Source organism: Peromyscus maniculatus, chromosome 5 (genome assembly GCF_049852395.1).
Source record: "Peromyscus maniculatus bairdii isolate BWxNUB_F1_BW_parent chromosome 5, HU_Pman_BW_mat_3.1, whole genome shotgun sequence".
Classification (NCBI taxonomy): domain Eukaryota; kingdom Metazoa; phylum Chordata; class Mammalia; order Rodentia; family Cricetidae; genus Peromyscus; species Peromyscus maniculatus.
The window spans coordinates 53,199,507-53,269,959 of record NC_134856.1 but is presented as its reverse complement, the minus strand read 5'-3'; the positions used below and the strand labels follow the sequence as shown (position 1 = coordinate 53,269,959).

General features: G+C 51.2%; 2 protein-coding genes across 2 annotated transcripts in view; one reads left to right on the top strand and one right to left on the bottom strand.

Annotated features, from left to right (window-relative positions):
* The window catches only part of Klhl36 (kelch like family member 36), a 21,782-nt gene extending 18,834 nt beyond the window's left edge, over nucleotides 1-2,948 (bottom strand). Inside the window, exon 1 of the mRNA XM_042277777.2 lies at nucleotides 2,744-2,948. The gene's annotated coding sequence lies outside the window, so the exon portion shown is untranslated. The remainder of the gene's footprint in view (nucleotides 1-2,743) is intronic.
* Nucleotides 2,949-17,465: 14,517 nt separating this feature from the next.
* Cotl1 (coactosin like F-actin binding protein 1) lies at nucleotides 17,466-49,583 on the top strand. Its single transcript, XM_006990166.4, has 4 exons — nucleotides 17,466-17,716; nucleotides 17,817-17,899; nucleotides 35,576-35,733; nucleotides 48,436-49,583. Exons 1-4 carry the CDS (start codon nucleotides 17,640-17,642, stop codon nucleotides 48,544-48,546), a joined length of 429 nt encoding a protein of 142 aa, XP_006990228.1. The 5' UTR covers nucleotides 17,466-17,639; the 3' UTR covers nucleotides 48,547-49,583.
* Nucleotides 49,584-70,453: the final 20,870 nt, after the last annotated feature.

Sequence of the window (70,453 nt, the reverse complement as noted above, 5' to 3'; positions counted from 1 at the left end):
CAAAAGAGCGGGCTCGCTGGCTAGCCCCAGTCATGTCTTTGCTGGGAACCCTTGGCCTGTACATCCTGTAAGTTTGGAACTGCTGCGGGGCTAGGAAGCCCAGGATGCCTTTCGAGGATGAGGGGGGCCACAGCGGGAATACAGGCCAGTCCTGAGTGGGGGTGCCTCATCTCTGAATAGAGAAAAAAAACTCCCCTTCTGGGTTGTTTATCACCCCGTGCTCCCTCCCCCTCAAACTATTTTGCCCCAGTTCTGCCTGGGATGAGCCCTGGCATGGCTGCACCCTTGATGTGTGAACGGTACCAGCTAGCTGCTTTACTTTGTTATGCCTCAGTTTCCCCACCTCCAACCTGCTCCTCCCTCCTGGTGGTGTCATCAAAGTACAGTGAGTTACTCCATGGTTTCTTCAAACCATGGAGTAACTCACTTCAAATCTGTGACATAACTGTTAACTTTAGCTGATGATACGAGACTCTCGACCAACCCCACACAGGTGCTCTTCCATTTAAAGCCCCGACCCCTGATAAAATCGGCATGGTCTGGAGTGGACTCTCTCCAGCACCATTTGTACTCAGGCCATCACATCACCTGTTTCAGGCATTTCTCAACATCACCCTTTGAGGGGAAGGGAAGGAAGACACCAGCCAGCCTGGACAGAGGCCTGGAGGAGGAGCGAGCTGCCACCTGGAAGCCACTATGTGCATAATGAGTGTGCACCCCAGCTCTAGCGTGTTACCCCTGAGGTCCCTCACCCACTGGTAGTGCCCACAGCCTGGGCGCGTGTCACGGTGCCTTGCTTCGCTTTCTGTTGAGCCATAGAAGGACAAGGCTTGAGGACTCTGCACGTCAAGGGTGCAGGCCTTGAACACTGTCCCGAGCTCAGCAGGTTGTCCTCAGTCGTCCAGATCCCCTCTGGAACCATCATATCGTTCACAACCTGGGCAAAAGCCCTCCTAGACTGCTGTGGCAGAAGGACAGCACCAGCATGTGCTTGCTGGGACCTCCACTCACTGGCAAACCCCCCTCCCCCGGGGAACCTAAAGCCAGGGTATTTCTATAGTGCCACAGGGAAACCTCGACCTCGTGTGCACTTCACATCCCCGATTCTGGCATTAGTCTCTGGTGATCAAACCCTTAAGCTCCAGGCTGTGCTATTCAGAGAAGCCGCCAGGAGCCATGTGCTGCTGTTTCTAATGTCAGCTTTAATCAGTCAAGATTTATATAAAATTATAAATTCTGATTTCCACACACTAGCCATATTTTAAGTCCCCAGTGGTCACACGTGGCTAGTAGCTGTCCTATCGGGCAGATCACAGAACATGTTCATCCTTCCAGAAAGTTCTATGGGGCATGATGCCCTAAAGTAGCATTTAGCAGCTGCCTACCTGGAGCAAGCTACTTACTGCTCAGGCCCTGGGTTTCCTCGTCTGCAAAATGGAAATTCACTCGTTCCTTAGCAAACATGTGACCTAGTGCCTGCATGGCCAGGTAGTATTTTGGGAACCCAGGGTGCAATATCAAATGACACAAATATAAAAAAGGCCCATGGGGCAGATCTTGTAGAGGAAGGACTATGACACCCATCTCTGAGGGTTGAGGACAGAAATGGAAGAAAAGAACAAGCTAGCACAGTTGACATGCTTAATACGTGTTACCTGCTATTATTATTATTTTGAGACAAGTTCTCACTGGAGGCCCAAGCCAGCCTGGAACTCAGTCCTTCGCCTCAGCCCTAAGTGATGAGAGAGTGCAGCATTTGCTACTCTGCTTAGCTGAGCTGTTATAATTCTAGTAATTTCCCACAGTTCGTCCACTCAGGACAGTAAGTATGTAACACATATATATGTAGCACGAATTGTTAGAAGATCTTATGAATAAAAACAAACCCGGAGCCAGGTATTGGGGTGAATGCCGAAAGATCAGAGAGACAGAACAAGCCACAGCCACCTCACCTCGCCAATTCCTCAGTTGATCCTCTTTCCTCAGACTGGAAGCCTCTGAGTCCTCATCCTTATGGATCTCAGCTGAACTGCTGCTAAAAGCTAAAAGCTTTAAAAGGCTCTAGCTCCAGGTTGGGGATTTAGCTCAGTGGTAGAGCGCTTGCCTAGCAAGTGCAAGGCCCTGGGTTCGGTTCTCAGCTCTGGGGGAAAAAGGCTGTAGTTCCTGGTCCTCACACCTTATATACCTTTCTGCTTCTTGCCATCACTTCCTGGGATTAAAGGCGTGTGTCACCATGTCTGGCTGTTTCCAGTGTGGCTTTGAACTCACAGAGATCCGGATGGATCTCTGCCTCCCAAGTGATAGGATTAAAGGTGTGAGTGTGCCACCATTATCTGGCCTCTATGTCTGTCTAGTGGCTGTTCTGTTTTCTGACCCCAGATAAGTTTATTAGGGTGCACAATATATTGGGGGACACAATATCACCACATACATAGGCCTCCACTTTCTATTCTGACTCCATGGCAGACATTGCTAATTAATTGCCGCACACACACCCCACTCCCCACCCCTCCCACACCTGTACTCCAGCTCTGAGATAGCAATGGGATTCTTGGAACTGACCATCAGGCTGCACTGACACATTACCAGGACTCTCACTTGTCCCTGTAACCTTCACCTCTGCTCTCCCCACCCCAAACTTCCTGACCTGCACAATCCTGGATGCTGAGATCCCTTAGGCTCTGACTGCAGAGTTGAGGCTCTGTCTCTTGTCCCTCTTTAGAAGCAAGCATGTGGCCAGTACCTTGTCAGCTGCGAAGCTGCTCCTCTGCCGGGTGCGAGTCACCGGTTCCTTGCTTGCCTGTTGAGTGTAGACTCTGCCTGCTCTGACACTCTTCAGGTGTTGTGGGGTCCGTGGTGGTCTCTTTTATTCAGGAAAGAATGGGCTGTGTCTCAGCTGGGCAATCAGTGTTGGCCAAAACGTGCTGAGCAAAGCCAGCCTTGTATCTGAAGTAGGGAGATAGATGCTGAGCACAGTGGGAACAGGGCGAGATAAGGGAGGGCAGAGGCTGACTCTGCCCCGGGAACCAAGGGAGGCAGGAACACAGGCTTCTGGAGAGTATGCCTCATGCACGGGGAGGTGCCCATCCCCAGTCATTGTGCCCAGCATCTGCAGCCTGACCCTTTGAAATGCCTGTCCTAAAGCCTCTTCCCCCCAAGGCCTAGACTCACTCAGCAGACTATCCTGGCTGAATGAATCTCTGGGTTTTGTTGAATCATCTGGTTTCGCTGCTTGTATGCATTCAGTCACTGATTCCGCACAGCAGGCCTTCATGACCCATGGTATAAAGCTTTACTTAACTCTTGCTTCTGTCACTTAGCAGCTGTGTGACTTTGGGCCAGTCACATGGCAAAAAAAATCTTGAGACCCAGGCTGACCTCCACCTTGCTACTTAGGTGAAGACAACCTTGAACTCCTGATTTTCCTGTTTTCACCTCCTCGGTTCTGGGCATACAGGTGTGCTCCACTACACCTGTCTTTTGGTAGTGGGCATGAAACCCTGGGCTTCATGTATGTTAGGCAAGTACTCTACCAAGTGGGCTACAGTCTTGGTCCTACACGGATACTTTTGTGGCCTTTCTGAAATGAGGGCCACCGTCCTTGAGGTTTGGGGGGGAGGGTTGAAAGTGAGTTATTGCACAGAGATGACTTAGCATGATGTCTGGGGTGCTGCAACTGTATGCTGGTACAAGTTGACTGCTTCTGTCACACATACATGCACAAGCATTTACACATATACGCGCCCACACAAGAACACACTCTGATTTCTGCATGTAAGGTGTTTTTCTCTTTCACTCTGTGGGAATGGGAAAGAACTTTTTTTTTTTCCTAGACAGAGTTTCTTTGTGTAAGAAACTCACGGAGATCGCCTGCCTCTGCCTCCCGAGTGCTGGGATTAAAGGCGTGCGCCACCACCAGACAGAACTTTTTTTTTTTTAATGATACGCTCAGACCTATGAAGGCAACTCATTGGGAAAAGGCACTTACTGCAATTTTGCCAACATGAACTTGAGCCCCGGAACCCAGGTAAAGGCGGAAGGAGAGAACCAACCCCACAAAGTTGTCTCCTGACCTCCACATTTGTGCCATGGCATGAGCCCCTCGTGATAAATAATAAGAAAAGGTAACATTGAAGGATAAACTCTCCCAGGACTCCTGGGGGGAAAGCATGTTTGCTCACAATATGCACGAACTTCAGGAAAGGCATTTGAGCTATGCATGCAAGGGTAAATGGGGGGCAATAGGCAGACTACAGGGGAAGAGGGGACCTCAAAGGGAGCAGGGAATGGCCTTGTAAGCCCAGGCAGAGCACAGGCTGACCGACACATGGGATGCAGGCAGGAAGCAGCACGCAGTAGGGTGACCCCACAAGGGCAGATGCCCCTTAGCACTGAGCTGGGTCTCAGGCACAGAATGCACTTGAATTTCCTAAGTTGACCATGAAATATCTCTCTTTGTGGAGATAAAGCCCATGTCTCCCCACTCTTTGTCACCCCCAGCATACATTTCTTATCAGCCTTAAAGGTTTTTGGAAACCAGGTGTGGTGGTAAGGGCCTGCTGTCTAGCTGTTTAACCAGCTAAGGGCAGGAGGATGGGAGTTTGAGGCCTGCTTGGGTTATGTAGCAAGTTCAAGGCTGGGCTTGGCAACTCAGTGAGATGCTGTTTTGAAATGACCAGTAGAAGCCGGGCGGCGGCACCTTTAATCCCAGCACTTGAGAGGCAGAGCCAGGAGGATCTCTGTGAGTTCAAGGCCAGCCTGGGCTACCAAGTGAGTTCCAGGAAAGGCGCAAAACTACACAGAGAAACCCTGTCTCAGGAAAAAAAAGAAAAAGAAAAAGAAAAAGAAATGACCAGTAGAAAAGGGGGCTGGGTGGTGATGTGTGGGAACCTGCCCCACTGGGAACTTAGGTCACCTGTGAAGAGGTGGCCTGGAACGAGTAAAGGCAAGTGCGTGCCGCTTGCCGGTTTCCCAGCCTCCCACTTACCTGGAGACAATCAGCGGCAGGAGGGAGTCAAGTCAAGCAAGAACTCGTTTATTGATGGGCAGTAAGCCTCTTTTATACCAGAAAACCTCAGACCCCTAGGAGGGGGATGAAGGAACCAACCAATCATTTTAAAGGTCACCCTATTTACAAGTTGTTTATGCCCTGACATCATCTCCTGTTTTTAGCATAAATAACTTGAGCTAACTTCCTTTCTCACTATTTGTCTTTAATCTCCATACAAACAACCCAAGCTAACTTTCTTTTAGCCATCCTTTGTCTATTCTCTGTACAAACAGCTTAAACTAACTTCCTCTGGTACCATTCGTATCCACTCTCTGCACAAACAGCTTAAAGCTTAAGCTCTATTTATCTAAATTTCGTTCAGCACCTTCTTTGCAGCCCATGTATGCCCCACAGTGATGATGCATGCCTTTAAGCCCAGCACCCAGGAGGCAGAGGCTCTTGGATCTTTGACTTCAAGGCTAACCTGGTCTACAGAGTAAGTTCCAGGACAGACAAGGCTACACAGAGAAACCCTGTCTTGAAACACCAAAGCAGCAGACAAACTAGTGTTCAACAGGCCGAGACTACTCTATTGGAATAGTGAGGGCTCAGCCTTTCCCCAGGATGAAAATTGAGTGCACTGGGAGCGGGGTGGGTGGGTGGGTGGGGGTGGGGGTGGGGGGGTTGTTTATTGTTTCTGCCGGTGGAACAGGAATGGTCTGGCTGGGGCTAAGCCATTCTTTATGGCTAGGGGGCTAATAATGCCCAGTACAACCTGACTCAATTCCTCATGATCTAGGGGCTATTACTCAACAATAGCGAGACCCTGTCCCTAAGTAAATAATGTTTCCACTTTGAAGTTTCCAGACTCTTTTCCCGTAACCTGCAATCCCTGCTAAAGGATACTGTCCAATCCTTAGCAGATCCTGGGTTCCAGCCGCTCGCCTGTCTCCTCTTTTTCACACGTCTCTGATATGTGGTTAGAATAAAGGAGGATGGCCTCCTGCTCCACTGTCTAGGTGGCCGCAGCCCTTTAAGGTAGCCTGCAGCCATGGCTGAACACTGGCCGGGAACAAAGTTGTCCCCTACTCTCCAGGCGACCTGGGGCCTCTATTCCTGCTGCTCTTCTTCCATGGTGACTCCTTTCTTTTATGGAAAGGCTGAGGCGGGACTCCAGTGGAGGCACCTCTTTGATGGGACCCACCTTTAGGGAGAGACTGCCCAAAAGTGTATACAAATGAAAAAAAGCTTGCATCAACTAATTTGGCCACGATTAGGGCCAGTGGTCTTTCTCCTTGCATCTGTGGGATTAACACACCCTTAACCACCCAGCCATCTCTCCAGCTCCTGAAACACTTATTTCTAAGGATGCCTCGTAGCTCATTTCTCATTGCAGATCCCCTAGGTCCACAGATGTGTCCCCTCCTGTGAGATGCTGACAGCTGCATCGATGTGCCAGGCTGACGTCAGCTGTAGGTCCAGAGTCGGTGTTGGCCACCAGGCCTGCAGTGGCAGCTGTGCTTATGACTGTCACTCACTGCCTAATTAAATGATACATAAATGTTGAAGCAGCAGGGTAAACGCAGGCACACATCTCCAGGAAGACAGACTAAACTCGGAGGCCAGAGGAGGCAACTGACTAACAGAAAGCACCGGAACCAGGTGTGTGGGTGGACAGAAGCTGTGACTCTGGGTGAATCTGCTGCGGGATGCACCCTGTCAGCTGGATCAAGGAAAGCTCACACTTAAGCTGAGGCTGGTGTTGCACACCTGTCATCTTAGCTCGGGGGGGGGGGGGGGGGAGGTGAGGAGGCTGAGGCAGGAGGATGGCGGATTCAAGGCCACTTCATGAGATTTTGTCTCAAAATGAAAAGTAAAAAGAGCTGGGGTTGAGTGTTTTCCTGGCAGGTGAGAGGCCAGTACCATCTCCACAAAATCTCTCCAAATGCTAAAGAATGTCCTTATAACAGGGCAAATGACACTTACGAGGGATACACTTATACCCTACATATGGCCCTGGGGATTTAAGTTTTATTTATCCAGGTTTGTTTTTTTTTTTTTTTTTTGTTTTTGTTTTGTTTTTTGAGACAGGGTTTCTCTGTGTAGCTTTGCGCCTTTTCCTGGAACTCACTTGGTAGCCCAGGCTGGCCTCGAACTCACAGAGATCCGCCTGGCTCTGCCTCCCGAGTGCTGGGATTAAAGGCGTGCGCCACCACCGCCCGGCTGGTTTTTTTTTTTTGAGACAGGGTTTCTCTGTGTAGCTCTATCTACCTGCCTCTTCTTCCCGAGTACTGGGATTAAACGTGTGCACCACCACTGCCCTACTTAGTTTTTTTGTTTTTTTGTTTTGTTGTTGTTTTTTGTTTTGAAACAAAGTTTCATTCTGTAGCTCATGCTGGTCTCAAATTCCTAACTATCATCCTGCCTCTGCCTTCCGAGTTCTGGGGTTATAGGTTTTAGTCACGACCTTCTGGCTTAGAAATTCAGTATTTGGGCATGGTGGTGCACCCCTTTAATCCCAGCACTCAGGAGGCAGAGGCAGGTGGATCTCTGAGTTCAAGGCCAGCCTGGTCTACAGAGCAAGTTCATGGTCAGGGCTACACAGGGAAACCTTGTCTCTAAAGAAAAAAGAAACAATTATTACCGTTACTGGAGGAAATGGGATATCTCACTCTACCTGAAGGATCCTTTACCACCTGCAGCATGTGCCCTTAAACGCTGTGGAAACCTGGGGGAGCTCATACAAGTGCAGAGTGACCGTGACTTCTTATTTGCGTATCTGTATTTACATATCATTTCCATTCATTTCTTTTTCTCCGTGGGCTTTTCTCAAAGAATCCCTCCACTTTTCAGTGTATAATAAGCTTTTCAGTGGAAATTGTACCTAAGCCTGAAATTACAAATATTAATATATTTATTATTACTAGTGAGTATGTGTGTGTATGAGTTCAAGTGAGTGTGTACCACAGTGTGAACTTTATATGTTGAGCTATCTGGTTTGCCCTGAAATCATGTTATTTTCTGTGGGCATGGGTGTGTGAGCTTGTGCATGTGGGCACACACACCGAAGCCAGAAGAGGAGATTGGGTGTTATGGTGTTATGGTGGTGTTATGGTGTTATGGTGGTGTTATGGTGTTATGGTGTTATGGTGGTGTTATGGTGTTATGGTGTTATGGTGGTGTTATGGTGTTATGGTGGTGTTATGGTGTTATGGTGGTGTTATGGTGGTGTTATGGTGTTATGGTGGTGTTATGGTGTTATGGTGTTGTTATGGTGTTATGGTGGTATGGTGGTATGGTGGTTTGAGTAAGAATGGCCCCCAGCCGGGCGGTGGTGGCGCACACCTTTAAACCCAGCACTTGGGAGGCAGAGCCAGGCGGATCTCTGTGAGTTCGAGGCCAGCCTGATCTACAGAGCAAGATCCAGGACAGGCACCAAAACTACACAGAGAAACCCTGTCTCAAGAAACAAAAAAAAAAAAAACAAAAAAAGTTATGGCAGTCAGAACAGAACACAATTAGGCAGAGGACAAATGCCAGGTCTGTGGAGCAGCTTGAGTTGTCTTGTTTAACAGAGGAAAGAGTAACATTTGATGAGTTTTTTGTTTTGTTTTGTATTTCATATGCACTGGTGTTTTGCCTGCATGTCTGTTTATGTGAGGGTGTCGGATCTCCTAGAACTGGAGTTACAGACCATTATGAGTTGCCATGTAAGTGCTGGGAATTGAACCCAGGTCCTCTCTAAGAGCAGCCAGTCCTCTTAACCACTGCGGTATCTCTCCAGCCCTCTAAAATGTGATGTTTTAAAACCATTGTCCTCTAAAATAAAGCACAATCTTCTAATATTATTTTACTCATATTTTGTTCTTGGTGCAGCCAAATGTTCATGTTGTGTTCAAAGTTCCTAGCATTTTCTAAAGATTTACTTACTTACTTACTTATTTACTTTATGTATATAGATGTTTTTGCCAGTATGTACATTTGCACACCAGAAGAGGACATTGGATCCCATGGGGACTACAGATATAGATGGTTGAGAGCCACCACGTGAGTGCTGGGAATTGAACTCAGGACCTCCGGAAGAGCAGCCAGTGCTTTTAACCAGCTCCCATTATCCCTCCAGTCCCCCTCCCCAAGCATTTTCTTAAAAAAAAAAAAAAAGAAGAAGAAGAAGAAGAGAGAAAGGAAGGAAGAAAGGAAGGAAGAAAAGAAAGGAAGGAAGGAAGGAAGGAAGGAAGGAAGGAAGGAAGGAAGGAAGGAAGGAAGAAAAGGAAAGGAAAGGAAAAAAGTGTATTGTTCTGGCTTGATCATCTTGTGGCCCGGCTGAACCTTGAACATTACAGTATCCTAGAGACTGGCCCAACCAACACAGCCCTCTCTAGATAATACGGTGATATACTAGCGACAGGCAGGACTCAGCTTCATCAGATTCTACTAGAGCTGTGCAAAGGCAGTGAAGGGTACCCTGAAGACAGGAGTCAAAGCAAACGCTGGGAAGACTTCCGACAGCTGCACAAAGATTGTGAGTGAGGAAAGAATGCGGTCCCTGCCTGTTGTGTGAAGCACTGCATCTTCAAAGTGAAGACCTGTAGGCACCTGTTACGGTGACGAAAACCAGCCTCACTTCACAAGCAACACAAACCAACAAACCAAACAACAAGCAAACAAACAAATCAAAACAAAACAACCCACTTGTCTTGTTCATAGTTGATGATGCCAATAAACTGACATATGCTTCACTCTCAGAAAATTACATTTATTTATCTAGGTGTGCATGGGAGGAGGGGTGCACTCCAGGGCCTGTCAGATGGTGCTGCCAAGCCTGAGGACCTGAGTTCGATCCCTGGGACCCACAAGGTGGAAGAAGAGAAGTGATACAAGTTGTCCTCTGACCCCCGTATCTGCCCACTGTGGCATGCAGGCTTGGGGCTGGTGCCTCCCCAGTCCTTAACCAAAAGAGATCTTCACCTCTGTGCAACCCCCGGGACTCCCAAGCAGTAGAAACCCAGGTCACATTGCCTGAGGAGCCAGGAGCCCTGAGGCAGCACCTCCAGCCCCCACTTGGGCAGCTTAATCTTTCTGACATCCCTGAGAACCTCTTTTTAAAGCGTTCACAATTGGTGAGATCGGCTCATTCCATAAATAGCCCTGTCTATAAATAGCCCTTCCCGGGGAGGCACCTGTTTCAAGGTGCAGCCACTTGCTGAGGAAGCAAGAGTCAGTGTGCGCTCTTTCACCTGGCAGTTCAGCTGAGGAGGAACTTTTCCCCTTCAATTTTTAGCCCCAAGGAAAATGTGGGAACCGCGGCCCTGACCTCAAAGAATCTGTCAGGGTTCTGCGAGGACAGAAATACAGCAGTTGAATATGATGGGTTTTGCTGTTTCATTTTTAAAGATTTAAAAATGTCTTTCTCTGTGTGTGTGCATGAGTTTGTAAATATTATGTGTGTGCAGGTGTCCATGGAGGCCAGAGGGTGTCAGATCCCCTAGAACTGGAGTTACAGATGGTTGTGTGACATACGTGGGTGCTGGCAACTGAAAACGGATCCTTTAGAAGAGCAACATGTGCTTTTAAGCATTGAGCCGTCCCTCCAGCCCTTGGTTTTGAGACAGGGTCTCATGTAGTTCAGACTGGTCTCAAACTGATTGTGTAGCCAAGGATGACCTTGGACTTCTGATCCTCCTTTCTCTGCCTCTTGCATGCTAGAGTTACCTTTCAATGTGGATAATTAAGGTTTTTTTTTTGTTGTTGTTGTTTTGTTTTGTTTTTTGTTTTTGAAGACAGGGTTTATCTGTGTGTAGCCCTGGCTGTTCTGGAACTCTCTCTGTAGACCAGGCTGGCCTTGAACTCACAGAGATCCACCTGCCTCTGCTTTCTAAGTGCTGGGATTAAAGGTGTATGCCACCACTGCCCAACTAAATAAGATATTCTTAAAAATTCAGCACAGAGTTCTCTCAGCCCAGCAGCCTGACTCAGTCTTGTGATTTCCAAACTCTGCTTCCTAACGGAGATGTCAAAACCTCTGAGGTCGGGTGGCCTAGGTTTGGACGGCACTTTCACTGTGTCTAACTCCAGGTGTGGGCTCAGTGCATGCACAGCTGCAACCCCAGTGCTCAGGAAGCTGAGATAGAAGGATTTCAAGTTCAAGGCCAACCTGGGCTATATCATAAGAGGCTGTAACAGAACAAAACCAGCCCTAGAGGATGGCTTCAACTCTCATCTGGGCTGATACAAGAACAGAGTATCCTCCAGCCGAGTGGAGAATTAACTGAGAAACAGTCATGCATAGCCAGGCGTGGTGGAACACACTTGTAATCCTAGCACCTGGGAGTGGAGGCTAGCCTGGGCTACATGAGACCTGTCTCCAAAAAACCAAGGTGTAAAAGGGTGGATATGATCAAAACACATTGTATACATGCATGGCATTCTCTAAACAAAATTATGTAGGAAGTCAATCAGCTGATGGAAAACAGCCCCACAGACCTTAACACCATGTCTGTCACTCTGTGCAGGATCACAAGACATCACACTTGTTAATGCCAGATAAGTCACAGGTAGGATTATGATGTCATTACTATTAATGTTATAGAATGCTGCCGTGGCCTGGCTTAAATGGAGTTGCAATTGCCATTTTATACATTACCATATATATCGCTTATCTGGGTAGGCATGGTCTTGGAAGGAGGCTACAAAGGAGCTCTCAGAAATCAGTGTCTCCAGGCTGTGGCCACTGTCTATCTCTTGGGACAGTAACAGGTCCCAGCAAGGCCTTTGAAATTGGAGGTGTGTGTGTGTGTATGTGTGTGTGTGAGTGTGTGTGTGTGTTACAGGATGTATATGTCTGTCTGGGATTCCTGTGGCTCTTAGAGACGGGCATCTAGGTGGACAAATCCCTGCTCGTGGACCTGACATTCTTCTAGGGGTGGACAGACAAAATATAAGATGAAAGAGAGGCGGCGGCTTCAGAGAGTGATCAGTGGGTGCCGTGAAACAGGAGCTTGTGTGATAGAGACCGGTGGAGTGTTCCAGAAGGACCCTTGTAACACTGGAGTGCTGGTGGAAACCTCGAAGGGGGGTGACATTTGAGGTCCCCGGGAGAATCAACTGGGGTGACTTGAGGGTAAAGTGTGACAGGCAGAAAGACACCATTTGTCTGAAGAGCAGAATGAGCACCAAGGAGGCCAAATAGAGACACAGAGACTATTCGAGCCAAAGCCTTGATGAAGCCATGCCTGAAATCCACCTTCATTTGGACTCTACCCATTAGGTCTTGGCTTTCCTTCTCTTGTTCATCCGATTAGAATTGAGGTTTCTAAGCATCCACACTGAGGTGAGCACTTGTCTCTCTTACACCATAAGTCTGATGAGGACTGGGAGAAATCTGTCTAGTTCAAGTTCGCATACAGTCAACTCTTATTTTATTTATTTGTTCATTTTATTATTACTGGTTTTTCCTGCCTCCGTCTCCTGAGTACTGGGATTAAAGGCATGCATCACTACCAACTCCTATCAATTCTTTTATATGGTTTTTATTTATTTATTTTTGTTGTTGTTGTTTTGCTTTTCGAGACAGAGTCACTGAACACCTATTCTATTCCTTTTTTCTATGTGAGGACATTGAATAAATCTCTGTCTGCTTTTGACCATTCCTTCATTCCTTTTTGCTGTTGTTGTTTTGGGTTTTTTGTTTTTTTTTTCTTTGTTTTGTTTTGTTTTGTTTTTTGAGACAGGGTTTCTCTGTGTAGCTTTGTGCCTTTCCTGGAACTCACTCTGTAGCCCAGGCTGGCCTCAAACTCACAGAGATCCACCTGGCTCTGCCTCCCGAGTGCTGGGATTAAAGGCATGCACCACCACCGCCTGGCCCTGGTTTTTATTTTTTAACTTGTTTTATTTTATATGTATGAGTGTTTTGTCTGCATGTATGTCTGTGCACCACATGCATGCCTGGTGCTCACAGAGGACAGAGAGGGAGTCAGATACTATGGAACTGGAGTTACTAATGATTGTTAGTCATTGTGTAGGTGCTGGGAATTGAACCTGGGTTCTCTAGAAAAACAGCAAGTGCTCTTCACCGCTGAGTCATCTTTTAAGGCCCTAAAACTCTTTTTAAAATCATATTTATCTACTTTTAGGGGTGTGTGTGTGCGCGTGCGCGCGTGCGTGCGTGCGTGCGTGCGTGCGTGCGTGAGCGCCCACCCACACATGAGTGTACATGTGTGCACCAGATCTTACTCCGTAGCCCTGGCTGTCCTGGAACTGACTCTGTAGATTCAGCTGACCTGGAACTTATGTCAATTCTCCTGCCTCTTCCTCTGGGGTCCTGTGGTTATAGGTGCAGGCCACCACACCTATAACAGCCAGATTACTTTCTGTGTTGTGATAGTCTACGGAGCCCGATTGAGATCAATTACTCCCAGTACAACTGAGCAGATTGACCGAATCAAGGTTCTGTGGCGAACCAACCCTTTTACATGTTCAGTCCAATAGAGGGCACCCTCGGCAAGGAGCAGAAAAAACAGTTGCTGGCCCTAGGGAATTAATTTCCCCACTCAGGTGATAGGCAGCATGGTGCCTGGAATGTAGAGCCAGGAGACAGTGCCAAGATCAAGTACACTTTCTGATGATAATTAATACTTTCTTCCTTTCTTTTGTTTTTTGAGGCAGGGTTTTACTATGTAGGCCTGGCTAGCCTGGAACTCACTATGTAGCCCTAGCTGATCTACCTCTGCCTCCTCCATGTTGGGATTAAAGAACACGCACCACCATGCACCACCATGCACCACCATGCACCACCATGCACCACCAAGTACCACCATGCACCACCATGCACCACCATGCACCACCATGCTCTTCTGTAGTAACTTCATATGAAAAAACAATATATTCACATGGTTTAAAAACAAACTCAGTTTGGGCATAGTGGTGCAAACTTTTAGTCCCAGTACTTGGGAAGCAGAGGCAGACAGATGGATCTCTGAGTTTGAGGCCATCCTGGTCTAGAGAGTGAGTTTCAGGACAGCCAGGGCTACACAGAGAAATCTTGTCTTGAAAAACCAAACCAAACCAACCAATTAAACAATAACCCCCCCCAAAAAAAAACAAAAACAAAAACAAAAACAAAAAACCAGAGGATGGAGAGATGGCTCAGTGGTTTAGAGCACTTGCTGCTTTCAAAAGGATCCAAGTTCAGTTCCTAGAACCCAGATCAGGCAGCTCACAACTTCCTGTAACTCCAGCTTCAGGGGATCCGATTTCCTCTTCTGGAATCTTTTCATGTCTTTAAGGGTCATCTGAAGGCCTGGCTTGGGGGCCCATACCTGCAATTTGAGAGGTGGAGGCAGGAGAATCAGGAGTTCAGAGTTACCCTCTGCTGCACAGTGAGTTGGAGGCCAGTTTGGGCTAGATGAGACCCTATCTCAAACACACAAAGAGGACACACAGGAAGGAGCTTAATCAGTAAGTGCTGGCTGTGGTAGAATGAGGTCCTGATTTGACCCCTTGAACTCATATTTAAAACATAAAGCCACATGTGGTTGTGTTTGTGATCCCAGTGCTGGGGAGGCCAGGGAAGTGGAGACAGCTGGACCCTTGGGGTTCAATGGCCAGCCAGACTAGCCTAATAGGTGAGCTCCAGGCCAGCTAGAGAGCCTGACTGAAAACACAAGATGGAAGGCATCTGGGGTCCTCTGCTCCACTCACACATGCTTATATGGAAGGAACACACACACACACACACACACACACACACACACACACGGGGGGGGGGGCACTGGAACTGACTGGTTGCACATTTGAACATTCTTTGTGATTTGTGTGGTAAATAGTTTTCATAACTTTGGTTTTGTGTTTTTTTTTTCATTTTATAGGGAGTGGTCCTACTTTTTCTTGGCAGCCCACCCATATGTGTGTGTATGTATGTATGTATGTATGTATGTATGTTTGTTTGGTTTTTTTTCAACATAGAGTTGTGTGACAGCCCTGGCTGTCCTGGAACTCACTCTGTAGACCAGGCTGGTATGTATGTAGTTTCTATTGAGACAATCTCATGTAGCCTAGGATGGACTTCAGTTGGCTAGGTATCTGAGGACCAACCTGAACTCCTGATTCTCTTGCATCCATCTCCCAAGTACTAGAACAACAGGTGTGTGTCTCTATACTTTTTATTTATTCGAATGTATATATGTATGTATGTGTGTGAGAGAGAGAGACAGAGAGTGTGTGTGTGGTATGTGTGTGTGTGTGAGAGAGAGAGAGACAGAGAGAGTGTGTGTGGTATATATGTTTGTGTGTGTGTGGTATATGTGTATATGTGAGAAGGTGTGTGCCTGTGTGTGTGGTATATGTATGTGAGAGTGTGTTTATGTGTGGTATATGTGTGTGTATGTGAGAGGGTGTGTGTGTGTGTGTGTGTGTGTGTGTGTGTGTGTGGTATATGTGTATGAGTGTGTGTGTTCTGAGTTTTAAGTTTCAGTTAGAAAGACCTTTCCTATTCTGGGCAAGAAGGAAGCACCTCATGTTTTTTTCTGGCTCTTTTGGGGTTTCCTTTATTCATGTTTTCACACTGATGCCTGCTGTAGACATGGCCATCTTCCCTTCCCTTTACAAGGACCACTGTGAGCTACCTCAGTTAGGAATTTGTTTTATCCTCTCTCTATGTATGTATGAATGTACATGGGCACATGCATGTGTACATGCATGCCATAGTATGCTTGTGGGGCTGGAAGATGATCTGAGAAAGCTGGTTCTCTCCTTTCTTTTCTTTTTTTCCCCTCTCCTTTCTTCGTGTGGGTCCCAGGGATCAAACTCAGGTCATCAGGCTGTACACCTCCAGTTTCGACTTTTCATTCATAGCAGCATCTCGCACCTGTCTGCAGCTCCTGTGCTGTCCACCCACCACTATTAACCCACCACTGATGGACAGGTTCATTCATTTCTTTCATTCATTCATGTCAAAGATTCTAATTTCCCCTCCCTCTCTTCCTTTTCTTTGACTTATCTTATTTTCATTTGTGTGTGCACACACGTGTGCACATGCATGTGCAGATGCCTACAGAGATCAGAAAAGGGCATCAGATGCCCCTGGAGCTGTAATTACAGGCACAGTGCTGGGAAAGAAAATAAAGTCCTCTGGAAGAGGACAAACCATCTCTTTCAACCTGAGACAGGGTCTTATTTTATAGCCCAGGCAAGCCTGGAACTCAGTGTGTAGCCCAGGCTGGTTGTCAATGTACAATTAATTCTCCTTCCTCAACCTCCTGAGTTCTGAGATGACTGGTGTGAGCTGCTGTGCCCAGACTAATCTTTTTTTTTTCCTTCTTCTTTTTTCATTTAAGGTGCTGGGGAGAGAACCTGGGAACTCACAGATGCTGGACCACCAGGCCACACACTCAGTCTCAAGGGTTCTCTTATCTGTTGTACATTGTTTCTGATCTTTTCAGTTTCTGTCTAGGATTCTTTTTAGTTAATTGCAAATCAACAATGACCTCTTTACTTATGCACATCATTTCAGTTAAAGCTGAAGGCATCCAGGGAGGCTGGCCATGTTATTCTTATCATGGGAAGAGAGCATACTCTTGGAAGAGTTTCAGGCCTTGCTCTGTGGCTTGGGGCTGAGAATTACATGGGGCACAATTCCAGAGCTGGGCCTCCAGGGTCCGCCTTTCACCTGCCTGTAGGACAGACAGTGGATCAGGGGTGAATGAGTTACCCAATGAGGGAATTAAGGCTCCCTCCCCATACCCCCCAGTCAGCCCTTGCTCTAGAGCCCAATGCGACTGTAGATAGCCAGGCTACAAAGTCAACAGTGATTCCCAGTTTGCCCCTTTCCAAATGAAATGCTTCCTTCTTTCCAATTCCTCCCATTCCAAATCCACAGAGCAAACGCCGCCGGGACAGTGGCCGGCCTTGCCAGCCTGGCTTATCAGACTTGCTGAGTTAACTTATCCTCCTGGGGGTGAGAGAGCTCTGTAGGAGCTCTGCAGCCTAGCTCACTGGTGGAGGCGAAGGAGGGGAAGAGAAAAAGAAGATTCAAGAGAAGATGGAAGGGAAAAGGAAGAAGGGCAGAAAGGGTGGAGGAGGAAGAAGGAGGCCTTAGGGAGGAGGGGGAAGGGACTTGGGGTGGGATAAACAGGATAGATGAGAAGAGGGGAGAACAAGGAAGAGGCAGAGAGAAGAGAGGGAGGACAACAGGATGAGGGAAGGAGAGGATGGGAGGAAAAGAGAGGGAAGGAGGAGGGAGAGCGAGATTGGAGAACACAGAAAGAGGTGGAAGAAGAGAGGGACTGGGGCCCACAGAGTGGGGAGGGAAGGAGGAGGAAGAGGAGGAAGGGAGGATGAAGAGGAAGAGCCCCTCCTCCAATCTTCCGCGGAGTTGCGCAATTCACCCAGGCTAGGGATTGGCCTCTGGATGTGCGAGACACCCCGCCCCCGGCCCTCGTGACCAATGGCGACGGAGGGGCGTGGCCTTCCTGGGACTAGAGTCCCGGCGCGCGATCAGGCTCCGCATTAGCCGCAGGCGCCTCTCTGAGAAAACGATCTAGTAGATCTGAGTTGCCGTCATCCACCCTCCAGCTCGCTCTCAGCGCCGGCTCGACCCTCGCAGCCAGTCAGGGGCGCGCTCACTGGCTCCGGCAGTGTCCTCGCGGCGGCCATGGCCACGAAGATCGACAAGGAGGCGTGTCGCGCGGCGTACAACCTAGTGCGGGACGACGGCTCGGCAGTCATCTGGTGAGCAACGCCGCGGGGCCCGGGGATGCCCGTAGTGACTTGCTTCGTGCCGCCCGCCGCTGCCGCTCACCTCTGTTTCTTTTCTTCCTCCAACCCAAAGGGTGACTTTCAGATACGATGGCGCCACCATTGTCCCAGGCGACCAGGGAGCGGATTACCAGCACTTCATCCAGCAATGCACAGGTAGGGTGACCAGAGACCTTTTGGGAGAGGGTGAGAACCCTGGGCACCGAGGTGTTGGACATCCAAGCAGCAACAGATCTAAGCTGTTTTTTGTTTGTTTGTTTTGTTTTTTGACTTTTTTAATTTGAGGCAGGGTCTCACTATGTATCCAGGGTGACCTCCAACTGGCTATCCTCCTGCCGCAAGCGTCTAGTACTGGGATTGTCGCGTGCACAGCTGTGCCCGGCTCTGATCTGAGCTTCCTAAAGTCCAGTGTGTGTCCCTCACCCCTCACCCCCTTTGGACATCACCAGAGGCAGAAGTGACCGGTGCAGTTCCTCCCCTGGCCGTGTTAGACAGCTTCTTCCGCCCCCTGTGGTTCACTGGGTTTCCAGGTCAGATCGGGCAGTTCCAACTCCAGTGTCCAGCCCTATCCACCACCCTCTCTGATTGGTCAGTGAACAATAACAAGGAAGCCCCTAGGGTCTGCAAGCTAAAGGCAGAACCCAGGGCCCCACCCTCCTTTCTCCTTCCATCTTTGTCCGTATCTGCTTCTTTACAAGCCTTTAATTTGAAGAGTACAGAGCCACATACTAAGAGCAGATGCCTGATGTTGCTATAGGAGGTCTGGAGAAAGTGAAGCTGACTTGGGAGATCGGAGTGGCCAGTTTCTTTTGGAGTGAATGGCCATTGACTGGGGTGGGGCATGGGGGAAGCTCTGGGAGCTGAAGCGCCCCATGGTTTGGTGTGAAGGAATCATGCAGATGTGTGGGTTACTAAAAGCATCACATGGGAAACCTAAGGTTTGTATGTGTTCTAAGCTTCCCTGGGTGTGTGGCCCATGAAGGAACACATGGTCTGAGTGGCCACAGCCCCTTGGAGAAGCAGAACACTGAGTACATGGTAATTTGATCTTTTAAGGAGCTGGTGGGCAGTACAGCTCAGTATTTTGCAAACAGAAGCAGGAGGATGGAGAGTTGGAGACCAGCATGGGCTGTGCACCCCCGCCCCCCCACCCCCGGGGAGGGGGGGAGCCTTTAATGAGATTGGAAGTAGGAGATCCTGGGTCCTAGTGTCCCCTATTGTCTTTAGCTTTGGAACTAACTTCAGACAAAGGCAGGCCACTTGGAAGCTAGGGTGTGGACTCCCAGCAGATGGCTGTGGGTTTGAATCCCACCGGGGCTGCTTCCCAGCTGGGTGGGTTGGGGACAGGTCCCTGTGGGGGCCACAGTTCCTCACCTATCATCTCGTAGTGCTGTTGTGGGATTGAATGATCTCAAGTGTGCAAGTGTTCAGTGCGGTGCTTGTCAGAGTCACTGGTGACATACAAACAAACAAACAAGCCAAGATCATGTGACTTCTTTCCTTAACAGTTTTCTTTTTTCCTTATTCCTCTTTTTTTTTTTTTTAGTACTGAGTATGGAACATAGTGTATGGAACATACCCTACCATTGAGGCACATCTCAGCCTTTTAAAGATTAAAGCATTTTATTTTGAGACAAGTTTCCACTCAGTAGTCCAGGCAGGCCTTGAACTTGCTATCTTCCTACATCTGCTTCCTGGTTTGTGCCACCTGGCTCCTTAATTGCTTTCTGGCTTCAAACTTGCTATGTAGCTGAGCCTGGCCTGGAACTCCTGATCCTCCTGCCTCTGGCTCCTAAGTGCTGGGATTGTAGGCGTGCGTCACCATGCCTGACTGCTTAACTTTCTTAATTGAATCATCTTTTGTATTTGGTTCATCTCAAAGGGCATTTACTTTGTGCCAGGTGGTACTCCGATTTGTGTGCGATCGTGTGTTCATGTGTTAAGTGTTCTCCTGGCTAAAATGTCTCCTGGGAGTTGCTGCTAGACCCTGGATCCATTGCTTTTGTAAATAATTCACTTAAAACATCACCAGTGTAAAGTGCAACTCGGCACTGCTGTGGGGTCGGTGTGCAGGTTTCTGGGCCGTTCTGACGGCAGCGAATGCTTTCACAGCGGGGCAGGTGCAGGCTCCACTTTCCCCAGAGTTGGTGCACCATCTGCAGGACTGGTCTCACGGTCTCTGGGGCTGGGTGCTGCGGGCCCACTTACCTCCTCACAAAACCCAGCGTTTCCTTCCTCACCCAGAGCCCACCCTCAGCCATCTTGCCCGACTGTTTTCTCCACCAAGCTGGAGAAGGTGACAGAGGAAGGCCAAGCATCCTGCTGGTAGATTCCTAACTGATGCTCCCGGCTGTTGGGACATCCGGCCTGGATGCTGCTTGGGGGGACACTTCCTTCCTCTGGCGGGCTGTGGCTTTCTGCTTAGGTCTTCCTTCGCTCACCCTCTCCAGGGATGGGATGGCAAGCGTCTGGCGGATGAGCTAAAAATGCTCTGCAGGCTGCTTGTTGGTCCTTGTGAATGGGCTGTGGGATCTGAGGCTCGTCTGCTGCAGCTGCAGTCTGATTTTTCTTCCCAGCCATCTGGTGGACAGTGTACAGATGGTTCTGCTTGCCACGTCTGCTCCCTGCCCCTCCCCTGCTGAGCTCTCCTGAGCCAGGGACCCCACCCTCAGCATTCCTACTTGTAATCTTACCTACCACCTTACCTGACCGGTGTGTCAGCCATGCTTCCCATGGGATGGATGACTTCTTCTGAGGATTGCAAATCAAGACCCAGAGAGGTTAAGTGACTTACCTACCACCACACAGCTGGGAAGAACAGAGCTGGGACTGGACTCTGGATCCCATTGCTCTTGGCCCTGAGGAAGTGGTTTCGGGTCTTGTTCCTTGTGGGATGGTTTGCAGATTAGAAGGTCATGTTTACTTACTGTGGTGACTTAGGAGCCCTAAGTCCCCGTCAGCTGCCTGGGCAGGCTCCAGAAGAAAGGCCTTTGTCTTGTTTCCAAGCACCTCAGAGGTGTGCAGAGTACAACCCTGCCTTTCTTATGGAATTATTCTTCTTAATAACTACATAATAATGAATAACAGAATGACTACAAATATTAGTTAACGAAGTTCCTTTCACTCCTGTAACTTCCATCCTGAGACTCTCAGTGGGTGCCTAGCCCAGCACACAGTGAGTCCACCCACATCCTGCCTGTGACGGCCTCCTGTGGCACTAACCTTAGCCTGGGTCTGTTTGCAGTAGCTGCTCAATCCTCGGGGAGAAGTGGTTGCCATGGCGCTGAGGGGTTCAAGCTGTGCCAATGTTCTGGGTTCAGATTCATGTTCCCGAAGCAGGCAAGCTGCCCATCTGGTGACCCTTCTGCCACAGTGGAATCAGTGGGAGTGGATGCTCAGGGTGCAGTAAGTTCTTCAGATGCCGGTGAGTAGGACTGGCGTTTGGCTTGGGATGGAGGTCATGCAGAAGTGGGGTATATGCTGAGAGCAGCAGAAAGGTGAGGACCAACAGATAGGGGAAGCAGCTGAGCTGGCCTAGGGACTTCGGGGATCCCCGAGAGCCACGTGGAACCAGGCAGCATCACGGCTCTGTTCAGAGAGGTGGAGGGACCAGTTGCCAGAGAGGATGCGCCATCCACGTGGCAACCGTAGAAGGGGCTCATAGGTCTGGTGTGGGTGACAAGGCAGAGGCGCCAGCTGTCTGGAGTCACATTTTGTTTTTGTTCTGTACAGACAGCCCAAGAGTCTTCATGTGCACACGCACATGTCTCTGTGGGGGCATGTGTATGTGTGCCCATGTGTGTGCAGTCAGGGTCAATGTTTCCTTGATCACTTCCAAGCATGCGCGTGCCATGGTGCACATGTGGGGGTCAGTGGACAGTTTGTGGGAGTCTCCTTCTGCCACCGGGGTTCCGGGGATCAAACTCAGGCCGCCAGGCTTGAGAAGAGGCACCGCTCTCTGCTGAGCCATTTTGCTAGTTTGCCACCTTGGTTTTTGAGACAGGGTCTTATACTGAACCTGGAGCTCACCCCTAGATGACCAGGGCACCCCAGCCAGGGCTTACTAGCTTGCTACCGTACCCAGCTGGGAATGGTATGCGTGCTGGGAATCCAGACTCAGGTCTTCATGCTTGTGCGGCAAACCCATTGTCAACCGGAACACACACACACACACACACACACACACACACACACACACACACACCCGCTCCCAGCTGCCCAAGATTCTTTTAGAATATCCAGAAACTCAGTGCAAAGAAGAGGTGGAGACCATTCAGAAATGTCTTCCCCCTTTCATTTGTGGTCTGTTGGCCTTCATACTCATTCATTCTGTGCTCCGGTGGCTACTCAGTAGTCTTGTTCTGGGAATCCAGGGGACATGTCACAGCATAGAAATCCCTAAGCCCAGCAGATGTTTCATGGCCTCCCGAGAGGACTGACCGAGTTACCATGGACCTCCTTTTTTTGTCTATATTCTTGAACTGTTTCTCCGAATGTATTTTCTGATCCCAAGTGGGGCCAACCTGTGGCTGTGGGACCACCCACCTTCCCTGCCGGGGCTGAGCTACCACCTGTCTTGACTACTTTCTGTGTTTTTTGTCCGCCCCCCCCCCATTCCTTTAAAACGGCTACATAATATTCTTTCTGTCAATTGCAACAATGTCTAACCAGTCCTCCTGTGCAGACCCAAAGTCTTCCCTGCAAGCCAGCCTGCTTTCTTTGGGAAAGCACCCAGGCTTCTGGGAACGCATCCAGGTGTAGATTTTAGAGCCTGTGGGGAACAGCACAGCTAAAGGTCCAGTCTTCTCCTAACTGAAGACTGGCGGTGCTGTGTGTGTGACCTTGGGCACGTCTCCCAGACTCTGTTTCTGCATCTATGAGAGGAGGGTGACTGTGGATGGTGAAGTGATGGGATTCAGAAGTCCTGCCGCATAAAGTAGATGCTCAGTATGTTTAAAGCTACATGGCAGTCTTGGGAGGTGCCTGGCCCGGGCAGGTTGGAGGAAACTAGACGTGTAGGGTGGTCCCTGGGAAAGGAGTGTCATCGATGAGGCTTGGTTGGCAGAGGTGCTGAGTGAACGCTAGGGCACGTGAGACTCCCCATGGGGCTCTGGTCAGCCCACAGCGTCTTTGCCTGAGGACACTGTCCAGCATCTTGTCCTTTGTGGGAGAGGGTTGGAGGGAAAATGGCTCTTGGATGACATGTGATCCAGACTTGGCCAATCAGAGAAGGCCATCCCCACCGCACTGATTAGCTCTGGGCTGGGGGTTCACATGACTCCTCAAGCTGATCAGGCTTGCTCCTGGAACTGGACTTTGGACAGGGCTCTTGGGAAAGAGTCCTTTAATCTTTCTCTGGGATTAAACCTGGAGAGAATAATGAAGGCTTGGCGCTCACAGGACTCATTTGCCTCTGACAGAGAACCTGTGGACAGCTCAGGCAAAGGTCAGGGCTGGAGACCAGTTGGCAAGGCTTACACACCCTCGATCCAGCCATGCTTGAAGCTATTTCTATAGATTGCTCACCTTCCCCAAGCCGTTCGGTTTCTTTTTCTTTCCTTCTGAGATAGGGTCTTAAAACTGTAGTCAAGGTTGATCTGAAATTCACTGTGTAGCTCAGGCTGGCCTTGTAGTCTTAAAATAAACCCCGAGTGCCATGATTAAGTAAGGTATGAGCCACCACGCCTGGTAGATTATTATGTTATTTTCCATCAAGGGTGGTGAGTGGCTTGGATACTGTTCAGTCTCCACTGATGTTTCGCCCACATTCTGTTGCTGAGTACATGGGCTTTGTGTCAGCCCTTTGGCTTTATAACTTGCTGAAGTTTGTTCTTGCCTTTGGGTTTGTGGCCATGTTTGCAGGTATAGGCTGGTAGCTGCCTGTCTTCATCATGAGTAGTCAGTGGCCCTCTCTTTGGAACGGCTCCTAATCTTCGCCCTCAGGAGCTGATGCAGCCTTGGCAGCCTTCCCTCTGGTTTCCTGGGTGTTATAAACACCCCCCAGCCTCCCCTTTGCGGCTTTATTTTCTTTCTTACTTTTTTTTTTTTTTTTTAAGACTTTCTCACTGTGAAGCCCTGGATGGCTTGGAACTTGCTGTGTAGACCTGGCTGGCCCAAAGTCGTAGCAATCCGCCTGCTTTTGTCTGCTGGGATTAAAGGCACAAGCTGCCACCAAATCCAACCAGCCTCTTTGTCTTTTTTTTTTTCTTTCCACTTTACTTAGCTCTTCTGGTGTCACCAGAGACCTCAGTCTTCAGAGAAAGCCCTGCTCCCTGGCTCCACCCTGCCCCCTCCCTCCGCCCTGTCCCCCTCCCTCCGCCCTGTCCCCCTCCCTCTGCCTGGCTGGTTGGGGCTTCTTCACCGCTCTTTCTTCCTTCTGCCTCTTCTCTTTCCTGCCTGTCAGTCTGAAAGCCCTCAGGGCTCCACCCTTCATGGTGGCCTTGTCTCACATTTACTGAATAAGGCCTTTGGGCTGACTCGGGCCCTGTTCTTGACCCCATGACCTAGTCCTCCAGCCGTGGGTGAGTTCACTCCACTGGAGTATTTTTATGGCTCTTGTCCAGAAGACCCCTGGGCTGGGAATGCCCTGGAATGCCCTTCAGGACAGGCTAGCTGGCACACATACCTCTGGCCTCACTGGTGCCTAGATCCTGGCATACATGGGGTCTTTTCCTAAATGTCTCCCATTTAAAAGGGACTCAGGGTTGGGGATTTAGCTCAATGGTAGAGCACTTGCTAGAGCCCTGGGTTCAGTCCTCAGCTCTGGAAGAATAAATAAATAAATAAATAAATAAATAAATAAATAAATAAATAAATAAAGGACTCAAAACAGCAACTGCAATACCTGTAGGCAGTGTTACCTCCATTTTGCCGCCCAAGAGCCTGCCCATTTCCTTCACCATGCCGAGGTGGACAGTGGAAGGTCTGCATGCCGAAGCGCACTGCCCCTGCGGCCACCCCTCTCTTCCTTGTGGGTAGTCTTCCTGCCTGCTCTGTCTTCCTCCTCTTTGCTTTCCAGGAGGGCTTCTATACACTTGTTAAGGCCCGGGGTGAAGGTCATCCTTGTCCTAATGGTACTGCCCACATATATAGATAGCATTCACTCATGCATGTGCGTATAGGAGAGAGAGAGAGAGAGAGAGAGAGAGAGAGAGAGAGAGAGAGAGAGAGAGAGAGAGAGAGAGAGAGAGATTCCCTTGGCAAGGTCCTGAAGAGACTTCACGTCTTGGGACTTGGTGATGTTCATCCTGGTGATGTTCATGGTAGCCAGGGCCTGAGCTCTTCCTCTGGGAGTGTGTTATTCCCCTGACTGGCCTGAGTCGTGGCTTCTCCTTTAAGTGCTGGCTCTCCAGCCTTCTGTGTCCACTTCAAGTCGGAAACCCATGCTTCCTGGCCTCCAATCTCTAGTCCATGTGAGCTGTGTGACCTTGGCGAGTCCCCTAGCTTCTCTGTGTGCCCAGCCTAGCCCTGTAGCCTCAGCCACCGTCTGTCCACCCAGCCTGCTCAGTTTTCTCACTGTTTTAAATTAGGTGGGTGCAGGCCGGGGGTTTGGGGGGCAGGGTAGACTCAGGAAGTGGGGAACAAGGGTGTGGGTTGGGTGGGGCAGAAGGGAGGAGAAGCAGGAAAGGGAACTTGATCCGGCTGGTGAGGGTACAGGTACCCAAATGGCATTCTGCTGGGACCCTTGAGGATCTGCTAGGAAGCTGGGGCACACTACTACCGGTTTATGTCCCCGCTTCATTGGTTGAGGGGTGACTTCAGACCTTAGGGCTGCATGGCCCTAGGCTGCATCTTTGTGTAGTCAGGCAGTCAGGGGTTTCATAGACAGGCCATAAGCAGAGCAGCCCAGTGTTCTGGAGGCCAACACTCCTTAGAGCGTGAGACAATACTCAACCAAGGCCATGCCCACCTGCACCCTCTTATCCCCGCTAGGATCTGAGCCTGGGACAGGACCCTGCTCTGTTTCACGCTGCCGTATTGGGACCATACGAGAGTACATGGACAGCACCACACCCCACTATTGCGTAGGTGGTCCCCAGCCACATCTGAGGGCTGAGCCTGCACGGGAAGTCCCGCTGTCCCTTTCTGAAGTGATAGCCTCGTAACCAGTGCAGAGCAAATGGCCCCTGTCAGTGTCCCTGACCATATGACTGCTTTGGCCCGGTGCCAGGCATCTTCCTGCAACCCTGTGTCCCAGAGTGCCTCCCCCACTGATTTTCAGCGTTGGCTGGCGGCCTCAGAGCATCGGTCCCCAGAGGCCTGTTTCCGAGAGTGGGATTTTATATTGCCTCTTAATATTTATGTCATCGCTGCATTTCGGAATCAACTGGCAATAGATCTGGCGTGGGGGGCAGTGCTGAGGATTGAACCCGGAGGCTTGTGCATGCAGGGAAGGACAACCATGGAGCGGCAGCCCCAGCCCTCCTCCTCTCTTCCTCTTTTCGTTTTGAAATAGAGTCTTGCCAAGTTGCCCAGGATGCTTTTGAAGTTAGACTCCTGCCTCAGCCTTCCTAGGAACTGGGTTGACAGGCCTGTCCTAGGGGTCCCGGCTGGTTTATTATTCATTTTTATGGAGGCAGCGTCTGGGCAGCCCTGGCTGGCCTGGGACCCATGGCCCTGCAGCACTGCTAGGCCCTGAGAATGTTTCCAGCTTTGCTGGGCTCCCGTTGGTCCTCCTGCACTTACTGATTTTTGTCTTCTGTTGTTTCTGCTCGTCCTTGCCAATAATGAGCAAGTCGATAGTATTGGTAAACACAGTGGCTAATGGGGACCTTCCTGCGCCCTTGGCTTCATCCTCTTCTTTCCCCTTCAAAATCAGCAGTGTCTGTCTCGTTCTTTCTCATGCCAGCTCCTGGTCCTGACTCTCCTCCCTCCCTTCTCTCCATTTAGGACCTAGTACTAGCATTTTGCCAAGCCAGTACCCCAGGGCCATCCCTCATCCAGTCCTCCACCAAGTTACATTGGTAGAGTCCCCTTTGCTATGTGAGGTCACCGACACAGGTTCTGGGGGTCAGAGCACTGATGTCAGGCGGACCAGAAAGTAAACAAAATAAAGTTTAAATTGTAAAGAAAGAGGGGAGCCCTCCCCGCAGCTGGCAAAGGATAGTGATAAAGTGAGGTCATGTTGGGAAGTGGTAGGACCCAGCCCAAGCAGCCCAGGCCATAATGGGGTGCTGGGGTCCTCTGGCTGGACACCCTTAAGATGTCCCTGTGGCCTGCTGGTCCCCAGGGTGGGTTCTGCCTGTCCAGAGACCTGTATCCCCCAGGACCGGCTGCTCTGTGGCTTCAGGTGCATCCTCCAGTACCCAGCCTATCTCACCTTCCCTGCCTGTCACTCTGCAGTCTCTGTTGGTGCTCTGTGGTTGCCATGGTTACCATTGGTGTTCTTGTCTTCGTTACCATCTTACTAACTCCTTCCTTCCTTTTTTTTTTTTTTTTTTTTTTTTTTTTAAAGCATAGTTTCTCCATGGCGCACAGGCTGGCCTTAAGGCCACAATCCTCCTGCCTCAGCCACTGGAGTAATGACAAGGTGTGAGCCTTTGTGCTGAGCTTGTCCAGCCACTTGCAAAACTTGCTGTGTGTCAGGCCAGCCCAAGGGCTTGTTCCTGTCACCTGAGTCCACTGAGGACAGCAGACTGTGTTACTGTCCGGAGACCGAGAGGGGGACTTCTCCACATTCCCTTGACGAGCGCAGTTGAGCCCTCCTGTGTGCTCTTGCTTGGTGATACATGAAGGAGGCATGCCCCCCACCTCCCAGCCTCCCCCAGGCCAGCAGCCGTGCGTGCGTGCGTGCGTGTGTGTGCGCGCGCGTGTGTGCTTCCGTCTCTCCGCGCCCCTTGGTTTGAGGCCAGTGTGCAGATGCTGTCAGCTGCTAGGTGGCCCCTGAGCTCTCTCTGCACCTCCTGCTTATTCTCTGGGGATAAAGTCACACTGACAGCCCCCAGGGGGACTGGCGCCTCCCACTGCACTGAACAGTTGACACTCAGGACTGAAAGCTCTCGAGACCACAGAAGTGACTGTTTAAGGCTCTTACTGAGACACCAGCTGGGCGCTAGGATTAATAAGAACATGATGTAGCCTTCCAGGCTGTGGCTCTGTTGCTAGAGGGCTTGCTTAGGGTGCAAGAGACCCTGGTTCAGTTCCCATTGCTGCACAAACCAGACATGGTGGCACATGGTGTAATCCAGTCATTCAATCACTTGGAGGTAGCAGCAGGACAATCACGAGTTCCAGGTCATCCTTGACTATACAGTTCCAAAGGCTAGCCTGGGCTACATGAGACCTTCTCTAGGCCAACTTAGCTTTTAAGATTTGGATCAAATCCGATCCCATCCATGAGGCCTTCCTTGATCACAGTCCCCAAAAGGAGCTAATTTTTTTTTCTTTGATGTTCCAATAACACTCAAACGTCTGTTCGGGTCTTAGTGTCGTTGTACTCAAAGTTTGCTTGACTTTTTTGAGGGTAGGAATTGTGTCTTCTTCAGTAGTCTCCAAATCACAGGTTGGCTGTGTGCTTGTCTAATGACTGACTTAGCAAAACTACAAAGAGCAAATCCAAGAATACATACAGATCGGTGCTTGCCCTGGCTGCCAGTGCTCCAGCAGTCACACCCTACACCCCATACTGGCCCTAGGGTGTCTTGCTCAGATGCTCTTCAGCACTTTATCTTCCATTTAAGGCCCAGGGAGATAACTGATTAGGGTAAACACCTGTGCTTTGTTCTGGGGAAGCCTGGGGCTCTTGGTGTAATTTGGGTCTCCGGGTCAGCTTGTTCCCTGGGTCTCCGTCTTCCGTCTCCTCTCTGCACTTTCTTGTTTTCTTCGTTCGGCTAGGAAAGCCAGGTCACTGGTGTTTGATGAGGACCTAGTTAGCCAGGGATGGTTTGGGCTGGGGTGGGCTGGGGTGGGGGGCTGATGCGGGGTGTGTGTGTGTGTGTGTGTGTGTGTGTGTGTGTGTGTGTGTGTGTGTTTGGGACCAGAGGGTGCTAGTGCATTTGTTTTGTCCTGGATAACCAGGGGCTGCTGTGTGGTCATGAACAGAGAGGCCATTTGTTACCTAGCATTTTCCTTCAATTTCAAGTCAGCCTGAGGCTCCCACCTTTTGGCCTCATCCATTCATCTATCCATCCATTCATCCACCCATTCATTCATTCATTCATTCACATTATCCTGTGCTAGGCATAGAGTATATCTATACTTTATATATATATTATATATATATATATTATATGTATTACACTATACTCACAAAGTATGATGAGGGCTGAGGGAAAGAGAGAGGTGTGCCTTCAGTAGTACAGCTTCTGTCATGTAAATGTGGGCTATGCCAGCCTCTTTCCCCTGTGATGGAAAAAGATCTTCATCCCCTTTGGGGCTGTGCCCTCTGCATGGCCCTACAGGAGCCAGGATGCAATGCCTATGTCCAGCCGCCTCTGGGCTTTGGCAGGATGTCAAAGCTCTTTCTGCTTCCTCCCAGCTTCCTGGAGTTGCAGCCCTCCCTTCCAGCCTGCAGCCTCCTCCCCTCCAGCCTGAAGCCCTCCCCTCCAGCCTGCAATCCCACACTCCCCTATCCCCCCACCCCCACCCCGACAGCAGCTTCCTCCCCTGTAGCCTACACCCCACCCCCACCCGGACTGCAGCCTCCTCCCCTGCAGCCTGCAGCCTCCTCCCCTGGGAAGATGACTGCTCAGCTCTTTGGTGTGGGGGCGGCTTCCCCTTTCTGAGCTTTGTTTGCACAACTTCGCAGGCTGTGAGGAAGGTCAGGAGTTGTGTGAGCTGATCTGGGCTCCGGGCCGTGTCCTTCTGCTTTCTTTCTCCTTTTGTCTTGCTCCGAAGTTCAGCTTCAGGGCAGAAATAGCAAAAGCCATTCTCTTCTCCTCTCCTTTCTGTTGGCCCATGGTTCATTTGTACACTGCCTGTGCCGTCCCTGGCACGGGGACGTAAGAACTGGACAGATGGTTCTCATGGTTAAAAGATGCCAGGTCTGGTCGGTCACTCCTGTAATGACGGCACTGGGGAGGCTGAGGCAAGAGCACTGGGGCAAGTTGGAGGCTAGCTTGGGCTGTGTAGTGAGTTCCAGGCTAGCCCTGGCTAAAGAGTGAGGGGGCTCTTGATCAAAAGATTGAGACGTTTTCAGAGCCTCTTCTGTGGGCATCCTTGATCTTGATCATTCATATTTCTGCTTATTCTACACAGAGTGTGTGTGCTGCATGATGAGGGGAGTCGATGAGTGGTCGGGAGTGGCGTTTGGCAGCTCCTTAGTCCCGAAGCCTCAGGGCAGGCTTTGGGGAATAGCAGGAGACTGGCAGCCTTTGGCAAGAAGGCAGGGCCTTGGTCAGTGTGGATGCAGTGTTGGGGGGACTCTGTGATGCGAGGTGGAGGGAGAGAGGATGAGTCACAACCTAAGAATCCACTGGGATTTCGAATTTGGGTGGGAGGAGAGATCAGTATGCACCATCAGCGGTTCCAGTCAGCTTCAGCGGTTCCCTTCAGTGGTTCCGGTCAGCGTGGTGAGGACTTACATGCTGATAGTTCTTCTTCGGGAGACATCCCCGAAGCAGCCTGTCCTAGTGACTTTGTAGATTACAGAAATTCTGACTTCCCCATCCCCCTTTCTGGTCCCTCCCTCCTTGTTGTCACTCTGTTCCTCCCACATCCCCGTGGCTGTCCCTGCCCAGCATCCCCTGCCTGAACCCCAGCTGGCTTTCTTCTTCTCTACTCCTGCTAGGGACTCCCTCCACGCCTCATCCTCATCATCCCCTAAATCCTTCCCTCTTCCGAACCCGAAGGGAGACTGGAAGGGCGGCCACAGGTGGGGAGAGGGTACATTTGGTGGCAGAGCGGGAGATTGGTGGTGGAGGCTGTCAGGAGGAGAAGGAACTTGAGAAGGAAGCAGGCAGAAGCGGAAGTGCCCTGGCCGAGCACCCCTCAGACAGTGCCCTGGGTCAGGCAGCGCACTGAGCGATCCCACCGGTTCCCCACTTTGTTCCTGGGCTGCTCAGTAGCTGGAGGCCTGGAGCCTTGCAAGCAGGGGCTTGCATTTGGCTGCTCCCTCTGCCCGTGAGGAGATGCGGGTCAAGGTTTTCTGGGTAGAGTCTTGTCTGTGGCTTTCATGAGAAAAGCTCAGTGGATATGAGGAGGGTGGTGTCATAGTTCCTGGATTGGAGATGGAGCGTCCTGTGCAGTCGCCCTGGGCCTGGCACAGAGAGGGAGGGCACAGAGCTGGTGCCAGCCCTCCAGCGTGGGCCTGGCCTCATCTTACTCTATCGGTGACGTTCCCCATGAGATGGGACTGAAGTGGATTTGAAATACATGCCCCAGTCGTTGGGATGAAAGCAAGCGAGCGGGGAGGTTGTCTGAAATGTCTGGATTCCCTGTGACATTGCTCAGAGGCCCCTTGTTTCCTGCTGTGACTTTTGAGGCGTTTGGGGGGAGGGTGAGTCTCAGGGACAGTCCTGTCACCTTTGGAGGCTATGTCTCGGATCCTGCAGAGGGTTGTGTGGAAAAGGGGGACCAGACCCTTCCTTCAGGAGGCCTGGCCTGATCACTTCCTTAGAAGGGGGTGGGGGTGACAGGAGGAAGGGGGGGCTGAACTCTGAGTACTTCTGCTTTCCCTCACTGGCGCTCTCTTGTCCAGCTTCCGTCCCCACTAGCTGCAGCGTCCCGTCCCTGTGCTGGCGCCCTCCACCCTCACCTTACCCTTATTCTTTCCATAGTGGCTCTTGAGCTTCTGCCCAGCAGTCCCCCCAGGAGCCTGTTCAAGCTCAACTCCCGAGCCTCCCCCCAAAGTTTCCAGACCAGCAGAGCACATGGCCTTGGGGGGTCCTGTGTGTCTAAAGACTAGGACCGTGCATTGATTGAGAACCGCAGTTCTAGACTTCAGCAGGGAAGCAACTTCTAATTCCTTACCACCCAAGTCTCACTGGGGACAGAGTATCAGAGGGGATGGCGGCAGGCCCAGGTGCCAGCCTTCTGGCTAGTTTGCCACCTTAGCATGTGTGTGTACACACATGTGCACACATGGAGAAGTACTCCCTGCTCTCCTGTGCTCCCATTCTCCTGTATGAGGAATGTGTAGCTTAGGGTGTGTGCTCTGACAGCTTTTTTTTTTTGGTTTTTTGAAACAGGGTTTCTCCATGTAATTCTGGTTCCTGTCCTGGATCTCACTCTGTAGCCCAGGCTGGCCTCAAACTCACAGAGATCCGCCTGGCTCTGTCTCCCCAGTGCTGGGATTAAAGGCGTGTGCACCACCACTGCCAGGCAGCCCTCCTTTTTGAGAAAGGAGTGGAAATGGATTTCAAAAGGGCCACCTGCTCTCCCAAGATGTCAGAGTGACAGTGGCAGCCCAGGGCTTTGAAGCAGTGGTAGAAATGCTGCTGAGACCTACAGGCCTTCTGTCGGCCCTCAGCTGACATCCTGTCTGGCCCAGGTCTCTAGTGTCCAGCATTGGTAAGTGCGATGTCACTCCGGATTTCTGAAAATGTGCCTGTCAGCAGTCTTCTGGAGCAAACTATGGCTAGATAAGCACTCAGCCGGTCACTCCATATGTGGCCTCCCTCCCCCCATGGTTGTTTAAATGAAGTCAGTATGGGGTTCTGGAAGGTTCCCAGTCCCTTTAGGGGTGTGTGTGGCTTACTTCCTTAGAACACAAGATTTACTGAGTGATTGTCAGTGGCTCTTCAAAGGACATCAAGGGGCTGGCAAGATGGCTCAGTGGATACAGGTGATTGCCACACAAGTCTGACAACCCAAGTTCAATCCCCAGAACCTACATAAAGGTGGAAGGAGGGAACTGGCTCCTTGGATTTAACCTCTGACCTCCATATACATCACTTACATGCGCTCGAAATACAGTTAAATAAAGATTTAAAAAGAACTATGGTGGCTGGAGTGGATGAGAGATAGACTTGAGAGGGGCCACCTTGTGAAAGTCCCTTGTGGCACAGGAAAGCTGACCAGCACTCGGGGAGGGTGACGCCAGGAGAGGCGGGCAGGGAGAGCTGACGCCGCTGGCAGGCTCTGCGCTTGGCTGAGTGGACAGTGAGGTCAGGGGCTCCAGCCACCGCCCCACACAGAGCCCTTGGCAGCGACCCACAGTCGCCGGGCCCAAGAGTCCACATTGACACTGTAGAACTGGGAAGCTGTTGCTATGGAAACCGACACTGGTGGTCTTTTGTGTGAAGGCTGGTAGGGAGGGGGCTGGGATGGGCACCTGCCTCCCCTGTAGACCAGGGTGGAATTCAGTGAAACATTTCAGTGCTGGTTATTGGGATCCAGTGCCTAAAACACTGCCCACACACCCACCCGTCTCATGCTGGGAAATGTTTTCAGCTACCCATGTTCCCTGCTGTGAGTCTGCATCAGCCTCAAGGCCTGTGTCCCTGCAACCTAGAAGCCTTCATCTTCAAGAGTTCAAGGTTAACCCTGGGCCACACAGCAGCACCCCGGCAACCCCGCACCATGGCAGTAGCTTCAGACGGAAGGTTCTAGCTGGTGGGCCACCAAGGTCTATAGCATGAATGTCCCCACTTCACAGATGATGGACAGAGTGTGGAGCTGCCGTTTTGGAAACAGCTCCGATGTCCATCCGATGATGGGTAGATAATCATGCCGGGGAATGTTCTGGGTCCTGAGGGAGTCATAGAAACATAGGGTGTTTCGGAGCTAGCTCAGTCAGTGAAGGGCTTGAGACCCTGTGCTCCATTCCTAGAGCCCACATCAAGAGCCAGCATGGTGGGGAGGCAGAGACAGGCGGGGCTCACTGGCTGGCCAGCCTAGCACACTGGGTAAGTTTCAGGCCAGTGGGAGACCCTGTCTCAAAAAACAAAGTAGACAGTACCTGAGGCACAGCACCTCCTGAGGTTGTTCTCTGACCACACACACGCGCGCACGCACACGCACACACGCACACACACACACACACACACACACGCACGCACGCACACACGCACGCACACACACGCACACACACACGCACACCTTAACACACGCATGCACGCGCACACACACACACACACACGCGCGCACGCACGCACACCTTTACACACGCACAGGCGTACAACACACGGGTGAACCCTGAGAGCACAGTGATTTATGAGAGAACTTGGTCCCCACAGGCCACGTGTGACGTGATATCGCTCATGTGACTGTCTAGACCAGTCATCTAGGCAAATACAGAGACAGAGACAGGGTTAGTGGTTGCCAGGGGCTGCCTGAGCATGGGAGCAGCTGTTCCTGGGTCTGTGTTTCCTTTTTAGATGATGAGAATGTTCTGGAATTAGGCTATGGTGATGGTTGCACAGTTGTGGCCTTTAAAACGATGTGCGTGCGCACGCGTGAGCACACTGTTTTTACCAGTGACATTTTTGTAAGTTTCCAACCGTCAAACCTTTAGATTTCGAAGAAAAAAAATTAAAAATGTAGACTCTCTCTACAATACCGTCATGTGAGTCCAAACTGCTTGGGCTGGCGACATGGCTCGCTCAGTGGGTGGGGGCGCTTGCCCCCAGGCCCGACGACCTGAGTTCAGTCCCTGGCACCACCATGGCGAAAGGGGAGGACAGACTTTGCAAAGTTGTCCTCTGACCTCAGAATATGTGACATTGCTGTCATGGATATGTTCCCCAGGGGGGGACGGGACGGGACAGGTGCTTCTGCCCCTGGGCACAGCTGAGAGTGTGTCAATGTTCTTTGCCTGTCACAACTTGGATGCTCTGGTCTTTCGTGGTGGAGGCCAGGGGTATTGTACAACACCCTGTAATGCATAGGCCCCTTGCACCACAGTGGCTTATCTAGTCGTGGGTCTCTCTTTTTCTCCCCCCCCCCCCCCCCGCCTCGTTTTTTTTTTTTTGAGATAGCTTCTCTGTAGCCCTGGCTGTCCTGGATCTCGCTCTGTAGACCAGGCTGACCTCGAACTCACAGAGATCCTCCTGACTCTGCCTCCTGAGTGCTGGGGTTAAAGACGTGCGCCACCACTGCCTCTCTCAGACGAAATGGGGGGGGGGAGGTGGGAATAGGGGGGGCAGGGGAAGATGGAACTTGGTGAGGTTGTGGGTTGTGCTTCGTGGGGGTCGTGGAGAGACTACAGTGACTACCACAGAGCTCTGGTGTAGCTCAGGGGAGCAACCGCCCCAAGTGTTTCCTTGAAAACAAGCATGCATGATGGAAGCAGCCTGAGGACCTAACTTGCCAGCTGGAAGGTTGTCACGGGTCTCGCTGCTCCGCCCCAGGCACCCTCGCTTGCGTAGGCGATGGTCTGTCCAGAGTGGCTTTCCCATTCCAAGTAGGACCTTAAAGATGATTTGGCAACTTTCGTCTTCTGAGACAGTGTCTCCTCTAGGGCAAGCTGCCCTCGAACTCCTGAGCCCCTACCCCCCACCTCCCACGTGCTGGGGTTACAGGTGTGCACCACCTCACCTGGTTTATGAGGTGCTGAGGACTGAACACAGAGCCTCCCTGTGCTCAGGAGCGCCGAGCACTCTGCCCACTGAGCCGCATTCCCGGCCTGAGGTGGTGGCTCTCTGTCCCCAAATAACATTCGTGTTTGGAGCTTTGGCCCATGAAGGTCATAGAGGTGACGGCCAGGGAGGCCTGAGTGTAAATCCCAGCATTCCTCCTGCTCCCTGTCTCACCTGGAGCTGCCACACGATCAGACTGTGCTTCCACTTCCCGTCTGTGAAACGGGCATCAGAGAGGATGTCGCCGAGGTCTGTGGGTACACACTTGTTTCCGCCTTCTTACAGGGTGCACCTTGGCTCATGGCCTCTCTCTCCCCAGGGAGATGGCGTCAGGGAGTCCTCATTGAGTGCCACCCTCTCTTTGTTTTGGCCGCAGATGATGTCCGGCTGTTCGCCTTTGTGCGCTTTACCACTGGTGATGCCATGAGCAAAAGGTCCAAGTTTGCCCTCATCACGTGGATTGGGGAGGCCGTGAGTGGGCTGCAGCGAGCCAAGACGGGGACCGACAAGACGCTGGTGAAGGAGGTGGTCCAGGTAATGTCTTCTGCCGCACGTCAGCCAGGGTCGCCGGCCATTTGGGATGGGGGGGGGGTATGGGGTGGACCCTGGAAAAGTTCTTAGCATTGTTCGGGGTGCCAGCCAGGGCCAGGACTCTGCCATCCTGACTGTCACACCATAGAAACACAGCTCTGCACAGCCAGCAGCCCACAGAGACAAGATGACCAAAATGGAGGCCACTGCCTGTCCCATTGTGGATGGGTCCCAGCAGTGGCCATGGGATCTAAGGAGAGGATGTGATCCCTCCCAGGACAGCATCTGTCCCAGGGACCCTGCTCACACTTGCTCGGTGGTACACGTTAACCTGGTGACTGACAGTGGGGTGTGTTGTCACAGTTTGGTCACTAAAGCATAACCGTATCCACAGCACCACAGTGAGGTTGCTTGTTTGGGGGTTTGGGAAGGGGCCACCTTAAGGAAGGTAAAATCTGAATTTGTAATGGTGAAGCACAGTGAGCATGCAGAAGGATCGATTTCCCAAGGCCTAGAAGCCAGAGAGAGCCCTTCCTTCTTTTAGTTTATCCAAACTGCTGTTCCAGCGACCAGAGTAGATGTGGCCAGCCCTTCAGCCCTTCAGTCTGGCTGTTGCCCAGGGCCTATTGACATGTGCATATTAAAAAGATGGGGCTGCAGAGATGGCTCCGTGATTCAGAGCATTGGCTGCATTTCCAGAGCCGGTGTTTGGTTCCTGGCACTCACATGGCTGCTCACCACCCTCTGCAGCTGCAGCGCCAGGGGATCCGACGCCCTCTTCTGGCCTCCATGGGCACTGCACGCATGGACTGCACAGACATACATGTAGGCAAACCACCCATACACCTAAAGTAAAACAAAAACAAACAAAAGCTGTGGTAAATTCCCTTGGCTCCCATTGGCCCCCTGGCTGACACACTGGCTGCCTTTAAAAAAAAAATTTTTTTTTTTGAGACAGGGTGTCTTCGGGCTACCATTGCTGCAATGAAACACCATGACCAAATGCAAGCTGAGAAGGAAAAGCTTTATTTATTTGGCTCACACTTCCACATCACTGCTCATCATTGGAGGAAGTCAGGGCAGGAACTCAAGCAGGGCAGGATCCTGGAGGCAGGAGCTGATGCAGAAGGCATGGAGGGATGCTGCTTACTGGCTTGCTCCTCATGGCTTATTCAGTCTGCTTTCTTACAGAATCTAGGACCACCAGCCCAGGGATGGCACCACTCAGAATGGGCTGGGCCCTCCCCCATCAACCACTAATTAAGAAAATGCCCTACAGGCTTTCATACAGCCGGATTTTATGGAGACAGTCTCAACTGAGACTTCCTCCTCGATGATGACTCTAGCTGTGTCACACTGTCATGAAATTAGCCAGCATACATGGTTTCTCTGTTATGTAGCTCTGGCTGTCCTGAAACTCACTCTATAGACCAGGCTGACCTGGAACTCACAGAGATTCCCCTGTCTCTGCCTCCTGAGTTCTGGGATTGAAGGTAGAGCCTGGCCATACCCTGCTTTTTCTTTTTCCTCTGAGTTCTAAGGGTTAAACAGTCCTTATGCAAGCATTTTACTGCCTGAGCAGCTTCCAGCCCCGCTGGGTGGTCTCTGTAGAAACCCTAGGAGGGGTTCCAGACCTTATAAGCATGATAGTCAGCTATATTGCATTTAAAGTAGGTTTTTTGTTTGCTTTGGTTTGGTTTTTTGAGACAGGGTTTCTCTGTTCAACAGCCCTAGCTATTCTGGAACTCTCTCTGTTAGACCAGGCTGGCCTCAAACTCACAGACATCCGCCTGCCTCTGCCTCCTGAGTGCTGGGATTAAAGGCATGTGCCCCCCCCCCCCCCCCCCCCCGCCACACACACACCCTGCCAAAGTAGGTTTTTAATTAATTCTGTCCATCCAGTTCAGAGGCATGATGGGAGTTGGGGTATGCCGGGGTCACTCAGATATGAAGAGCTGGGATTCCTGGCCAGATGGAGGTGGGTGCCTGTAGCACCCAAGCGTGGAGGCAGGAGGATTGGGGATTGAGGCCCGCTTGGAACTGGAAGTCAGAAAGCTGCCTGAAGGGTCCGTGGCTGGGAAAATCAGATGACAGTCCCCTTCTCCACAGCCGCAGGGCAGCAGAGGCTGCAGGGAGCGGGGCTGTTGTCGTGACGGTGCCCCGAGTTGGGGAATGTGCTGAGCGGACAGACAGCTCGCCTGGCTGGGGTTGCCCCTGCCACACTGCTGTCTGCTGGTGCCCAGGATAACACACCCACCCATTGTTCTGGTGCCTCTGCAGGCTTGTGGGGACAATGTGGTGGCCATCAGGGGAGACTTCCCGGTGCCAGGCCAGGCTGCCTCCCATCAGAGCGGATCAGGCCTGCCTTGCAAAATGCGCTAACTTGCATGCTCTTTTATTTATTTGTATTCATTTATTGTTGAGTTTAAAGTACTTTGTATGTGTGCATGATGTGTGTGGGGGGGTGGGCATGTGGAGGTCAGAGGACAACGTTATGGGGTCTCTTTCCTTTCACCATGTAGGTTTTGGGGATCAGGATCAAAGTCAGGTTACAGGTGTGGCAGCAAGCTCCTTTATCTGCTGAGCCATCTCACTAACCAAAGGGAGACCATTTTGAAGGGGGGGGCCTTCATCTGAAACACAGTGGGGAGCCTGGGAAGGCTTTAAGCCAGGGAGAGGGATTGGCTTTGCTCAAGGAGAGGCCCAGCACATGAACGAACCAGAAGACTCTTCTGTGCCAGCTGTGGCTTGCTGCCCCTCATCAGACTCTAGACCTGCTCCTAGCCCGTGGCCAGCCTGCCCGGGTGGGCACTTGCCAGCTGCCTAGCAGCCATGCCCAACACAGAACCATGGAACCCTTTTGCTTGCCAGAGCCCTGAAGGTGGGAGGCCTCCCCATAGTGTTCCAAGGCCCAAGCCCTCTGAGTGTGTGTTCTGCAGGCTTTACCTGCCTCCTTCCTGGTGCCTCTCCATGCTTCTCTCTTCTGGTTATTTGTCCCTGCACGGTCCCTTTCAGAACAGGCCCACACCACACATAGTCACAGTGGCTGGGCACTGCTGAGTGAGTGCCCACCGCAGACATGAGTCTAATGCCAGTCACGTGCATTCCTTCTCTTCCAGACCCCAGCCAGCCTTGGCCAGGAGCTCACAAAGATCATGTTTCTGGCCCCTCACCTCCCCGAATCTCTTTTTCCTCATCTGAGCAGTGAGATGTCAGTCCAACACATAGACACATGAAAATCATAAATAAGATGCTGCCTATGGAGAGTGCTTGCACAGATGTACAGTTCCTTCTTTTTGAGAGAGGGCCTCATGTTGCCAAGGCTTGTCTTGAACTCACTATGTAGTTGAGGGGACCTTGACCCCCCTGAAATTCCTGCCTCTGTCACCCTAAGTGGCAAGATCATGACTGTGTGCCACCGTGCCCTGTTTATGTGGTGCTGAGACGGAACCCAGGGCTTTGTGCATGCTAGGCAAGCACTCTAACTAAGCAAGCCCCTGTCTACTTATGCACTCATTTTTGGTTGAATTATGGACACATCCTGGTATTTGCTGACAATGAACATCTTTGAGGCTAAGTGTTGTCATTTTAAAACAATTCTGTTTACTGATTCTTGGGAGGAAATTCCCAAACATGCATGTGGCTGGGAGCAAGAAATTCTATGCTTATTCTTTCTCTCTCTCTCCCCGTGATTGTGGAGACCCAAGGTCTCACACGTGTTGGTTGAGTGTGAGTGTTCTGGTACGTAGCTAGTTCCCCAGCCATGGGCAGTTTTGATTAAACAGAAGTTGAAGATCCAGCCTGGATTTGACCACCGACCAATAGGTAGGGACTGCTTAGAGCTCTGGGTTAAGAAGGGTTCTGAGGTTGAATGTTGACAGAAAAGGTGCCACAATCGATTTGTGATGTCTGCCACGGACATAGGAGCAGAGAATGGAGTATGTCTCCTACCCCTTTCCCCTCCCTGAACTAGATAGAGTCAGAGTTCAGGCCAGATGGGGTCAGGGCTTTGAACATCTGGGAGACAGAGGAGCAGGTCTCAAGCAGTTTTCCATATGCTAAGAGAGATGGTTGTGAAGGGGGATGTTTTCCCGCACCAGGCTTTTTCTTTTGGGTCTACCAACCAGCTCCCAAATCATGACACAGAGACTTCTTACTAGTTTTGAATGTTCAGCCTAGTTTAGCTCTTTTCTGGCTAGCTCTTTTAACTTAAATTAACCTGTTTCCCTTTGTCTACCTTTTGCCTTGGGCCTTTCACCATTTCTTACTTCTGTGTCTCTGGCTGACTGGCTGATGGCTGCCCAGTTTCTGGCCCCGGGCATGTCTCTCATTCTCTCCTCTCATTCTCTCTCCCTCTTGAACCTAGATTTCTCCTCCTATTTATTCTCTCTGCCTGGCAGCCCCACCTGTCCTTTCTCCTGTCTAGCTATTGGCCGTTCAGCTTTTTATTAGACCAATCAGGTGCCTCAGGCAGACAAGGTGAAACAGATGCAACACATCTTTACATAATTAAACAAATACAGCATCAACGAAAGTAACACACTTTTACAGTTAAAGTAATATTCTGTAGTATAAACGAATGTAACACATCTTTGCCCAGTTAACATAATATTCCACAACATTTTCCAGGTACGGGATCAACTGCTCTGAGTTGGTTTGGGCCACACCGGCTCACAGCAGGACCTTGGGACATCTGTGTGCTTGCACTCTGTCTTGCTAGATCACGATATGCCCGCCTGTGGTGTGCCCTTGGCTCTCTCCCTGAGCAGGAGGGTGACCTGAGCCTTTATATCCGAATCTGTCAGAAACTTGGCCTTCTGATCCATTTGTTTCCTTCGTCTTTCTTTGATGAGTCACACCTGCTTTAAGAACCTGCTCTTTTTGAGTAAATTATACCTTGCTGGTCGGGTTTTAAGGACTTGGTCTTTCGGGCACTGAATAGGTGTAGGAGGGCACAGAGGGGGCGGCAGGAGGGCTGACTGGAGCGCCACTGGCTTCTGTGTGCTCCGATTTCTTTCTGCTCAGCCTCCTGCGAGGTTGCCCTTTCTCCTGGCAAGAAGGGCTGTTGGGGACTGATTGCTTTTATTCAGGACTTAGAAGTCTTTGGCTTAGAAATCTTGAGGAATTCCACTTGGTGAAAGGCCCTTGATTGTGGCCAGCAGGTGACTTGTCCGTCCCTGCCTCAGCTCATGCATGTGACAGAGAGCCTACCTCTGTATAGCAGAGATTTTCCATGGGTTCTGGATGGTCCCAAAGCCATCACAGAACCTTAAGCTGGAACAGTGCTGTGATCCTTCACTGGTTTCCCATGGATTCTGGTGTCTGTGGTGGGACACTTGTCACAGTCTTTATCTTCATGCTCCAGGGACTTAGGCAGAACCCCGGATGGCTGGTGAGGATCTGTCTGGGAGACGTCTTTTTTCTCCCTCTCCTCTTTACAGGAATGGAGAGCAGGGCCAGAGCCACTGAACACTGTGTTTGGGGCCTCTCGGAACCTCTGCTCCACTTCTCTTAGAGAGAGAGAGCCACAGCACTGGAAATGGCCTCCCAGGGTATAGGCAAGTGATGGCCACAGTGAGTATTAAGCGAGCGCAGGTTTTGGGGAGCGGTGAGTGGCATCGCTCTGACTGGTTTTTGGTATAGTGGAAGCCACCTTCTCTGCAGCTCTCCTTCTCTGCAGCTCTCCCCTGGCCCAGCATGGTACCCCTGGGTTGGTGGACACAGCCAGCATCTCCCGTGTTTACCCAGAGGAAGCCCCAGGGTCACCCTGCACTGAAAATGAACTCTGGAAAGGGCCCGGTGGCCGAACCCTAGGCTCCCCTGCAGTCCTGAGGCTGAGGGGATGGCTACCTCACTCACAAGTCAGCTGAGGGCCAGTCGGCACTTGCCCGGTGCCGGGCACACCCAGCAAGTGTGCACGCTCTTTGCAGGCTCCAAGGCCCTCGTTACAGCCCTAGCGTGTGGTGCTGTTTCTGTTCCTGTTTGCAGAGGAGGAACTGAGGCTGGGGGCACCAGGCTGCTGGAGATCGTGGGGAAGCTGAGACGAATCCCTATCCCCTACCCTGCTTTAACAAGAAAACTGGATCTAAGCCAGGCATCTGAGGGCTCTTTAAGAAAGAGTCGGGGGTCCCCAGCACCACATAAACCAGGCACTGTAGTCACACCTGTGATCACAGCACTGGAGAGGTGTAAGGTCAGAAGTGCAGGGGTCATCCTTGGCTACCAGCAGGTTCAAGGCCAACCTAGGTTACATGAAACTCTCTCTGAAGTGGGGGAGGCAATTTAAAATCAAGGATAGGAGAATATTTATGCATTTCTTAATTCAACCTTGCAAACAGTCGTGTGTGTGTGTGTGTGTGTGTGTGTGTGTGTGTGTGTGTGTGTGTGTGTGTTTGTGTTGTACAGACCTAGTTCCTAACCCGTCCTTCACTGGGATCACTTTCTCAAGGAGAGCAATCTAGGGTCTGCATTGCTTCTGAGAAAGGATTTTAGACAAAGCCTGTCCTCAAACACCTTTACAGGCTGTTTTGATGGAAGTCTGAAGCTGCCAGGATTGGACATGACTAAAAGAGCCTCTACCTTTGAACAGTCCCACTGGGCAAAACATGAAAAGCCCCTGTTTAGAAGCCTTGGGAGGGACGTGCGGGTCCTGGACAAAACACTAAAAGCCTCAGGTGACAGTGTCCAGGCTGGCATTTTGTGCTTTGGACTCTTACGGGTGCTTGGTCAGTCTTGGGGCTTCTGGTATGGCGGGTGGGGGTGGAGACAGAGTCTAGAACAGCCTGGAGGAGGGGTGAGGAGGAAGGGCAGGCCTACCATGGGGCTCTTCACTTTGTGACCCGAAATGAGTCACTTCCTCTCTCTGGTCCTCTATCAAAAACGGAGGTGGTTGGCAGGGGATAGTGGGTTCTGTTCCTGTGGTCCCATCGTCCCACCTGGTCTTGAACCATGGCACAGTTACAGCTGGGTGACTTTTGAACATTCCGAGCTTCCCCCGTGAACACCTATGAAGGAAGCCACCACCAGGGTTAAGGGAGGGACATTTGTCAGCTGCAGGGCTCTGTGACAGGACACTCTCCTGGGTGGCCACTCTGCCTTCAGACCAGATTGTGTTCTTTTCGGCCTCCAGCAGCCGCCGGGTGCCGGTCACTGCTGCCGCTGACCTGTGACACACCTGAAGCCCAGGCCGAGTGCCAGGGACGGTGAGTGCTGATCGTGGGTGAACTGGCAGCGGTTCAGGGCTGCTGCAGTTACCCTGCTTCTCTTGACAGAAGGCTGCGTGCGTGCCATCGAAACACTTCTCAGTAAGGACTGGCCTGGGTCCCGCCACCTCTCTCCTTGTGGCTCTTGGATGGCCTGCGCGTGTGTAGAGGGGACGAGTGTGGTGGGAGGTGGCCCGTTGGCACAGGCGGCCAGCGCCCAGGGACACAGGTGAGCAGCTCCTTGCTCTTTCTGGTCCTGGCGTCGCTCACAGGTCAGCCCGGTGGTGTGGCTTGGCTTCTGCCCTTTTTACAAACACAGCAGGAAGGTGACTCCCCTGTGGCCCTGGAAACTCCCTGGCGATGCTGGAGGCTCCCTTAGGTCTGAAGCTGACTGCCCAGTGGGCGTGGCAACAGAGCACAGGGGCTCATGTCAAGAAAATGTTGAGGTTGGACCTTCTTAGGGTTTCTCTTACTGTGATGAAACACCATGGCTGAAAAGCTGAGGAGGAACGGGTTTATTCTGCTTAGGATTCCACATCAACGTTCATCACTGAAGGAAGTCAGGGCAGGAACTCAAGCAGGGTAGGAGTCTGGGCTCAGGAGCTGATGCAGAAGGGCACGCTGCTTACTGACTTGTTCCTCATGGCTTCCTCGGGCCTGCTGTCTTATAGAACCCAAGGTCTGGCATCACATACAGTGGGCTGAGCCCTCTTCCATCAATCCAGGCTTACCAACAGTCTGATCTTAAGGAGCCATTTTCTCAGTTGAGGTTCCCTCCTCTCAGATGACTCTAGCTTGTGTCAAGTTGACATAAAAAAAACTAATCAAGGCCGGGCAGTGGTGGCGCACGCCTTTAATCCCAGCACTCAGGAGGCAGAGGCAGATGGATCTCTGTGAGTTTGAGGCCAGCCTGGGCTACCAAGTGAGTTCCAGGAAAGGCACAAAGCTACACAGAAAAACCCTGTCTCAAAAAAACCAAAAGAAAAAAAAAAATACTAATCAGCACAGTGCCCAAGTCATACATTTGGGGACATTTTGTAGAGTTCACGTCCTAGATGAGAAGAATGTACCACCTGTGTTAAGCCTTTTTTGGAGGCAATGGCCTGTTGGCCTACCAGGGATGCCATCCCAAGATGCCTGCCTCTTCCACTTCCCCAGATAGAAAGGGACTGCCCCTGAATAATAGGGAAGAGGTCCCCTCAACTTTGTCTCCAGGCCTGTTCATGGGTGGTAGGAGCTCTTAAATGGGCTTGGGTGGAAATGGGGAAATCTCATTTAGAAGGATATACAGGGAAGTGTTGGATCATAGGAGATGTGGAGATCTGGAAGGTTCCTGGAGGGCATGGGTGTGTGTGTGTGTGTGTGTGTGTGTGTGTGTGTGTGTGTGTGTGTGTGTGTGTGTGTGCAGGTGAGTGAACATGGGTGTCAACTAAAGGCTGTGACACCTCAACTGTCCTCAGTATGGACTGAGGGGTAAGTGAATGACTTCTCTGGCCTTGCCATCTTCCAGTCTGCTGCTGGGGAGATGGGAGCCAGAGAGGAAGTGCCTCCTCCAGCGTCTGCAGATGTCTCTGACTTCAGCTGGGCAGTGCGGTGCAGGTCCACCCTGGGCTTTTGAGGTGTGAGGGGAACAGAGCCAGATCCGTCAGCCTCCAGCCTGGCTGACTGTGGATGAGACCATCGGCCCAAGGTGTCAGGACAAATCCACGGTCTGCCTTGGTACCATGGGCATGGCTTGAGTGCCAGTGGCCTCAGAAATGTTAAATACCTACCTCGGTCACTGGAAGGAAAAGGCACTCCACCAGGAGGTAGATCTCTTCATTCTGCTCTCTAACTCCAGAGTTCCTCCAAAACAGCGGGCATGGAATGACATGAGCAGGGTGCGGGAACACGTGACCCACACCCCACACTACTTTTCCACAGTTACAGTTTCTGGAGGTCGAGTCTCAGGCCTCTGCAGTCAGCAACAAAAAAAAGCACATCTTCAGTCAAGTCTCCTTCCTGTCTTCTGTGGCAACAGAGAGGAGAGAATGTTCTGTGGCTGATTCAACAGGGCAGCATGTGGGTGGTGACATGGCTGTCCTGTAAACTTTGTGAACTTGGGAGCATTTGCTTCGTGGTTATTTGGTTTTAAGCATGCCTTGAAGTTGCGATTATTTTTTTTTATAGTTTGAGATAGTGTATATGTGTGGATATGTGTGTGTGTGTGTGTGTGTGTGTGTGTGTGTGTGTGTGTGTGTGAGATATAGGGGGAGCTTACATTTACATTTATTGCTATGTATGGTTCACTGGTCTGATCTCCTTTTTGAGATAGTCAGGTAGCCTGGGCTGGTCTTGAACTCCATATGTAGCTGAAGTTGGCCTTAAACTTTTTTTTTTTTTTTTTTTTAACATTTATTAACTTTGTGTGTGGACTTACACATACCACAATGGCATGTGGAGCCAGGACACAATGCACAGGGGTTGGTCTCTCCTTCCACTACGGGCATCTCAGATCGTCAGGCTAGACAGCATTCAGCAGCCTTTACCTGCTGAACCATCTTTCCCACCCAGTCTTGAACATCTGGTCCCTGTACCTGGGATCGCAAGCCTGCACCATCAAGCCTGATTTGTGTGGTGCCTGGGACTGAACCCAGGGCTCTGTGCATGCTAGGTAAGCGCTGTATCCACTGAGCCACATCCCCAGGCCCCTGTTTTGTTTTGTTGAGACAAGAGTTTTGCTACGTAACCCAAACTGGCTTCAAGCTCATGGGCAGTCGCCAGAGTTCTGGGGTCCTAGGTGTGAGTGCCACACTGCCTGATGGTTGTGTGATGGGCGGTTTTAGCTGGAGCTGCACCCGGCCCTAACACTTCCTTTAGATTTCTTAACCCTTATCACATCTTCCTAATCGCCCGTTCCTGACACAGACTTCAGGTTCTTACTTCTTTAGATTGCCATATATGGCTGTCGCCAAGCAGAGGACTTTGAACTTCCTCTGTAGGCTTCTTAGTGGGTTGGCTTCCTTGCTGGGGCACTCTTGCCCCTCCCTCCCCTGTGCTGCTGGGCTGAACTGGGAGTTGAGACACCAGTCAGCTCTCAGTTCTCTTTCTGACCCCGGGCCCCCTGCCTTCCATTGTCTGGGTCACATGCACAGAGCAGTGCTGGCCAGTGGGGCTGGCGGGAAGGGTCTTTACCTTCGGGGCTGGACAAGGCTCTCTCTGCTCTGCCCAGGGGTCTTAATTAACCAAGTTTAAAAGGCCAGTGTGTGGAGGGTGGATTCAGAAAGTGTGTGAGGATGTCCCTTTAGGCTGATGCCACGCCCTCCTCCATACCCCTCCATGTCTTAGTGGCCTTGTTCATGGTTTCTAGAAAGCTGAGATACTCCATCTTCGTGCTGTGGCGACTTTGCTTATTTTGCTTTTATCGATGCGAAAGCCATTTAATGTAAAATTAACCATTTTAACCACTCCTCCCTAGTTCCAAAGATATTTGCCATCCTTTCTTTATATCTATATGGTAGGGCCAGGGATGGAGGGGTGGGGAAGTGGGCGGGTGCCAGGGATTGAACCCAGGACCTCATGCCTGCTAAGGTAAGCACTCTACCCCTGAGCCACATTCCCAGCCTGAGGCAGAAGTCCCAGCTCTGTGACCCTGGGCAGGCATTGAAGTCTCTAGATTCTGTCTTGTCTGTAACACGGAAGCAATCTTGACTGTCTTTTGGGATTTTAAGAGTTGCTCTCGGGGTGATTTTGGGCAGAGCTGTACTTCGCTCATGGAGAGAGCTGATCTTCTGACCTTTCCTGGTTTGCAGTCACCTCCAAGCGCCCTGCTGACTTTACCACATCCAATTTTAGGTGACCGTCATTTCCTGTTCTGTCTCCCACCCCTGGTCACCTCTGGTCGGCTTTCTCTGTGGATTTGCCTTTTTTGGACATTTCCTGTCAGTGGAACCAGACAGTGGGTGGCCTTGTGTGTCTGCCTGCTTCTGCTCATGTTTGAGGGCTCATCCATGTTGCAGCAGGCATCAGAACGCATTCCCTTTCAGTGCTGACTAATTAATGCTTCACCATGTGGGACGTCCGTGCTTTGTGTACGCCTCATCTCATCTCTTGTTGAGCTATCTGGGGGTGCTTGGCTGTTGGTGAGTCATGCTGCTGTGAGATCTGGGTGTGTGCTTATGTGCCCAGGCGATTTCATTCCTCTCAGGTAGATCTTAGGTGTAAAGTCCCGGGGTCATATTTGCCGCTGTGGCTTGGCCTCAGTACCACAGCGCAGTGTGTACATACGGAAGTCCCGATAATGGTGCCACAGGCTTGGGGATGTTGCTCAGTGGTAGAGTACTTGCCTGGCAAGGCTAGGCCCTGGATTCCTCCCCCAGTGCTGGTGTGAATGTGGGGGTGTGATGTGTAGCATTGAGGTACATTCATGTATGCTGATGTGTACTGTGTGTGTGTGTGTGCACATGCTCACGCTTGCTCCTCCTACCATACAGACTTCGTTGGCCTTGAACGCCTATGTAGCTGAGGCTGACCACGAACTCCCATGCCTCCTGCCTCCACCTCCCCAGTGCTGCTGGTTTTACAGATCCGCACTGCCACCCCCAGCTCCTTTATGTGGATAATTCCCCAACCTTTGGACTTGTGCTCCTGGCAGCTTTCTGTCTTCTTTTGAGATTTTCCTGGTTTATTGTAGCTTGTAATCTCCATATAAAATAGCATAATCCTCATGGCCCAGTGTTATCTGATCAGATACCACCTGCTTCCCTCATTCCCACGTGGGCCAGGCCTTTGGGTTACCTGGGCAAAGTCTTGCACCCCAAGAAGTGACGGTAACAATGTTTCCCAGCTATAGGCTGGAGTGTGTGTAGAGTGAATGCTAACAGTGCCCTGCCCACCTGCCCAAGATTGAATGTAGTTGGAAAGACCAGGATACCTATCATCCCGGCTTCTCCCCACCCCAGCTGCAGTAGTAACACGTGCCATGAGGGGGAGCCACAAGCCAGGGCCTCCCTTTTTTCTGTTCCCTCCCTCCTGTGATTTTTTTGAGACAGAGTCTCACTATGTAGCTCAGTGTGGTCTTAGAATCATGGTAGTCCCTGCCTTAACTTCCTGAGTGCTGGGATTACAGGTGTGTGGCACCATGCCCAGCTCCTCCTTCCCCTTCCTCCCTTCTCTTCTGGAGTTAAACTTTGACCAGCTCCCTGCCCGCTTTTCCAACCTCACACCCTCCCTGGTGGGTTTTTACAGCTGAAGAAGTTGAATTACAGTTGAGAGGGACTTGCCCAAGGTAATACAGCCAGGAAAAGACAGTCCAGGAGTCATGCTTGGGTCCAGCCATGGCCCAGAGGACATGGCATCCCTGTCCATCTGATTGGGCTTCTGGCACAGGCTCCGTTGGCATGATTTCACTGCACTCCGCTGTGAATGTCTGGGGTGCCAGGGCTTCTTGCTGCGTTGCCTGGGCAACCCTGGACCTGCCCCCTCCTCCCTCACGGAAACTCTGAGCTCTTCTTTGTCCTTGCAGAATTTTGCAAAGGAGTTTGTGATCAGCGATCGGAAGGAGCTGGAGGAAGACTTCATCAGGAACGAGCTGAAGAAAGCTGGAGGAGCCAATTACGATGCTCAGACAGAGTAGCCCCAGCCCCACACCCCAGAGCCATCTGCCTGCTCCACCCAGGAGGAGACTGCCACCTCGAGTCACCAGCCCACCAGGGAGGAGGAGCCATGAGAGGCGCCGTTGCCACCAGTGTGTGCAACCCCCTCCCCTGCCCCCCCTGCCCCCTCTGCCCCTCTCTTCCCTCTGTGGCCCTCTCAAGCTCACTAAGCATCATTATTTGGTACCTGCCCCCTTTTTGTTCTTTAAAGAAAAGTCATCTTGGTGCCAGGGTCATGCACACCATCAAATCCCAGGTGCCTCCATCAGTGGCCCTTGGCCTGGCATTTCCCTTGCCCTCACTGTGGCCTGCCTGAGCTGAGCCACCCTGGCCTCCAGTTGCTGGGGCCTGGCCTGGGTACCACCCCAGCTTGCCTTGGCTGTTTCCTGCTCGCCCTATGCGGGCCGCCCATGCCAGGAGCTGTGCACACCCTACAGCCTTCATGAGCTCACACATGCTCCTCGGAACCCCTAGACATGGCTCCAGGCCCCACCCCCACCCTGTTCAGAGTGGCCTAAGCTATAAGTCTGGTAGATGCTGCTTGGCAGTGACAGGTTTAGGTCTGGCGTGGACCGAGTACAAAGTGACAATTTGCCTTAAATCTTGCCTGGCAGTGGCTCTGCCATGTGGTCTAAACTACCCTTTTGGCGAAGTCCTTCTGAAGTACGAGAGGTCTGAGTCCAGCTGTGGTGGGAGTTCAAGGTCAACCTCAGGGCCTCCCAGGGTGACGAGGATGGAAATGTCCCCTGCAAACAGGGGAGCAGGCACAGGCCTCACGGCGGCACCTGGAAGGCCGTGGTTGGAATCTTAGTCTGCACCACAAATTCGAAAAGATGGCTTTGTTTGCTTTTAAAGAAAGCTGAGGCGGGCTTGGCTCCTCGTGAGCACGTGAAGATGGTTCTTTTCCTTTCTCTTGGCTCTTTTCATTTTGGGGAAGAAGACCGCACTGGACTGGGCTGTGAGGACCATCTCTGGCTTTCCAACAGTTTACAGAAATAAATGTGTTTTTCAAGAAAAACGAATTGGGTGGTCTGATGTGTGTGTGTGTGTGTGTGTGTGTGTGTGCGTGCGTGTGTCCGTCCGTCCAAATTCAGACTGAGCGGTTGTTGAAGGAACTGCTGGGCCTTGGGCATGTGGGTTTCCTTCTCCAAGATGTTTTCATGTCGCTCAGGCTGGCCTCAAACTTTCAGTGTAGGAGGATGGTCTTGAACGCCTAATCCTCATTCGGCCATCTCCCAGATGGTGAAGTTATAGATGTGTGCCACCTTGCCCCATTTCAGTAGCTTTTGAACCCTCCCTGCATTCTTGCTGAGGACCCAAGTTTGGTTTCCAGCACCCTCATTAGGCAGCTCACGACTGCCTAAAACTCCAGCCCAGGGGATCCAGGTTGTCCCTGAACTCGCTCCATGGCCCAGGGCAGCCTTGAAGTGGTAATGTGCCTGTCTCCTCCGAAGTAGCCGGCTCACAGTTCTGAGTCTCCACAGCCAGGTTTAGATAATGCCTTTTGTTTTGTTTCTAGTGAGACAAGGCCTCACTGTAGCCTAGACTGGCCTTGAATTTGTGACACTCTCCCTGCCACAGCCTCCTGAGTGCTGGCATTACAGGTATGTGTCACCACCCCTGGCTTAGATTTTAAAATTCTCAACCGTAGAAGCAGACATTTATCTTCATTTTATAAAGCCAAGATCAGAGAGACTAATCCCCCTTCCCTGTCACAAAGCCATGCCCATGCTGCCTGGCGGCACAAAGAGGTGACCTCATTCAAGGCAAGTTCACATCCGTGACTTTTCTGTTTATAGCTGTGTGTCTTCAGGAAGGTTAACCTCTCTGAGCTCTGAATCCCTCACAGGGCAGCACTGTGTGATGGGTATGATGGTAATCATGGCCCTTGAGAGGAGGCAGGAGGATCAGAAGTTCAGAGTTATCCTCTGATACACAGTGAGTTCACAGGGCCAGCCTTTGCTACAGACCCTGTCTCAAAAAGAGAAAAGAAAGGCTGAGACCTGGCTATCCCTTTGAGCCTTCCCTGCCCTCCATTCTGTCCTGCCCTCGCTTGAGGTCTTATGTAGGGTGGGGGAAGGAGAGCCGAGGAGGAAGGTAGTCTGTGGCTGTGTGTATATTTTTGCTCTGTCGTTGATTGGTCTATGGGGACCTGTCTGTTTCACAACTTCGCCCAGCCCTCCTGTGGGACCCTGGCACTCTGCTTATACTCCAGGGGTTATCTGGGGCTAGAAGGGGGAGTGCCACCCCAGGTCCCAGGGCGCCATCCAGGCTGGGGGTGGATGGCCTGGATTTAGTCTGATTAATCTCCTTGTTCCCCATTCCTAGAGAACCGCAGAAGAGATTAAAACAAGGCTGAGCTGAGGTTAGCTTAGGTGACTCCTTAAGGAAGAGGAGATGCTGAGTAGCTGCTGAGGACTCAAATGAAGTCTCAGGTAGCCCAGGCTGCCCTTGAACTCAACATGAGGATGGCCTTGAGTTCCTTATCCCCTGGCCTCTCCTAGAGTGCTAGGACACACCATTGTACCCAGGACACACCACCATACCTCGGACACACTACCATACCCACTTTGTGTGTTTGGAAAGTACCCACTAAGCTACTTCCCCAGCCCCAGCAGTCTAGAATGTTCCTCAGGCCCTGTGACATGGGCTATGAAGGAGTCTGAACATTAGTTCCCGTAAGATATATGTCCATGCCCAGACCGTGGACCTCCACTGGAAAAAGTGTCTTTAGGGATGTAATTGAAGATGAGGCTGGAGTAAGAAGCAGGATGGTGTTTGAGGGAGGTTTGAGACCCAGACAAGAGAGAAGAAAAGAGAAGAGAATGAGAAGAGGAGGCAGCCACAAGCCGAGCAACTCCTGGGGCTGTGCAAAGCTGGAGGACACAGGAGGAGGGTCCCCAGGGCCTCCAGGGGAGGCAAGGGCTGCTCTCCCGGAACCCCAGTCCTGGGGCTCAGGACAGAGTACACATTCTGCTGCTGTGGTAAACTTCAGTTTAAATCCTCCTTTTCCCCCGTTGCCCACCCCAACCTCTCCAGGTGGGACTGCACAAGGTAGGAGTTTGGGCAATGGCTGGCAGTCGGGTTTCCCTGACATACCCCCTGCTAAAATGGAGTCCTAAGCTGGGCGGTCGTGGCGCACACCTTTAGTCCCAACACTCGGGAGTCAGAGGCAGGTGGATCTCTGTGAGTTCGAAGCCAGCCTGGTCTACAAAGAGTTCCAGTCTAGGCAGGGCTATACAGAGAAACCCTGTATCAAAAAAACAAAACCAAACAAACGAAAACAACAACAAAAACCGGAGCCTTGCTGGACTACCAGGCCACACAGACGTGCGAGATCTCAGACCAGCTCGGCGCCGGGAGGAACCAGGGACTTCTTGGTTGTCTTCTGGCTGTGCCCTGAGTTCTACCTCAGGAAGTTGGCTGTCTTGCTCACCTATTTGGCCACCAAACCAGCTGCCTCCCCAACCCCCAACCAGGGCCCTAAGCCCATCCAACTCCCTTACTCCTTCTTCATGGTCCTAAGGGAGCTGAGACCACGGGAGGGAGCCCTGCTGCTGAGGCTCCTGGGCTGGGCTGACTCCGGGTGGGACAGGAGAGGCAGATGTTGCCCTGAGGTTCGTGGAAGGTCTGAGGTGAGAGAGCGTTGGGCCTGCAGAGCCCGGGGCACCCTTTCTGCTCTATGTCAGGACTGGTTTGGGGGTGCTGCCTGCAGGCAGGGGTTGGGGATCAAGAGAGGAAGGGGGTTCCTGGGAACAAGGGGTAACAGTTGACTCCAGTTTCTGGCAAACCCACTCAAGCAGATGCTAATGTGTTTCTTGCTCCCTGGCTCATCCCCAGCAGTTCCCATGGCTGATGTCACTCTTGGTGACTTGCCAAGCCATGGTGGCACACACAGGGGAGGCACGTAATGAATCTTCCCATAAATCCTCAAGCATAAATGTGGGCACCCCAGGAGATCCTCAGTGCTATTCAGGCATAGCAGTAACACGATCCAGGTGTGTGTGTGTGTGTGTGTGTGTGTGTGTGTGTGTGTGTGTGTGTGTGTAGCCCACCTGTGCCTGGCATTTGGTAGACAAACAACTGCAGGAAAACATTAGTGTCTGCCTAATGGATGGGTAGGAATCTGTGACGTGAGTCTTTTGTCTATTTGGAGTGAAGATTAGAGATGCTGTTTGTGACAGGGTCTTCTGATGTAGCCCAGGCTGGCCTCCAACTCACCACTCTCCTGCTTTAGCTTTTGAAGTGCCGTGATTGCAGGCATGTACCACCTCACGTGGCTTTATATCTGCTTTTAATTTTTGGAAAAAAATGTTTTGTTTCTTTGAGCGCTATAACAGCACAGGGTGACATGAAACTCACATTCCTGACTTAGGCTCCCTGGATTACAGGGATACATCACTGTGCAGAGTACTTGTGTGTGTGTGTGTGTGTGTGTGTGTGTGTGTGTGTGTGTGTGTGTGGTGCAGGTGCCCTTGCACATGCATCAGAAGCCAGAGGAAAATGTTGGCTGGCTTCCTCTGTCACTTTTGCCTCTGTCTCTGTCTGTCACAGCTAGGCTGGCCAGCCTGTGAACTCGCAGGACCTGCCGGTCTCTGTTCCCTAATGCTGTCATTACAGGCACATAGAGCCAAGCCCGGCCTTTTTTGTGAGTGCTGGGATTTGAACTCAGGCCCCCAGGCTTGCATAGGAAGCTCTCTTACCTACTGAGCTATTTCCTCAGTTTCCTTCCACCTTTTCTTCCCCCAGACAGGATCTCATGCCTCCCAGGCTGGCCTCAAAATCACTATGTGCTGAGAATGATGTTGAACGTTGACCCTGCGGTTTCCCTCTCTCAAAGCCCGAAATAACAGGTGTGTACCACTGCACCTGGTTTATGAAGCGCTGAGAATCAAACCCAGGACTCTAAGAATGCCAGGCACGCAGTCTACCAACTCTGGTACAACCTGAGCCCCTCCCAGCTCTCCTTGCTGAGGAAAGACACAGGCAAGAAGGATCTAAGGGTGTTGGTGCTCATGCCTCAGATTGGCACAGCTTGACTGGGAAAGTCAACATGGAATTGTGCCATCTGAGTCACCCAGCAGGGATTACCTTCCGATTGTCCTGTGGTCCTGCTCCAGCGGTGGCCTGGGACTGCCTCTGTATCCAGTAAGTATGCAGCTGTTGCCAGGGACCTCGCCCAGAGCTGAGAAGGTGCACCTGCCCGTTCTGTTTATAGTCTACGCTTTGCATCAGGATGATGGGCATTCAGGAAGAAGGGACCCTAACTTGGCCCAAATCATTGAGCTTGCCCAAACACAGCTTGGCAGAGTGGAAAGAGGAGACATCGTTGAGTCACACACATTTGATCCAAGCTGTAGAACTGTCCCTCACTAGCAGTATAACCTTCCAAGTCACCCCTCTGAGTCTTGTCCCCCATACCTGTCAAGATGGTGGCTATGCAGGGTTGATGTGACAATCAGAATGTGCCCGTGGCTAGGTGGCAGCTCTGTGACACCAGAATACCTGATGGTCTGAATGTCAAGATCTAAAGACCTGCACTGCTTGCTCAGTTCCAGCCAGCCTGTGGTGGAACGCAAACAGCAAGGAGGCCAGGCTGCTTTCCCACGGGGAGCATCCCGTCCACTGGTGGTCTTTCCCCACGGAGCCACAAACTAATGGGTTTCTATGGGAAGGAGCTGTATATTCTAACCGGAGTCACAGCAAGTCTCTTTTGTATGTCCGTGTGTTCACGTTTGTGCCTGTGTAGGTGTGCATATGTGTGAGTGTGCTTATGTGTGAGTGTGCATATGTGTGAGTGTGCATGTGTGTGAGTGTGCAGATGTGTGAGTGTGCAGATGTGTGAGTGCTCACGGAGACCAGGGGAATACCTCAGAGAGAGGGGAGAGAGGGGAGGGAGGGGGGAGGGAGGGGAGGGAGGGGAGGGAGGGGAGGGAGGGGGAGGGAGGGGGAGGGAGGGGAGACGGGAGGGGAGGGAGAGGGAGGGGAGGGAGGGGAGGGGGAGAGGGGGGGAGGGGGTGAGGAGAGGGGGGAGGGGGTGGGTAGAGGGGGGAGAGGGGGAAGGGGGGAGGGGGGAGAGGGGAGAGAGGGGGGGAGAGAGGGGAAGGGGAGAGGGGAGAGGGGAGGGGGGAGAGGGGAGAGAGGAAAGAGTGCAGGTGCTGGGGTCTGAGCTCGGGTCCTGCAGCTGGAGCAGCATTTAATGAGCCCCTAATTGTACTTTTCCAAACAAACATTCCCACGGGACACCCAGCAGCCTGCGGGATCCATGTTGCTTACAACATGTGACTTGGTTCAGAGTCCACCTGGAGGAACAGACAGCAGGGGGATAGGGAACCGGGCAACTTGCAGGGGTGCAGTGGGGAGCGACAGGCAGGTTGGCAGGGCTCAAGGTGGAGTTTGGTGGTGGCTGTTGCCCTGGTGTGCACAGAGCCTTTGGGTTTGAAACCCAGAACTGTGAGAGAGAGAGAGAGAGAGAGAGAGAGAGAGAGAGAGAGAGAGAGAGAGAGAGAGAGAGAGAGACTGTTCCGAATTGAGTCTGAAGCCTTCTGCTGTCTCGAAATGAGGCCAGTTCTGTTGAGAAGCACATTAGTGTGAATGATCTAGAAGGAAAGTCTGTCCTCAGGAGTTTCTAGGACTGTCCAGATGGCCTCCAGGCCCAGCGCCTCCTCCAGAACCCTGTACTGCCTGCCTCCCCCAGCAGCCTGCCTTATAAAGCCAGGGTGCTTGCTGCCAAGGAACACTTCCGTATCCACCTGATTCCTCCTGGCTCTGGCAACCCAGAGCCTAGTAAACAATAGGTACCCAATGATGACCATTCAGTCTGTCAATGTCAAAATGCACCTCAAAGGGAATAGTTTATTCTGGAGCCAAATATGAGTGACCCGGCCGGGGAATACAGATTTAGGTGACCTCGAATTCCATATTTTTGTTTTTTGGCATACCAAAAGCAAGGAGGTGGCGGCCTCCATGGCACACACCTTTAATCCCAGTGCCGAGAAGGCAGAACCAAGGGGATATCTCTGGAGTTTGCAGCTGGTCTGGTCTACATAATGAGTTCTGGACTAGCCAGGGCTGCATTGTGAGACCTTGTCTCAACAAAACAAAACAACAAAAAAGGAAAAAGCTATAATTACAATAAAAATTCCACAAAAAGTGATGCAGACAAAACATTCATACTCTGCCTTCCAGGGGTCACCATCATCACATTTAGGGGTACAGCCCTTCAGACTCTTTAATACAGTGTGTACACTCCTGTCCTCAAATCGTGACCACCTTAGGTTCTGTGTGTGTGTGTGTGTGTGTGTGTGTGTGTGTGTGTGAGTGCGCGTGCACACGTGCCTGTGTTAGTGTGGGTGTGTGGACTCTAGAAGTCAACATTGGCGAGTCTTCCCTTGTTCGCTCTCCACCTCTATTTTATCTTATTTTTAATTGTTTTGAGGGCTGGTGAGACGGCTCAACAGGTACTTGTTCCCTAGCCTGGCAACCCGAGTTCAATCTCCAGGATCCTCATGGTAGAAGGGAAACACATAACCTGCTCCTGAAGGTGTTGGCTTTTAGTGGCGCTCTTACCCTGCGAGGAAAAGTCACAAAACACGACAGAATCCACTAACAAGAGTTTTATTAAGATGAGGAGAGAGGGATAGATGTACACAGGCGTGTGGAAAGACACGCGTATGAAGGGGGCCCGGGGAATCATGGCGCCGCTTATAAAGGCTGAGCTGCGCCTGCATACACAGGCCCACGTGGCTATTCCAAGAATGTGCATAGATCACATGGTTGCGCTGTGTGCTTTACAAAACCATGTGGTCACGGGTCCCTGGGTCACGCAGGACGTTTGACCTGGAAATGACTAAGTGTTGCTGTGGGATGGTCTGTATGTCAAATTACTCTGATTGGTCAATAAATAAAACACTGGGGGCGGTGGTGGCGCACGCCTTTAATCCCAGCACTTGGGAGGCAGAGCCAGGCGGATCGCTGTGAGTTCGAGGCCAGCCTGGGCTACCGAGTGAGCTCCAGGAAAGGCACAAAGCTACGCAGAGAAACCCTGTCTCGAAAAAACAAAAAAACAAAACAAAACAAAAACAAAAAAAAGAAAAAAGAAAAATTTTGGGCTGGAGAGATGGCTCAGAGGTTAAGAGCACTGACTGCTCTTCCAGAGGTCCTGAGTTCAATTCCCAGCAACCACATGGTGGCTCACAACCATCTGTAATGAGATCTGGCGCCCTCTTCTGGCCTGCAGGCAATAAATAAAACACTGATTGGCCAGTGGCCAGGCAGGAAGTATAGGCGGGACTAACAGAGAGGAGAAAGGAGGGAACAGGAAGACAGAGGGAGACACTGCCAGCCGCCGCCATGACAAGCAGCATGTGAAGACGCCGGTAAGCCACAAGCCACATGGCAAGGTATAGATGTATGGAAATGGATTAATTTAAGATATAAGAACAGTTAGCAAGAAGCCTGCCACAGCCATACAGTTTGTAAGCAATATAAGTCTCTGTGTTTACTTGGTTGGGTCTCAGCGGCTGTGGGACTGGCGGATGACAAAGATTTGTCCTGACTGTGGGCAAGGCAGGAAAACTCTAGCTACAAAGTGTCACACACATGGGAAGAAAGAAAGAAAGAGAGAAAGAAAAAAAGAGAAAAAAATTTTTTTTTAATTAATTAATTTATTTATATTGTATGTGTGTTGGTCTGCATATAGATCCTCATGCAGTGCTCATGGAGGCCAGAGGAGGGCAGCAGATCCCCTGGCACTGGAGTTACAGACTGTTGTGAGTCACCATGTGGGTGCTGGGAATTGAACCTGAGTCCTCCAGAAGAGCAGCCAGGGCTCTTAATTTCCGAGCCCGATATCTTTTCAGCCTCTTAATTAAAAAAGATATAATTAGGGAAATGACGTGTGTGAAAGGGTGCAGAGGTAGAGGACACTTGCTGGGGCTGGCTCCCTCACCGTGTGGGACCCGGGGATTGCCATCACCCCAGGCTGTGGTTGCCTTACCCACTGAGCCGTCTCACTGGACGCTCTACCTTTGGTTTTCGAGTCAGGGTCTCTCAGTTCACCTGACGCTCCTGCATTTGGTTAGGTTGGCTCGTTATAGGCTTCAGGGACTCCCCATCTCTACCACCCTGCCCCCCCCACAGTTCTTAGGTTGCAGGCATGAGCCGCTGTGCTGGGACTTTTATTTGTCTCTTTGTTTTGTCTCGTTTATGGGCGCTGGGGATCTGAACTCGGGCCTCATGCTATGCAGCAGGCACTTCACGGACTGAGACATTTCTCCTGCTCCGCCATGCTCTGTAACCGGCTCCTTTCACTTGCGTTCTGCAGGACTACAGAGTTTATGAGTGCACTGTGCCTGCCTGCCAGGTCACCACAGCGGCTTACTGAGGACTGACCTCCCTCATAGAGGGAGGGACAGGGAGGGCTGTGGGACCCTCAGCGAAGGACCCAGCCACTCCTCCGTAAAGTGGTGTGCGATTCTGCCTCAATTGCATGTGGCCTTAAGGACGAGTTCGAGGACCCGGGTGGGAAAGGACTAGGGGAGGTGGCTCCATCTTCGAGGACATGTGGGGGTCACCCATGCTGGGTGTAGACCTTCCAGTGGCTGCTTTAAAGAACCCCTCACCCAGGCGAGCTGTGGTGGCGCATACCTTTAATCTCAGCACTTGGGAGGCAGAGGCAGGTAGATATCTCTGTGAGTTTGGAGCCGGGTAGAACTATAGAGTGAGTTCCGGGACAGCCAGGGCTACACAGAGAAACCCTGTCTCAAACAAAACAAAACAAAACAAAACAAAACAACCACAAAAACAAACAAACAAACAAACAAACAAAAAACCCCAACAAGCCAGGCAGAGGTTTCCAGACTGTGTGGTGCGCAACCTGAATAACAGCTCCCCAGAAGCCCCTCTCAAAATCTGAGTTGGAGAGTTGGAGAGATTTTTCCCCTGAAAATCTGACTCTCAGCTTTTTTTTTTTTTTTTTTCTTCACATCTGAAGAAGCGTCAATGCTGGGCTCACACACCGGCAGCGTAACTAGGGCCTAAAACTGAGTCAAGGCTGCGTGATGGCTAGTTTTTATGTCACCTCGGGACAGCGAGAACCATCTGGGAAGAGGAAAATCTTAATTGAGAAAATGCCTCCATAGGGTTGGCCTGTAGGCAAATCCGGATTGATGCTTGATGTGGGAGGGCCCAGCTCACTGTGCACAGTGTCATTTCTGGGCAGGTGGTTCTGAGCGATATAAACCAGGGGGGCCAGCCTGGTCTACAGAGTGAGTTCCAGGACAGGCACCAAAACTACCCAGAGAAACCCTGTCTTGAACCCCCCCAAAACAAAACAAAAACAAAAAAACAAACAACCAAACAAACAAAAAACCCCAAAACCCCCAACAGGCTGGGCAATTCATGGAGAGCAAGCCAGCAAGCCGCACTCCTCCAGGACCTCTGCATCAGCACCCGCCTCCAGGTTCCTGTGAGTTCTCTGGACGATGGACTACAGGCTGTAAGCTGAAATAAGCCCTTTCCCCGCTGAGTTCCTTTTGGCCATGGTGCTTATCACAGCAATAGAAACCCTAACTTAGCAGGCTGCTTGTGAGGGGAGGGGCATGCTCTCGCCCCATCCCCCAACCCCCACGCCGACTCTTTGTCATCCTTTCTTCTGCTCCTTTACCTTAGCTGAGTGATGGAAGCGTCTGTATCTGCCCGGGGCTGCACTTTTCAATGTTTGTTGAATGAGTAATGGAATCACTCTCTCCAGCCACAATAGAGCCAGAAGCTGTTAGCCACGCTTGGTGTAAACAGTGCGGACCAAGGTTGCCATGGCAACTCGGGGACTCTATTGTAGACTGCTTCAGGGATGGTGGTGGAGCATCCATCAGGAAGCAGCAGCCCTCCGCCCCCCACCCCCCAGTCCGGATCCAGCTGGCACTGGAGCCATCATCACCGTCCGTTTCCTTTATATGCTCGTTGGGAACCCCACATTGTGCAACCACCTTAAATTACGAACCTCTTTGGGCCTCAGTTTCACCCACCCACCCCCTTTTTTGTTTTGTTTTTTGTTTTTCGAGACAGGGTTTCCCTGTGTAGTTTTGGTGCCTGTACTGGATCTCGCTCTGGAGACCAGGCTGGCCTTGAACTCAGAGATCCACCTGCCTCTGCCTCCCGAATTCTGGGATTGAAGGCATGTGCCACCAAGGCCTGGCCTCCACCCACCCCTTTTTGAAACAGAGTCTCACTGCATAGCCCAGGCTGGCTTGGAACTCTTCATGTAGACCAGGCTGGCCTCCAATTCACAGAGATACTCCTGCCTCTGCCTCTCCGGTGCTGGGATTAAAGATGTGTGACACCGTGTTTGATCCTCATGACTTTTAAAATAAGACTATAGTGACAGTCTTCGTTTTAGAGATGACTGTAAAATACACACCGTGAGGCTGGTGGGTCACAAATGAAGGACTTGACATGGTGCATGGTAAACTGGTAACTTAGTGCAGGACTGCTATTAAAGTTGTGATTTTTGCCGGGCGGTGGTGGCACACACCTTTAATCCCAGCACTCGGGAGGCAGAAGCAGGTGGATCTCTGTGAGTTCAAGGCCAGCCTGGTCTACAGAGTGAGTTCCAGGACAGCCAGGACTATACAGAGAAACCCTATCTTGAAAACAACAACAAAACAAAACAAAACAAAAAACAGAAGTTGTGATTCACAAACTGGGTTCAGTGGTTTACATCTGTGTTCTCAGCTCTCAGGAGGCTGAGGCAGAAGGATCAGGAGTTCAAGACCAGCCTGTGGACAAAGTGAATCTGCAATCTTCTGTGTGACTATGATGAGATTAAAGAAGAACAGCTCACCCTCACCATGGCTGGGAGGTCATCAGAGGTCACCTAAGGAACCTGAAGGGAGGTGTCAAGGCCCTCCTTGCTACTGGAACTGTGAAGGTGTCCCAGGACCTAGTGGTGGAGCCATCTCCCAAGTGTCCATGTCCTCCAGTGGTCTTGCCGCTCCTGACCTTAGTCTCCAGCTTCTGTTTTCAGGGTTTTTGTTGTTGTTGTTGTTTATTTATTTGTTTTTTCAAGACAAGGTTTTTCTGTGTAGCTGTGGCTGTCCTGGAACTCACTCTGTAGACCTGGCTGGCCTCAAACTCAGAGATCCACCTGCCTCTGCCTGGAATTAAAGATGTATCATCACCACCCAGCCTCTTATAACTTTCAAAATAACCCCCAAACTGGGATAGTTAAGTGATTGGCATTTCTCCCAAACATACCTGGATTGTTTTGGCCAATGGGGAGGGCATGGGGAGCAGGCAGCCAGTGCCCCCACACTTTCCCATTTAGCATCAGAACAAGGGGTGTGGAGACAGAGGGGTTCCAGGTTGTGGGAGGCCTATAAAGCCTGAGACAGATACACCCAGCTTTGTTTCTGGGTCCCACATGCTCCTGCCAGGCCTTTCACAGATTCTAGAACATTCTCTTCAGACGCTTGGTTCCCTGTGCCAGTTTCCATGGCACTGCGTGAGGCCGAGCAAGCCTGTGTGTTGTTTTCCTTGGAGTGTCAAGAGCCTGCCCCTTCAGTACCCCATCCTGTGTGACGTGAAGGCGCTGGGGCCTGGGATTGTTTCTGTGGATTTATGAGGTCCTGAGCAGATGTCGTAGGAGGGTCCTGACTGCTCCCGCCTGGGATCTGTGCTGAGAGTGTTGGGGGCTGGGTTGCTGCTGAGCTGAAAGAAAGGGAGAGAAATAAAAAAAACACCAAGTCTAAAGTTCTGTTGGGAGCAGGTTGGTGAGTCAGATGTGAGGGCAGCCACGGTGCCTGGGGCCTCGGGTGGAGGAGAGAGCTCACCCTAACTAGCCTTTGGGGGCTTCAGATCTGGCCTGTGGAGGCCCCAAGGTTGGCAGCCATGTGAACTCCAACCAGTATTTTCACAGACAGCCTGAAGGTGCCTGCCCCAGGCTGCCCTGGGGGGTTCCTGTGCCTCTGAGCTGGAGCTGAGAAATCAGATCGAGGTTTGATGAGGACAGCAGACTCCTCCCCTGTGGGGGCCACCTGGCAATGTGAAGAGGAGGGGCTTCATTCACTAGATTTGAGGTGGCTTCAGGAGCTCGGAGGCAGATGAGACAGTGTGGAGGCATTCTATAGAGGAGGAACCTGAGGCATAGAGGGGTGAACTTGCTAGTTTAGGGGGGTGGGACTGGGGTTTGAGCCTGGGTCTGCTGGTTCCGTAAGAGCTCTGGTCCGTTTCTCCTTCCCTCCTTTTCTCCCTCCCGTGATCGCTGCAACCATCCATCAGCGCTTCAATACATTCCAAGGGGCTCCTTCACCAACTGCTTCAGCTCAACAGGTGGAGATGATCGGGTCACTGCAGCTCCAGCGAGAGGCCTCTACCACCCAAGTCAGATACCCGCCCCTCCCCTGCCCAGCATCCTATCTGGCTCCCCAGTCCACAGAGCAGAAGGAAGTTGATACCATTCAGGGCCAGGGGTGATCGCTACTCTCACCCCAAGCCCGACCCCAGTCACCTTGTTGAAGGCAGGAGCCTCCTTGCACAGGGCTGTTCTGCTCTGGGCTCCTTCACCTCTCCCTCCCCTCCCTGGACCATCGGTGCGTTCATGTTTTTATCCACCCAGATCGCTGCCATGTCACCTCATCAGGGAGGCTTTTCCAGATCCTTTTCTAGAACGTTACCTTGTGTCCTGCTGAGGACTTGGGACCCAGCTGTTCAGTATTCTTAGTTTGAGACCTCGTCTCATGTAGCACATGTATATGGAGAGAGGGAGAGGGAGAGGGAGAGGGAGAGGGAGAGGGAGAGAGAGAGGGAGAGAGAGAGAGAGAGGGAGAGGGTGAGGGAGAGGGAGAGGGTGAGGGAGAGGGAGAGAGGAAGGAGTGTTCCCAGTGACTTGCATTTTGTTAATTTCAGATGCAATCAAGTTGATAACCAAATTAGCCGCCACATCATATAAATCAAGAGTGATGGACACTCCTGTAATCCTAGGACTCGGGAGGTAGATACAGAAGGATCAACCTTAACACTACACTAAGTTGTGCTACATGTGATACAGTCTCAAAATACACACACACACACACACACACACACACACACTCATGCTACCAGTTCTGCTCAATTAGAGAACCTGACTAATGCATGTGATACTGGGAATTCAACCCAGGGCTTTGTCTGTGCTGGGTGAGCACTGATGCCTGAGCCACGTCCCCAGCCCTATGAATTTTCAGAGCTTTGGTGTCCATTGGTTAACCTGCTTGTTGGTTGTTAATCTTTCTTGACACAATGTCATTTCCAGGAATGCACGGACCCTGTCCCTGTCCCTGAGAATAACTCAGGCACGGGGCAGGGTCTTAGTAAAACTTGTGGGGTGTGGGGGCATAGGCTCTGTGCCTGCAGCTCCCCCTTGTCTCTGTTTCTCTTTGCTTGCCATATAAAGTGACATGCAGCCAGCATGATGGCACATACCTGTAACCCCAGCACTTGAGAAGCTGAGGCAGGAGGAAGATGGTTTAAGTGTCAGCTTTGGCTACATAGTGATAACATGTTTTAAAAAATAACAGGGCCAGTGAGATGGTTCATTAGGTAACGTGGCCTGCCATGCAAGTCCGGCAACTGGAGTTTGATCCCTGGAACCCATGTAAAGGTGGAAGAAGAGAACCAACTCCTTGGAGTTGTCCTCTGACCTCTGTGCATGTGCTGAGAGCCACACATCCACACACAATCATCATGTACACATGCAATAATAAACAACAAAATGAACTTGATGTCTGGACACAGTTTTGAGGGTCACACCTGGCATCTGGTTGTGGCATGAATTGTTAGAAGGTCTTATTAATAAAAACAAACCTGGGCCGGGTAGTGGCGGCGGCTGCGGCTGCACACGCCTTTAATCCCAGATCTCTGTGAGTTCGAGGCCAGCCTGGGCTACCAAGTGAGTTCCAGGAAAGGCCCAAAGCTACACAGAGAAACCCTGTCTCGAAAAACCAAAATAAATAAAAAAATAACAAACCTGGAGCCAGGTATTGGGGTGAATGCTGGAAGATCAGAGAAGCAGAACAAGCCACAGCTAACCTCACCTTGCCAGTTCCTCAGATGATCCTGTTTCCTTAGACTGAAGCCTCCGAGTCCTTATTCAGAATGAATCTCAATTGAACTGTGCTGCTCATAAGCCTAAAAGCTTAACCAGCTCTAGTTCCTGGTCCTCACACCTTATATACCTTTCTGCTTTCTACCATCACTTCCTGGGATTAAAGGCGTGAGTTACCATGCCTGGCTGTTTCCAGTGTGTCTTTGAACTCACAGAGATCCAGATGGATCTCTGCCTCTGGAATGCTAGGAGTAAAGGCGTGTGCTACCACTGCCTAACCTCTATGTTTAGTATTATGGCTGTTCTGTTCTCTGACCCCCAGATAAGTTTATTGGGGTACACAATATATCAACCATATCTGGTAGGCATCTGCAGTGCACAGGACAGCCCCCACCAAATGCCAGGTGCTAACGATGTCAACATTCTCTGTGACTACAGTCCATGGAGTGATTGAGTCCCGAGTTCCCCATCACCTATAGCTGAACGCTCTCATCTCCCGCACACTGGTGTGAGGGACAGCTCTGCAGACAGCTATGCCTTGGTGCCTAGGGGCGGGGTGGCACCTCTGAGATGGAGAGAGAGAGCAAGGATCCTGTCAAATCACCCCCCATGGGTCATACCAGAGGCGTAGACGAGCACAGATTTCTCCCACCTGTGCTGGGTCAAAGCTGTGCTGGTCAGTAGCATAGGCTAGCCACCTAAGGGGAGTGGACACATGACCCCCTCCCAAGTAACCCAGCCCCGAGCTCTGTGTGATTTTTGATTCTTACCTGTTAGCACAGTGCCTGACCCAGTCCTCCGCCCCTCCCCCATGCCTCTGATTGTGTGATGAAGTTGATAGGACCACCTACGTTCAAAGACCCCTGGAGTGAACACCTGCCCCGCCCCGTGGCCTGAACCAGTGAACACCTGCCCAGCCCCGTGGCCTGCTGAGCACCCCTAGGCTGGGCTACCACACAGTATTTCTTTCCAGAGCCCTTCACTGGTTTATAATGCTGAAAACTGGAGCCCTAGGCAGTCCTGCTGAGGGCACCCCAGCTTTCTTCTTACTTAGGACAGTGTAACTGACTCCTCCATCCAGATCACTGCTCAGTCACTGGAGACAGGCAGGGAGGAGCATTGACCCTGGAGGCTGCTGTAGCAGAAGGACAATTGTCCTCAAGGGACCTGGGAGGCGTTTCCTCCCACCTCGGAAGCAGATGGCTCAGAGAGAAATCAGGTTTTCTTTCTTTCTTTCTCTTTCTTCCTTTCTTTCTTTCCTCCCTCCCTCCCTCCTTTCCTCCTTCCTACCTTCCTTTCTTTCTTTTTGTGTTAGGAATGGAACCAGGGCCTCAGACTTGCTAGACACCATACCTATATCCCCAGACCTGTCTTTTTGTTGTTGTTTGTGACGAGGGACACACGTCCCTTCAAGTCGCCTGCTGATTAGACTTCTTGACATAAAAGCCGGGGAAATAGGCATGGCTGGAGCTGGCCTCTGCAAAGGCTGACCTGACATCACTCGTTATTTATATGACAGCAAAAATGAAACCTAAAAGGGAATATAGTGGTGGGCCAGGGCGCTGGCTCAGGAGCAAACAGCTGCAAATTTAACAGTTTGATTTTAACCATCCCCTTGGGGCGCTGAGTGGTATCCCAAAGCACCTGCTGTGGGGACTCCTGGCAGCAGGAAACCAAAGGCCTAGGAGGTACTCATACCTAGGGGGCATCAGCAGTGAGACTTCAGATCTTAAGGACAGTTGCAGGGGAGACCCAGGCCTGTATATCCCATGATGCTCTGGGGACCACAATAAGGAAGGACAAGACATCGGTGACTTCATTATTTACGATTCTTCCCTTTCTTCGTTTTCAAAGTGAAGCCAGTGGCCAGGTGCCTCAGATTTCACTCTGAGCTGAAGCATCTGGCCCAGGGCTAGAGTTTCTGATTTTCACCCTAGGGCTGACCTCATGGTCCCTTTGCATTCTGGGTGCCAGGTGTTGGCCTGACCTCATGTTGGTCACAGAGGGACTTCTGGATGGTTTTCCCCTCAGGATCACACATTGCGAGTGGTTAGCAGCCTAAAGGCCACCTCGCCGATAGGACAGCTCTTGAAAGATGGGTGTAGTGGTCCACTCTTGTAATCCCAGCACATGGGAGACTGGAGTAGGAGGATCAGGAGTTCAGGGCCAGCTGGCCACACAGTGAGACTGAGGTCAGTTTGGGCTACATAGAGAGTTACAGAGTTACGGGCAACATAGTCTCAAAACAGAACTGGAACTGGGCAGAGGTGAACTCTGCCAACAAATAGTCCTCAGCGCAGACTCACTTGTGGGAAAGAGGGCACAGGATTGGGGAGAGGCAGGGCTCCCAGCATGTCACTTAGAGGAACCTTGAAAAGCCCCGTGGTATGATGACATTTAACTGAAATCTAAATCTGAGGTGGAGTTACCCAAAGACGGTCTGGGGCTTTCTGGAAAGATTGGTGCTAAACTGAACAGTGGCTTCTCAGCTTAATCCCTAGACTAGTATAAGAGCTGCTGTTCGAGGTCACGGGGGCATCGCACAGTTAGCCTGTTGGAGGCTATGGTCATAGGTTTAGGAGACCTGGGGCTTTAGGGAGGGTCGGGTAGCACATCAGCAAGCGCCTCCCCCTATCTTTCCCACAGTAAGTTCTTAGGAAAGACAGGAGTTATTTGGTTTTGGTTTTTGGTTTTTGCACTTGTTTAGTCTTTGTGTATGAATGTTTCACCTGTATGCATGTGCATGCACCGTGCATGTCTGGCGCCCACACACGTCAGAAGAGGACCTTGAACCCCTGGAACTAGAGTTACGGATGGTTGTGAGCCACCATGTGGGTGCTGGGAACCAAGCCCTGGTCCCCTGCAAGAGCAACAATGCTTTAAACCACTGAGCCACCTCTCTAGCCTCCTTGTTTTCACATTTGTTTACTTATCTGCCTGCGTGTTTGTTTATGTGTGTATGTGCACACCCAGGAGTCTGTTCTCTCCTTCCACCGTGTGGGTCCCAAGTTTTGGTGACCCACCTCATTGTCAGGTTTGGCAGCATCCTCTCATGCCCTGAGCTATCTCACTGGCCACATGATGTTTATGAGATCCAATACGACAAACAGAGACGTGGGTGGAGAGCGGTCTCAGCGGGTACAGGCACTTGCCACCAAGACTGCCAGTCTGAGTTTGATCCTCAGGACCGCATTAAGGAACTGACTCCCAGATGCTCTGACCTCTGCACACACATGTGTGTCCCCACTATACAAAATAAGTAAAGAAATAAAATAATTTTAAAAAATGAGCTCTCTCTGCACTCTCCCTCTGCATGGTCTCTCTGTCTCTCTCTCTCTCTCTCCTTCTCTTAATAAAGCTCTAAAAGATAAAAAACCAAAAACAAAACAAAAAACAAAACAAAACATGACAGTCATGTATTGGTCCGACGTGGAGTCAGTGAATCCTCACACTCCCAGCTGGTCATCAAGACCCAGAGGGAAGCATTGGCACCCTACTGTCACCTTGTACCCTTTGAACCAGCCCTCTGAGGTCCCAGCTGCATCTGCTTGAGGACCCACATGCTGCGTCCTTACTTGTACCTTGCATGTCAGGCTTGCTGTCTTCATGAGAATTTGGTGAGTAGGCATACTACATTGTGTGTGTGTGTGTGTGTGTGTGTGTGTGTGTGTGTGTGTGTGTGTATACATTGTATATGAATATATACACATTGTATGTATATATATATACACACACATATAATATATATGTAATAGATATATTACACATATCTATTACATAGTATATTTTCTCCTGTGCAGTGTCAATCAACCACATCTTTGGACCATTTATGATAGACATAAGTGATTCCCAGAAGGTCGTGGCTATTATCCCAGAGCTGCTAAGAATGCACTAGAACAAGTCCTTATACATGGACATGTCTCTGTTGGGAGGCTGGGGGTGTCGGTGCCAGCTTTAGGAAGGGCTCAACATGCTGACTGACTTCCTAGCAGGAGAATCAGAGTGAGGATAAATTGGTACAATTGACCGGGCAGTGGTGGCGCACGCCTTTAATCCCAGCACTCGGGAGGCAGAGCCAGGTGGATCTTTGTGAGTTCAAGGCCAGCCTGGTCTAGAGAGTGAGATCCAGGAAAGACACAAAGCTACACAGAGAAACCCTGTCTCGAAAAACAAAAACAAAACAAAACAAAAAAAAAATGGTACACCTGTGGTCAGTACTGGCCATTGGTCAGTCATCTGTAGGATGGTCGCTAGGTCCTATGCTTGGAAGAAGAGACTGTGTATAGGATTTGGGGCTCTTTTCTTCCTTTCTCCCCCCTCCTTTTTTTTTTATGGTGGGGTCTCATGGAGGCTGGGCCAGCCTCAAATGTGTTATGTATCCACGGAAGACCAGTGGATAGTCCCCCTATTTCCCAGTTTGGGGGATTGCCTCCAGCCTGCAATTGCTTCCTAGATGTAATTTACCATGGAGACAATAGAGCGTGGAGCATGGTCCTTCCATACTTGCCTGGCATCCCCCAGTGACATCAGCAAGAGGCCTGCCTAGCTGGTGTTCATGGTTGGAAGCCTGACAGTCCCGCTGGTCTGGTGTGCAGGGCTGGAGTGACCTGGCAGGGGCAGGGGACAGCAGCCTTGTCTCCTGCCGCTGAGGAGCAGGCAGTTCAGAGCTGGAGCTCATGAATTGATCACGAGGTCACCATTCATAACGCATGAGAAGGTCAGCGGGGCACTGTGGACACAGGGCCTTTGTTCCTCACAAGGAAGACAAGGTTTTTTTTTCCCTCACCATCATGTCGGGTGGAAGGATACAAAGGAGATGAAGAGCTGCCTTTGGGAGGGGCCTCTGTCTCTCAGAGCTCCCAAATGCTTGCAGCATTTGAGAAACGCCGGGAGGGGCAGCCTATGTGAGCAAAGCTCACAGCCCGGTGGGTGGCGTGTGCAGATCAGGCAGCTTCCCCCTCCTGGCATCCTCATTCGGGGACTTGAGCTTGTTTGCCCCAGTTTATTTTCCAACAGGAAGAGAGAGGAAGTGACCAGAAGGGACAAGGCTTCCATAAACTCACAGCACAGAGCAGCCCTGCCAGCCATGGCAAGAGGCCAAAGGTCAATCTGTCAGTCAAAGCCACTCAAAGAGCTTAGCATGGGAGGGCAGCTGGGGCCAAGGGGCCAGGGGGAGACTGGAGTGGGGAGCAGTTCCCCGGGGGCAGCTGACTGCTTCCTGCTGCCACATAGGAGCCACACTTGTGCTGTGGATAACTCTTGGCCAGAACCAACAAGCCAGGCTGAATATGGACCCAAGCTGGACCAATCAGAGTCTCTGTTGTGTGATACTGCGGTGGGACTGAGGTTCGGAATATCAGGAATGGAGAGGAAGTGTTGGGGCCTGTCTCTAAGAGAAAGGAAGACAGGGTTGTAGGCCTGAAAGTTCAAGGGGTGGGGGGAGACAGAAACAGAGGAGGATGGGGGCCGGGGTGGGAGACAGAGAGAGAGAGAGAGAGAGAGAGAGAGAGAGAGAGAGAGAGAGAGAGAGAGAGAGAGAGAGAGAGAGGCAAGTCCTCTACCAGCTGAAATGCCTCACCGGCTCTAACATTTTTCATTAGAGACAAAGTCTCTCCAAGTTGTCCAAGTTCATCTTGAACTTCTGATCCTCCTGCCTCGACCTATTGCCATGGTTCTCAACATGTGAGTCACAACCCCTTTGGGGGGGCGGGGTCGAATGACTTTTTTTCCCCAGGGGTCACCTAAGACCATTGGAAAACACAGATATTTACATTATAGTTCATAATAGTAGCAAAGTTACAGTTATGAAGTAGCAATGAAAAGAATTTTATGGTTGGGGGTCATCACAACATGAGGAAGTGTATTGAAGGGTCGCAGCATTAGGTAGGTTGGAAACCACTGACCTATTGGATTCTGGGATTGTAGGTGTGTGTACTGCCTGCCATTCCCAGTTTATTTGGCACCCTGGATTGAATCCAGGGTGCCAGGCAAGCACTCTGATCAGCCAAGCCACGCCCCTAGATGGTATTGTTGTCTTTTAAATATAACAAATCCACAGTTCCCAAAGGACAGAATTGTGCTGGGAAAGTCTTTCACCGTGTCATGGATCGGCCTGCAGAGTAGCCTGGTCCCTGTCGGGGTCAGGAGACTCCAGCCGCAGCCTGGCCCTACCCATCATCCCATGCCTGTGCTTAGGGGTTCACTCATACAGCTGTGTGCTGTGGTCAAGTTACCGGAGCCTAGTGAGGGCGACTTTTCACATCGTGAAGTGAGGTGTCTGTCATTCGAGGTTGGGGAAATCCTGGTGCAGACACAAGTAGCTGAGTCGTTGTAACCGATTAACCTAGATTCTCACAAGCAACGGAAATGCCAGGGAAGTAACTGTTCTCTGAGCTGGGCCACCCGCCACCTTCTGGAAGGCCCAGGAGCCGAGGACCTCATAGTCTATCTGAGTGTCACTCCCGTCTTAGGGGGATACAGGCTGGGCTGGCCTCTCTGAGGGGGACTGGTAGTGAGTGGATGTCTAGCACCTCCGAATCCTTCATGTCAGCAGAGGCAATGAGTCGAGACTGTGGCCAGCTTTTCCTTTGTGCCAGGGCTGCTGCCCACACCCGCTTCTCTGAGGCACCACATGACTTTCTGGGGCAGAATGAGAGGCCCTGGTCACCAGTGCAGAGGCAGCCTCCGGGGGTTCGGTGCTTCCTGGTGGGGTTCATAGATTCCGACTGTGTGCTTGGCTCAGCAGACGACAGACGAGCAGCCAGTGGCGATGCAGGGAGGGAGGGAAAGGCTGGGGCCCTTCTCTGCAT

Coding starts and splice junctions, on each gene's coding strand:
- Cotl1 (XM_006990166.4), top strand. CDS start 17,640: ATGGCCACGAAGATCGACAAGGAGGCGTGTCGCGCGGCGTACAACCTA. Junction 17,717..17,816: donor GACGGCTCGGCAGTCATCTG/GTGAGCAACGCC, acceptor TCCAACCCAAAG/GGTGACTTTCAGATACGATG. Junction 35,734..48,435: donor TGGTGAAGGAGGTGGTCCAG/GTAATGTCTTCT, acceptor TTGTCCTTGCAG/AATTTTGCAAAGGAGTTTGT.